Source organism: Phaethon aethereus (assembly GCF_964289735.1).
Source record: "Phaethon aethereus genome assembly, chromosome: 1".
Classification (NCBI taxonomy): Eukaryota; Metazoa; Chordata; class Aves; order Phaethontiformes; family Phaethontidae; genus Phaethon; species Phaethon aethereus.
Window position 1 is genome coordinate 105,655,995 of NC_138575.1, and position 72,089 is coordinate 105,728,083.

Consider the following 72,089-nt stretch of genomic DNA (forward strand, 5'->3'; position numbering starts at 1 on the left):
GTGATTAAGTTAACCAAATGTTTCCAATTAATTTTCCCCTTAATTTGCAATGAACTTCTATAAATAAAGAGCTATTCACTCTAGATAGAAGAAAGATTTCCCATTTTCACTCAGTATGAAAGAGAAAAGCAATAAAAATATATGGCCACCAAATTGATGTTAACACAGTTATACAAGTTTGTGCTGGCCAAGCTATAGCTCTTAAAAAAAAAATTTCTGAGAATCACTAGTCAGTGACACAAATGACTTTTGGTAGCTTCAAAAGGCCATGAACACAGCTAATAGTTTTTGGCAGTTCCAAAGGCATTAATTGCGATCAATGTGCAATATTAAATAAGGCTCCTTCAAAATGAATATAAATTAAGGTTGTAATTCCATCTCAGCCTTCTGGTGACATGAGGAAACCACTTGAGTTTCACTCTCATGGTTTATGATGTCCCCGGAAGCCTTTGATGGAATTACAGCCTTATTAAGTACAGTTGGGGTACATTATTCCTTAAATTATTGCAACTACAAGTCATTATTCCCTTTAGAAATTAGAACTTGCTGTACTTTCATCAACCATGTAATCTTGAACTAAGTTGGGGGGATTATCATTGTGGGAGGGTATCTGCTTTTTAATTTCTGCCACTACTATACAGGCACAGCGTGGTAGAGTTAACATCTAATATTAACAGCCCTCACACTTTTTTGTTTTATTTTGTTTTAAGGAACACTATTCACAACAATATAATCGAGTCATCATTGGTGTTAATATAGCATTTTATAGTAGATTTCAAATAAATTTTTTAACCTCTTATATAAAAGATCTTTAAACCACCAGTGAAATAAAATAGAATTCAAAAAGACAGGTGAAGATGGCGGTATACAGACAGGCTTTTAGGGTGGCATGATATAAGTATTAATACTATTTCAGTAAAGATACATGCAATCATATACCGAGTAAGAAAAAAGTGATATATAATCTTTAATTCCTCAGAATAGTTCAAGCCTTCATCTGAAGTTCAAGAGAGCAAAACGAGGAATTTTTGGTTTCCAGTCTGTAGCATGTGTAATAATGGTGGTTCTGAGGAAGAGCAAGGTACATACCGTATCAGTCAGGGTGACTATTTTGGAGCTTTCTTACAGTATTACCTGCAGACCATGGCCCACAACAGCAGTGCTCCTGTGGGAGCTGGGAATGCTGGAGAGGCTCCAGCTGGTCTGGGACCCTTGCTGGCTCAGGAGGATGGACTGATATTTCACCCAGTACTGTCCATACCAAATCCTACTTAGCTTATAATAACCAAATAAATTTTTATATTTCTATCAGTAACAGGAGTAGTGTATGCAGTGCAAGTTAGATATTTTTGTTATGGGCAGGTCCGACTTGGCTAAAATGAGTACAAGTTCTGCAGCGTTTCTTAGTTAAAAGGAATGAAGCCATCTGGAAAGATTGTATGGTATTTATAAAGCATGCTTCTAAGATGAGAATTTTTCTTCTCTAATGATAGTTTAAATGATTGCAGTTTAGTTAGCTTTGTGTATTGGCTTCTTTCAACGGTTTTCACACTGCCTAGGTTTTTAAATAATGGTAAGCATTATTCAATGACACATACTGAAAAGAAAACCTGTTAAAGAAAACCCCTAGATGTAGCACATATATCATTAAGCCCGAAGGAGTTCACAGCTTTTATTATATATATTTTTAAAAATATTTTAATATGCTATTTTGAGGACTGTATCAGGTAGAAAGATTACTGCACCCTGTTCTGACACAACTTTTTGTATTGTAAAAAATATCTAGTTATAACTAAGAAACAATAAAATTTGTCACCACATTTCTTAATTCATAAAAAATTTTGTGGGCTTCTGGCAAAGATGGAGTCTCCCTTCTGAGCGAGTTTTAGAGAAAGAAAAATTCTTGGTTAATCAGAGAAGTTATAAAAAGCATTTATTTGCATCTCCAAAAATTGATGAGAAAATGTGGCCTACTAAAGAAACACATTGAAAGACATATTTAATTCTAAGATGCTATATCATTCATGGTTTTGGAGGGGTTGTATTTTTATGACCATCAATCCTGTTACATGCTTGTGAGTTCTTTTGTCCTGAAAAGATATACGCAGATCTTTTAGTAATCACTGTTATAATTTACAATGATTTTGGTAATATATTTGATATATACAGAATTAAGAGATGGGTACAAGTCTCTGAAGGATTACAGTGAAAATGACAATATTTATCAAAGATGTAATCTGAAAAATATAGCATGTTGTTTTAGATTAGCTAAATTGTTTATTATTTAAAATTCAAGTGCTTACAAATAACGCAACCTTTGTGTAAGTTTAGTTTCTTGGGGTTTGTGTTTTTTTAATTGAAATAAGGTTTATTTCTTAGAATCATAGAAGCTTTGGGTTGTAAGGGACCTTCAAAGGCCATCTAATCCAACCTCCTTACAATAAGCAGGGACATCTGCAACCAGATCAGGTTGCTCAGAGCCCCGTCCAACACAACCTGGAATGTTTCCAGGGATGGGGCATCTACCACATCTCTGGGCAACCTGTGCCAGGGTTTCACCACCCTCATTGGGAAAAATTTCTTCCTAGTCTAAATCTACCCTCTTTTAGTTTAAAACCATTACCCCTTGTCCGCTCACAACAGGCCCTGCTAAAAAGTCCATCCCGATCTTTCTTATAGGCCCCCTTTAAGTACTGGAAGGCTGCAGTAAGGTCTCCCTGGAGCCTGCTCTTTTCCAGGCTAAACAACCCCAACTCTCTCAGCCTGTGCTCACAGAAGAGGTGTTCCAGCCCTCTGATCATTTTTGTGGCCCTCCTCTGGACCTGTTCCAACAAGTCCATGTCTTTCCTGTGCTGAGGGTTCCAGAGTTGGACACAGGACTCCAGGTGGGGTCTCACCAGAGTGGAGCAGAGGGGCAGAATCCCCTCCCTCGACCTGCTGGCCACACTGCTTTGGACGCATCCCAGGTTATGATTGACCTTCTGGTCTATGAGTGGACATTGTTGTCTCGTGTCCAGCTTTTCATCCACCAGTACCCCCAAGTCCTTCTTGGCAGGGCTGCTCTCAATCCCTTCATCCCCCAGACTGTACTGATACCAGGGGTTTCCCCAACCCAGGCGCAGGACCCTGCACTTGGCCTTGTTGAATCTCATGATGTTCACACGGGCCCAATCCTTGAGCTTGTCCAGGTCCCTCTGGATGGCATCCCATCCCTCAGGTGTGTCAACCACACCACTCAGCTTGGTGTCATCTGCAAACTTGCTGAGGGTGTACCCGATCCCACTGTCTGTGTCATTGATGAAGAACAGTACTGATCCCAATACTGAAGGACACCATTTGTCACTGATCTCCATCTGGAAATTGAGCCGTTGACCACTACGCTCTGCATGTGACCATCCAATCATTTCCTCATCCACTCAACAGTCCACCCATCAAAACCATATCTCTAATTTGGAGAGAAGAATGTTGTGGAGGACAGTGTTAAAGGCCTTACAGAAGTCCAGACAGACAACGTTGGTAGTTCTTTGCTTGTCCATTGATGTGGTCACCCCATCATAGAAAGCCACTAACTTGGTCTTGCAATCAGAGGAAAATTCTAGCCTAAAATGGCATAAAAAAGAAATACTTAAAAAGTCACAAAAGTCATGAACCCTTCCTATACTGAAATATAATCTATTTTGTAAATATTTTAAAGATTTGTCATTTGGGGTTGTGATTTCCTGAGGCTCAATAATGTTTTTTATTCACAGTGAGGGCTTGCTTTTAAATGAATGGTGGCATGAAATGTTATAAAACAATACATACAAATGGCCTGCTTCTTAAAATCCATGAATAGTTTGCAGATGTTTACAGGCTAGGGATATGTCACAAAAATGATGTGTCATGGCTAGTATTAGAATCATACTGAAAGACAGATAAGTACAACACAGAAATTAACACATTGTTACGGTGATATAAGACTTTGTCTTCTTCTATTAAGACAAGACAAATGTGATGAACGGAATTTTTCTAATACATAGAACTCAAAAATATTTCACATCTGAACAATCAAGAAGTACTGGGGTAATACCATAACTGTAGCTAATGTGTAAAATCCTGAGAAAGTAATGATCCATATTAAATTCCATGTGCCAGTTATAAATATCAGCAACGACAGAGAAAGTAGACATGTTTTATTGGTTGTGTTTTTTAAAATCTAATTATGCACTGCTTAGTATTATGAATGTACATAAATTTGCCTTTCAAGACTTACACATTTTAGATTTAAAGCCCACTACAAAAGCACACTGAGAGTCGCAGGGAAAGATGATGGATAAGAGGAAGTATTTAAAAGGAACTTTTCTATTTACAGAAGTCTTTTAAAAATGCAATCAATATGTTAAAGAATTAAACATGTAAATAACATCAGATGTTCAAAATACATCTTACATAATACAAAAGTCAATTGTAATTGGACAGGCAGAAAACATCTGGAAAGGGATACTCACAGGAGTTACATGTTGATAGCTGCCATGGATAATGTTTTCAGGACAGATTTTATGTTTTTCACAGCCCTACTTGTCTGTTTAAGTTTAACCTCCCTGAAATTCCATTAAACTAACGGATAGAGTTGTGTGACTATTTATATCTTCTAAAAAAAATAATTGTGATTTCACCTTTCCAAGCTAAGGAAAATCAATGAAGCTTCAAAAAAAAAAAAAAAAAAATTGTGATAAGCCAGAAAAAGAGGGGGACTTTTCTGGAACAGCTAAGACCAATGTGACATGAATATTACCAGAGATGTCAAGGACCTACGTCCAAGAACTTTTTTCCATGGCTCAGTACAAGAACTTTGTCTTCTGGTCTCAAATATGCGACCAAGCTATGATGTTATTTGCTTTTCACACTCTTTCTCTTACTCCTCCCTGGTACTTTGAGAACATTTAATTAAAAAAGTCTTCATTAAAGAAGACTTCTACATATGCCTGACCCTGAGCATGGACTTTTTTCTAAGATCCAGTCTCAGAGAGGTATTTACTTTGATTGTCAGGGAGCTGTAGTAAGACACCAATTTACTTCTATTGTAGTATGGCAGAATTTATGAGTTTATTGTTAAGTAACTTCTTTAGGGAGGGGATTTAAAAGGTGGATGGTTGAGTTGCAGTAACAGCAATCCCACAGGGCTGCCTTGCCAACTTTCCCTATTATCTAAATGTTCACCTTGCACTAAAACCGAACTCAACTTTTAATTCCGAAACGAAAGTAACCTTTTTCACACAGCAATCTGGTTCTTCCAGGCACTGACCCAAAAGCAGTCCTGACGACATTCTTTCTGCCCATGTTTTTGCAGGCTCTTTAGTTCTTCTTGTGCCATCAACAGTAAACAGATTTGTTAGTTTTTAAGTGCTGACAATTGCACGTCTCGGCAATGCAGAGGAAGGTGTCCCTTGGTTTTACATTCCTGGAGTGTTATAGGGTTCCTAAAGAGCTGCAGCTTTCCAGCTGTACTTATTGTGGGATTCATACTTTTACAGGGAGAAATTATGGCTGTTCAATTTCCAAGGGCTCTTTTCATCATTAAAGTTTCATCACCACCCAGTATTCTTCAACTGTACTCATTTTGTAAAATAAACACACAGAAAAAACCCATCTCTGATTCAACACCATGGTTTTCTTGCTTGTGTGGGTAATGCTTTGCAAAATTTATCTCATCGCTTTGTGCTAAGGTATAAATATGAATTTAAACATTGCAGTACTGACATGCAGGGTATGAGTTTAACATCTTCCAAAAATGCATATGAAACATTTGGTGAATCTCAGGCATAGTAATGGAGTTATGCATTTTATTTCTTTTCTAATTTAGTATATGGTTCCATTATGACCACTGTTAGTAGTTTTCGCTTTTTTCACTACATTAATATAACTAGAAAAATTAGAAATTGCAAATTTAGAGTTGAAATTGCTTCTTTATGAATGAAAAGATGTAGTTCACAATAGTGAGATTTTAAAATCTTCTCAAGCTGTCTCCTGTTTCCACCCTTGGCTGTGCAGTGGGTCCCCAGCTGAGAGGAGCTCTACAGACACCTGCCTCATGTCCAGTGTGACCAGGAATGTACACAGCTGGACATTAGTCATCTGTTTGAAACAAGTACTGAAAAAGGCTGATTTCTCTGAAAATTTGGTTCAAGTATTTTCCGTCTAAGTACCTATGGATATTCTTAAAAATGTGTGCTAATGGTTAGTTTAGACTACCATATCCTCAATATATATGGCTCCCGTGAGCCTTAATTTATGATTTTGTATATGTAATACGCATGTCTATGAGCAAATACAGAAGGATCACTTTGCTAGTTAGAATTTTGTCTACAGTTGCCAAAGCTGAGCCACCTCTGCAGCCCAAGAATGTATCCATTCAATGGGTTGTGACAATACTAAGGAAAACTGTAGTGTAGAAATGAAGAATATTTGAAGAGACTGACCAATTTTTACAGTTTTAAGGTACCTTCAAGGTGATATATTAATGTGAATATTGACATGACACTAAAATTTTCACCTTCACTCGGTTCTGCTTAGCTTTTTTCCTTGTGACTGAAATAAGGCCCAAAAAGTTGTCTCAACATTGGTGCATCACCGTCTACTTGAAGACACATATAGGCTGTATGTACGTTTAAGCAGCTCATAGAAACTTCTGGACTTGTGAACCAAAGGGTAATTCTGAGCATATAGTGCCTGCAGATTCGTTTTATATGGATGTTCTTGCTTGTGAATCTTGCTTCTTCATCAAATTCACAGCAAAATTGAAGATAAAAATCAGGAATAGAAGTTTAGCCGTTTGAAGGGAAGAAATAGTTAAACAGTGGCTATCTACAAAACTCATGACAAATCATACTTTTAATTACCTGCCTCATTTGTAAAGACTTGTGATTCTAAAATAAAAAAAATAAAAGTGGTAAGTCCAAGTTAGCAGGGAAAATGTAGAAGTTGCTGTTGGTATCATTTCTTAAGAGGTAAAAAAACCTGTGTAAAAAAATATTTGTATTAATGAATTAATGTGAAGGACTGAACAGGAGAAATCTTAATGTGGTTGGACATGACAATGGATGTGATTCCTTCCAAATCTACAGATCTTGGGAAATTTGCACAGGAGTGATATTACTGAGGATAGACTGGTCCTTCTATCAATAATTTCTCCACAGTTTCTTTTTGGCTTAAAAAAATGCTAAAAGGGCTGTTCTACATATGGCATAAGTTTGATAACTGAAATAATTAAATTAAGTATTCAAGTAGGGTTTTTTTTTGATTGTTGTTTTTTTTTAATGTAAATTCTAATACTGAACTACTTCCCGATCTGGACACACAGGTCTTTAAAATCTGTCATAAAATTTTCTGCTAAGTTAGCTTTGTTAACCTAGGTGAAATTACTTCAGTGAAAATGTAGCCCCTAGCATACAAAATCCAGAAAGCTGTGCTTTGGAAGGACATTAAGGCCTCCATGTGGGTGAGCAATACAAAGACTCGACCTGGAAGGATGATTGTTTTTCAAATGCCATGATAATACATGCACGTATTTATTTATTTTTGTGTGATCATATATTAAAATTGTGAGGATTTTTTTTTTTAATTTAAAATAAATGATAATGGGTTAGAAGACTATGCTTTCCAGTGGTCTGTTTATCCTCACAGTTGCAATTTTCCTGTGATAAATCAATGCTGAACTCTTTCTTCCCTTATTAAGCCAAAACTTCTGCATTAGGAAGGGAAAAAATCAATCTAGGAATTGCACTCAGTATGTTTTAGAAAAGGTTTGAGATATGGTGTGATTTTATGAGATTAAAATAGGAAAAAGAATGAATTTTACCTAATGAGAATGATTACAATAGCTCCAAAAAAGCACAGCTATTGCATGATATAACATCATGTTACATATCTCATGCTTTGAACATTTAAAGTTCTATTTTATGGATTCTATTAGCAGGGGATCTAATGTTAAGCAATATGTTTTAATGGAGTTGCTGTTGTGCTGCTCTAATGGGGAGATTATAAAATTATAATTAGCGTAATCCTGCCTCTATTACATTAAATGACAAAACTGCCATTTACTTCAATATTTAGTATGCTGTCATAATTAACCATCTCCCTCTTTCAAACTTGCTCCTTTCAAATAACTACAGAACACTTTACAATTGGTAGCAGAGATTACAGACAGATTAAACAAAATAAAAGAAGCAGACCTAGTAGATAGGAGATAACAGAGAAACTCTAACATAGGATACTCAGGAAGGGAGGTTAGAAAATAGTGTAAAATGAACCGAACATGAAGGGAGAATATCCTGTTTTTCACAGGCTTTGCAGCATCTCTTAGGAATGATACTGATAAATTGTGCACAAAGATTCTTTGTGTGTCTTGCTAGAGTCAGCAAACCATTTTTGTAAAAAATGTAATGGATGGGGAGTGATGCTCTTGAACAAAAAGAAAAGAAGAAAAAGCAGCAAGACACCATTACTGATCATTACAGCAATGATAGTGACCCTGCTGCTAAAGTTAACATGGTATTCAGGAACCTGTATTCTGAAGAGGGTAAAAGCAAAGTTGAATCTTGCTTTCTCTGTACGTGTTTAGGGAAAAAAATGTTTGTAAACATAACAAGAAGTTAGGATTTTTAACTTCACTTTTACCTCCAGTTGTTAATCCAGGAGATTAATTTTCTTGCAATTCACAAAATGAACTGCCTCCTGTGGAAAATATATTAAATACAAGTTGTACTTAGTGACTGTGAGCACTCTGATTTGGTCTTCATCTCACTCATAGGAATACATTTTCTCCAATGTGCCTTCTTTTTCTTTATTTGTATCTCCTTACAGTTTGAACTGTACCTTTAAATGCCCAACGTACTGTAGTATCAAGACGATATTGGAAGTACAATATCCTTCTGGGATGGAATAGCTAAAGACGTATTAAGGAAAAGTGTACATGTAAATCTGTGTGCATTTTCGCTTTTGACAAAGCCCAATTTAAATGAGTAGTAAACTGAAGAGTGGCCAAAGCGTTGACCTCTTAAACTTAGCCTCTAGAGAAACTATGAGGTCAAATCACACACTGACAAAAAAATCAAACATGGTTTTCACCTGAGGATGAGGCTGCTCATCTGCAAGGGGAGAGAGTATCAAAGCCAATGAATATTTATGCATTTTGTACAATTACTGTTGAACATAGAACATGAACATTCATTAGTGCAGGAACTGGAACCCCACTTTCCCTCATCCTAGCTAAGTGTTTGAATCATTAGACTCCAAGGTCATATCCAGTCCTCAATATAGGAAATGAATATTTCACTATACCACACAAAGTGTAACAACTTCAGCAACAGGGAAAAAGGGGTCTGCACTACTTTGAAACTAAAATCCTCTGAATTCACACTTCTCTTGTGTTTTTCAGGGTTTTTTCCCATGTTTTTTTCCCCCGATGTTTTTCAAAATATTTGGTCTTATATGTTTATGCTCATAATTTGAATATTGTAAAATGTATGTGTTTAGATTACATGTAGCTTTTATATTTTGTTTAGCTAATCAGTGTCATTATTATTTAATTATAAAAATACATCAACCATACATGTCAACCATTTTAATATATATAAAGTTTGACTATATATTATATATATATGTACAATTCATAATGTTGGCAACATGGCTACATTATGACTATGAATTCATTAAAAAATAAATTAGTTCCCTCAGCAACTGCATTCTTTCTGAACAAAGAGTGCAAGGTACGAATACACCTGATTATGGAGCCAGTAATTGCTCATTGATCGAATCAACATTCTTCTTGCCTTTATTCAGAATCCTACATTCACAAAAATTAGCTGTGACTTTCTGCAGATCACCACTATTTTGCGTTATCCTTGGCTGAAACATTCCTCTGAAATATTTTAATTCTGTATTTCACGATGTGAACTTCAGGTTACTTCGTGTACTATACTCCAGATTTGGGGGGATTTAATGAGGATTTCTGTTTTAGTATAATTACAAGAAACAATAATCATGCAATATATTCCTTCTGTTTTAGTAACCATGGATTAAATTATGGAAATATAAACCAGATTTCTCTTATAACTTTGTCTCTTCCTTTTACAAACAGTTTAGGAATCCTTATTTGTTATTGTTTCTTTTGACAATTAAACTTAATCTGGCTACTGCCATAAAAGACAATTTAAAAAGTTTCTATAAATATATTAGCAACAACTGGAGAGCTAAGGAGAATCTCCATCCTTTATTGCATGTAGGAGGAAACATAGTAACAAAGGACGGGGAAAAGACTGAGGTACTTCATGCCACCTTTGCTTCAGTCTTTAATAGTAAGACCAGTTGTTCTCCAGGTACCCAGCCCCCTGAGCTGGAAGACAGGGACAGGGAGCAGAATGAAGTCCCCATATTCCAAGGGGCAATAGTTAGTGACCGGCTACACCACTTAGACACACACAAGTCTGTGGAGCTGGATGGGATCCACCCAAGGGTACTGAGGGAGCTGGTGGAAGTGTTCACCAAGCCACTTTCAGTCACTTACCAGCAGTCCTGGCTAACCAGGGAGGTCCCAGTTGACTGGAAGTTAGCAAATGTGACGCCTATCTACAAGAAGGGTCGGAAGGAGGATCCGGGGAACTCCAGGTCTGTCAGTCTCACTGCAGTATTGGGGAATCTGATGGAGCAGATCACCTTAAGTATCATCATGTGGCACATATAGAACAACCAGGTGATCAGACCCAGTCAGCATGGGTTTATGAAAGGCAGGTCCTGCTTGACCAACCTGATCTCCTTCTGTGACAAGGTGGCCCACTTAGTGGATGAGGGAAAGACTGTGGATGTTGTCTACCTGGACTTTAGTAAAGCCTTTGACACTGTTTCCCACAGCATTCTCCTGGAGAAACTGGTTGTTCATGGCTTGGGTGTGCCTACTCTTCACCGGTTAAAAAACTGGCTGGATGGCCAGGCCCAAAGAGTTGTAGTGAATGGAGTTAAATCCAGTTGATGGCCAGTCACAAGTGGTGTTCCCCAGGGCTCAGTACTGGAGTCAGTTCTATTTAATGTCTTTGTCAATGATCTGGACAAGAGGATCGAATGCACCCTTAGTAAGTTGGCAGACAACAGCAAGTTGGGTGGGAGTGTTGATCTGCTCGAGGGTAGGAAGGCTCTAGAGAGGGATCTGGACAGACTGGATCAATGGGCTAAGGCCAATTGTAAGGAGTTCATCAAGGCCAAGTGCCAGGTCCTGCACTTGGGTCACAACAACCCCATGCAATGCTACAGGCTTGGGGAAGAGTGGGTGGAAAGCTTCCCAGCACAAAAGGACCTGGGGGTGTTGGTAGACAGCCAGCAGAACATGAGCTGGCAGTGTGCCCAGGTGGCCAAGAAGGCCAATGTATCAGAAATTGTATCAGAAATGGTGTGGCCAGCAGGAGTAGGGAAGTGATTGTCTATCCTGTACTCAACACTGGTGAGGCCACACCTTGAATACTATGTTCAGTTTTGGGCCCCTCACTACAAGAATGATGTTGAGGTGCTGGAACATGTCCAAAGAAGGGCAACGAAGCTCGTGAAGTGTCTGGAGAGCAAATCTTATGATGAGTGGCTGAAGGAACTAGGATTGTTTAGCCTGGAGGAGGCTGAAGGGAGATCTTATCGCTCCCTACAACTGCCTGAAAGGAGGTTGTAACAAGGTGGGTGTTGGTTTCTTCCCCCAAGTAACAAGTGGTAGGATGAAAGGAAACAGCCGCAAGTTGCAGCAGGGGAGGTTTAGACTGGACATTGGGAAAAATTTCTCCACCAAAAGGGTTGTCAAACATTGGAACAGGCTTCCCAGGGAAGTGGTTGGATCACCATCCCTCAAGGTAATTAAAAGATGTGTAGATGTGGTGTTCAGGGACATGGTTTAGTGGTGGATTTGGCAGTGCTAGGTTAAGGGTTGGACTTGGATCTTAAAGTTCTTTTCTCACCTAAATGATTCTATGATTCTGTTATTCTATGACAATCAAACGTCCAAATATCTTCGAAACATTTTAGTGATACTTATGAAAAAGTTACCAACGAAAGTACATTTATCAAAATATACATGCACGACTCCATTCATGTATGTTTCTACCAATGTTAATCGATCTCAATTAATTTAGAGATTAATTTCAAGTAGAATAAAATTAGTGAATAGTGTTTTCAGTTTCCCATCTGCACTCATAAAACTTCACATTAATGCTGCTTCTGAGTCACAGCTTAACAGAAGTTACATAGGGACGAAAGATTATGGATACAATAATATGAGAAATCTCCAACTATGATTCCTTTTCTAGTTCAAAAGTGGTCTAGATAACTTAAAATGCCAAATGTACATGCACTTCCTCTTTTGCTTCTATCTGAAATACAGTGAAACATTTTTGTTTTGTCATTTCTAGTCTAGGGAATACTAAGGAGTACTGGAAATTCTGTGAGTGTCTTTCATTAAATTAATCTCCCTTCTGTTTTATAACCCAAAGTTTTGCTTTTCAGGTCTAGCACCTAATATCATTTGTTACAAAAGTGATGAGTGTTGTCTAATTACCTATTCTTCTACTTGGATAGTAATTGAGTTCTCTTTAAGGACTCTTATGCATTGTTTGAATGACCCTGATGGAGCTCTGCATTTCTCAAGGACGGTAACAAGGTACTGTGTTTGTGAGACTGCTCCACAGGTACAAAGAGAATTATGAATCATATTTTATCCAAGTGCCATGGATAGCTGGAGGGTAAGTATCTGATTCTCTCACACCTATTTTACACTGGTGGAGTTGCTTGTCATGCAGCTCATTGTACATCAAAACAGAATCAGGACCTTTGTGTTTGAGAGAGCAAACTCTTCGGAAATTTACAGATTAAATCAAATCCCTTTACCCAAACCCCATAGAAAGGTGAAGTAGAGAAGAACGCGGTATGGTTCTTCATGGCACAATGTGTTGCTCACATGCATTGTTTTCTCTTCCAGTTGTCCTATGTAAACTACTCTTAATAGCCCCAGGTTTTCTTCTTGCCTCTCTATAGTTACACTGAAAGCTGCAGGATTAAACTGTGTACCAGAAACCAACCTTGCCCATTGCCTCTGAAAGGGTTATTAACACAGTTAATTAACAAGGGTTATTAAGTGTTATTAATATGTAATGAAATGCTTCAGATGCTGTTTCTCATGAAAGTTGGACACGACTTGACTTTGCTCTTGGCTCTAACATCATAGTGCTAAAGCTGTTTGTTTTTCCACTGCTCTTTTGACACCAGACATGATGTCCAGCAGCATACGTGCTGTCAGTCAGTCTTACACAGAAATTGTCAGCTTTTTTCCACAGTGGGATCAGTGATCTTTCACTGCATGAAGGGAGCTGACATGACAATACACCTTCTATAATTTCTCACAATATATACGTTTTGCTGCTATAGACGTATTGACCTTCTAATCACACAGATATGAGACTGCTGGCAGCCTAACATGCTCACTATTTTTGTACCGCATTCTCCTTTAAAAAAAACTTTCCTTTTTAAATTTCACATATATATACATAATCATCCAATTGTTTGATAGCTGACTGTACATTTATTTCTTACAACAAATGTATACGATCAGGATATATGTTAATATTAATTAATAATTAATAATATTAATTTAACTTATTTGGAGAATAACCTTTGCTTATGTATTGCACAGTTCTTACTTTCACCAGTTTACAACAGATTTTTTTGTTATATGAAATTACTTAGGTTCAAATTCTCAAACATACGTATACAGCTCCTATCTGGATACATAAACCATCATGATTTGAAAAGAGTTAGGCAGTTACACTGGATTTTTTAATCTGCAAAAAGTGGATGCCTTGCATGTATGGATTTCAAGGGGCTCCATGCAGGTGTTGTTTCTTTGTGAAGACTGTCTTCAGAATTCTCAGTGGCTTAGGCTAAACTGTCTTTGTTGCCCCAATGACCAAGATGAAGTACTTGGAGAAGTATAGAAAAAACATTTTGCTATGTAGATAAGGTAGCTTACCCATGCACCATTTTTCAAGGCAGTGTCCAAAAACACCTGCTATGCACCTGGTCCCATTGTCCTTGCCCCAGCTCCTTGCCAGCCTGACCTAGAGCCAGGTGTTATTGAGCCCAAGGTTTTAGTCCATCTGTTGTCCCTGACCTGTTGGAAAGGAGAGTGCTGGGGATCTATCCTGTGACCACTGATGAGCTGGGAACTTGTCATTAATCAGCATCAGACCCAGAGGGTCTTAAAATTGTGATTTTTCCCACCGTTCCCAGTCTTGGGGCAGGGGGGTGGAGCGCAGCAGCTGCCCGCATGGCTTGGTGCTGGTCTTGATATGATCAGTTTTCAGGAGTGGCTCTTCAGCCAAGCAAAAGGGCAAACTTAAAGGCTAAGTACAGGGAAGCAAGTGCAGTGCTCTTTGCACAAAGCTTGCTGCTGCAATTTTTTAATCCATCAGTGTCCCACAAAGTTTAACAGAGGAAAAATGTGTCCTCTGTAATATATAATAGGATGATTAAAAAGGAAAACTCAGACTTTGGAAAGCTCTTTTTGAAATTTTACTGGTTTTCAGAGTTTCTATTTTGCTCGTTAAAATCTGTAGACTCTTAGCAGAAGATGACTTTCTGAGGAGAGGAATCAGCAAAGACCAATCCTGGGGAGAGATATTTGGCAAAGACATGTTATTAATTTATTCTGCTGTAGCCTTTTGCATTATCTCTTCTCATTTTTGTTGTTTTCTTTTAAACACACACCCAAAATACAGCTAATAATAGCCTGCAAAATATGAAATAGTTTTATCAATGTGGTGAAGAAAATGACTAGTCATCTTGTTCCATTATACATTTCTATATTTTATGCTATATGCTTATTAATCCTCATCCACTCCTGTGACTCTTTGCATAGTGGTCATGTGTTTGTTACTCCTATCTGTGCACTTTCAGATGGTCACTTCTCTAGTCAAATATTCAGCTCCACCTGCCCAACTTAGGTATGCAGGTTTGTACATCTCTGGTTCTGATTCTTAGTCAGGAGAGTTTTTTTAACAGCAGTGGCCCAAATAAATTGTTTTAAACAACATATTTCTATAATTCTGGAAATAGCGTTTAGATTCTCCTGACTGACCAGTGATCTGTCATTTATACCCTGCAATTTATCAAATATTTCAGGGTTTTTTTTTGTCAAGATGTCTTATGACACAAAAGAGAATCTAAGGAAACAGAATTTGAAGCGACACTTAAATTTGCAACGTACCATTGTATGGGTTTTGGCTGGGAGAGTTTAGTTTCTTCATAGTAGCTGGTATGGTGCTATGTCCTGTACTTGTGCTGGAAACAGTGTTGATAAAACAGGGATGTTTGAGTTATCGCTGAGCAGTGCTTGCACAGCACCGAGGCCTTTTCTGCTTTTCATCCTGCTCTGCCAGCGAGTGGGCTGGGGAGCACAAGAAGCTGGGAGGGGGCACAGCTGGGACAGCTGACCCCAACTGACCAAAGGGGTGTTCCATACCATGTGGCATCACTCTCCGCATATAGATCTGGGGAAGAAGGAGGAAGGGGGGACATTTGGAGTTACGGTGTTTGTCTTTCCAATTCACGGCTGTACATGATGGAGCTCTGCTGTCCTTGGGATGGCTGAACGCCTGCCTGCCCGTGGGAAGCAGTGAATGAATTCCTTGTTTTGCTTTGCTTGTGTGCGCGGCTTTTGCTTTACCCGTTAAACTCAACCCATGAGCCTCCTCACTTTTACCCTTCCAATCCTCCCCTCCATGCTGCTAGGGGGGAGTGAGCGAGCGGTTGGGTGGGGCTGAGCTGCTTACTGGTGTTAAAACATGACAACCATAAAGGTGTCCCAAAACTTTAGCTGGATAATCCTGGTGCCTATTTTTTGCTTGCTTGAGGAATTTACTTGTCGTCTGCCATCTTTGAAGCCACTCATATTTTTGCCAAGTTTTGCTAGAGCCAGCAAAGTTTCCAGGTGCTATTGTTTCCAACCGAGCTGCCGCATTTAGAGGATGAACAGGAGATGAACAAATGTGTGCTGGAGAATCTGTCATATGTGAGATATGAGCTATGTTCTCTTTTCTGGTGTGTAAACAATCCTTCTTAAATATTACACTTTATCAGGATTTATTTTGTTTGCTTGGGGTTTAGGGCGACGGGGAAGGGAAACAGCTTTCCTGCATTTTCTCAGCCATCAGTTTTTCTTAAAAAGCTTTATCCTTATTATGACTAAAGCTTCTTTATTCCTCCACAGCTCTGTTGAGGTTTCTTAACATAAGAGACAGTCCTATTTTCAATTTATTATTGTTCCTGTACTATCTGCTATTGATTTTTCTCTTGTTTAAAACTCTTTCTTTTCTTAAATGTGAAGTCATTTTTCAGCTTCAGGGGAGAAATTCAGCCAAATGTTTTGTTGGTGGGTAATTCCAAGCATAGCATAAGGATTTTTTTCTGAACTTGTCCTTAGCATACTTTATAAATTCTCCATTATTTCTCTTACAATCTTCTTACTATGTTATTTCAGTACTTGTTTTCGTCCCTTTCAGGAATACCTATTTGGCTAATCACAGTTTCTTTCTATTCATATACATTATCCTAAGAGAGGCCCTGATTCAGCAGTTTTCATAAATGAGTACCAAACTTAAACTAAACTAAACTAAACTGCTAAACTATATGATTGTACAAACTAGATATTTATGAATCAAGGCTGCAGTTTTAGTTTCTGGTTTAGAAGCCACCTTTGGTCATTCCAGTTTTTACAATCTTCTACCCAGTTGTGACTACGGAGATCAAATTTTGTTGCCTTTACTTTCCTTGGTGCTTGTTTATACTCCCTTTTTTAAATTAAAAACATTTGCTTAGATGCATTTTTAAAATATTTTTATTAACACAGTACCTAACATTATGGTGATTCTGCAGTCCAGCATGGAGCAATGGTGAATACTTGTCTTCGTTCAATTACTTTCAACTGTGACTATTTGCACAATAAGATTATTCTGTATCTAACATACTCTGCTTTCAATTTTCTTTTTTTTTTTTCCTATTTTAAATGATGGATGCTTTGAGGCATATATGATCTACCCATTTCTAGTTTTCTTCAATAGTATAATTATAGACCTATGATTCATCTAGTTCTGGCATGTTAATGGAGTGAACTATCACATGAAAAAGAGTATGTATTGTTGGGCTATGTTCAGTGTAGGTATCCTCCTACTAGAAATAATCTCCATGAGTTTTGATGGGTAATTATAAGACAGTTCACTTCATAAGTATTCCGATTTTTTGGTAGCTGTAGAAAAAAACATTATATTGTTTCCAATAAATATACAGATCATTCATAAATATACATAATATCTCATATAATCCATAATATATACATACATGCGTGTGCATGCAACACCTGAAATAAATCAGATAACAATGATGATAAGCTTTGAATCTGTTTCAACAGATTTCTTTATAGATGCAATACAAAATTTTCTAAATTTAAGAGTTAGTCTTAAAAACCTCCTCCTTCAGTTAAAAATACTCTATCATTTGGGGCAAAACTGGTTAAATGCTTTTTGCAGTGATGGGGTTTCAGCACTACTTTCATTACAGACTTCAGAGAGGCAATCCTGCATAATTGCCCAAGAACGTACTCAGTAGAAGCAATTAATCCACTGATAATGTCAGTAGTCAGGGTCTTTTAAATGGATCCCAGACCTCCAGAGGAACAAATGTCAATATTTAATACCCCTTCATCCTACACTAATAAATTTGCTCTAACAAAAAGTGGAGGTTGATCGAATTAGTCTGCTGGTCAAATTCAGACCAGCAAACTAATGCAAATCTCTCATTAAGCATATGCCTACCAACTTTCAGGATTGGGACATTATAAGAATTTAATTTTGGTAGATAGGTTTGAATAACTTTGTTCAGTTACAAGCCTTTTGTCTTCCAAGTCTGTGAATGATTTTCAAAAGTATTTACTTTCTGCAGTAATAAGGGTTCGGGGATTTTCTGGTTAAATGGGCATAAGGATATAAAAGTAAGAGAGATTTGTTTTCTCAATTCTTCTTATAAGATCCACAGTGAAAGTAACACTATTTACAGGTTTAAATTATTATCCAGTGACATAAAAAACGGAGCTTTACTAGGACCTGCTCATAGCTTGGAAAGAATAAACCCTTTCAGATAGAGTTGTGCTTCATTGTACAAATCCATGTTACTACAGAGATTATACATTGGTTGCACACAGGTTTACAACTGAAATTAATTGCACAGATCAGAATATTTTCTAAAAAAGAAAGGAACAAAGAAACCTTTCTTTATAGGCCTTAAATGCTAAATACATTATTTTAATGGTATCTTCAGAATCTTTCCATTTGGTTTAAGATTCCGACAATTTATGGGCCAATAGCCATTTTTAAGTAACGAAGTTTAAAAAAAATAATAAAAAAAAATAAAGTGCAAAATGTCTTTGGGACCACAAAACACTAGTGACAGGGCAATTGAGATTCAAGGAGACAGCTTAAGTGTTAGCATTTTATTTCTTCCATTTCTGGCAGATGCTTTAAAAGATGTTGCCATCCAACATTGCTACTGCCGCTTGCTGAATACCTCACAGCTATTTCAAATTTTAACATAAGGATTAATATTTAAATGGTTCCATTTCAGTTTCTTGAATTAGAATGGGAGGACTCTCACCACTTACAATATCAATCTCTCTTTCACATTTTACTTTTTTTATTGAGCAGGGAATGTGACCATGTCAGGAATATAACATAAGGCATTGAGATATGGTGACAAAGACTTAGAACAGGAGACCTCTTGCTGCCCTTCATGTAATTTAAGTTGTGTTCACTGGCTTTTTTTTTTTTTATGGTTCTTTTCCTGCAGGTTTGTTGTATGATTGTTGCAGGGTCTCCATTATTCTTTTCTGCTGATATTATGACACTCGTGCTCTGGCATCAGGAGGGATTTTTTTTTTTTTTTTCCAAAACTGGGAGAAGATCTTTTGGCAGCATTAGGGAATTGGAGTTTGTTTAAAGGGTAGGGAGCTGTGAAAAACCTGGGAGAAATACTTGCTTTGTCACAAAGTATTGGTGATGTGCTGTGAGATAAGAACTAAAGAAATAAAAGAAACTATTATTACGGTCCTTCATAAATTGCCTTTTGCCCATTCCTGCATCTTTCACTCTTTTCTGTTTGCCATATCTGCAGTGCTAGTGTATCCATTTCTTACTTCTCTGCCACAGCATTCCACTTTTTTCTTGGAAAAAATTCCTTATTCTTTATTTAGAATTCACTTGAAATTTGGTGTTCACACTGAGATTAGAAACATCTAGAATATGCTAGAGTACTGGAATTGGTCAATATATGTTTCTATCTCTAAATAAATATACAATAGTGATTCTGTTTTTTCCTTTTTCAACTCAGTGAAGATTTCCTCTGTAACACAGGTCAAGAAACTCTACTTAACGCATGGGAAAGTGGCCCAATTTTGAGACTGATAAGTAAATGACTGAGCCAGTGCTATATACTGTCAGACAGGCTGTAGCAAGACACAACCTCAGAGGCAACATATCAGAGGATTGTTGTGTTGGGTTTAGATGCTAAGAGGAATTTAAAAACTAGTAGAAAAAAGCAGCCTAGCAGCAGTCGACTACTACATCTCCTGCTGCCTCTTTTCCAGTTTGTTTCTATCAAGAGGTGCTAGCAGAGTGCCTCCTTTTCACGGGTGCAGGTGTTGAGTCATTTTCAGTCTTGCTTTCCAGCTCCCAGAGCTGCATGCAAAGCAGCTGGGCAACAGGGAAAAGGAGAAGTACTTCTACCACCAGTAACTCCCCTCTCAGCTGGTGGCTCACGGAATATTTTGCACATCTCTAGAGCTGGACTAGGAAAAGGTAAGAGTGGGTGATCTGGAGTCACACGCTTTTGCAAAATATTGGCTATGAACATTTGTAAAGACCCAATTTTACATTCTGTCTGAAATTACTGGATTTTTAGTGTGTCCTTCCATTGCTCCAGACCCAGAGCAGATTTATTATTAGAGGTTAAAGGAGCTTGCAAGCAGATAGGATTTGCAATACACCACTTGAACAGACTCCTCAACCATTCAGTATCAAGAGGCTGAAGTGCTGATGCTGCTACTTGTTTTCTGAGTTGTAACTTATTCTTTCTATCCTAAGTCTCTTAGAGGTTTTGTACCACCTCCTGCAGTAGATTTGAACACAATAGCTTCAGCTGAAACAAAATTACTATGAAAATGAAAAAGGAAGCACCAGAGTTGAAACAAAATGGGACAGGAAATTTTTATTCCACTATAGGTTATATGTATTTGAAGTTGTGTAATGTACTTAAAGAGGGATTCATAGAAGCTCATTACTTCCCTTGATATTATGAAATACACATCTTATTATCTGAAACAATGAGAACCACCAGCTACCTTGAATGGACTGCAAATAACTACCTAAATGATTCTTCAAATCCAGCCGATACAAAAATTTTCTCATTTGTTAGCAAGACAAGACTGAGACACCTACTTATATAACATCTACATGTGTTTGAGAATTTCATTTGTATTTCTTGGTCTTTCAGACTGCCAGTTAAAAACAACCCAAGCAGACAAGAACAACACAGCAAAATAGGAGCATTCAGGCTGTGTGGTGTAGAGTAATGAAAGCAATTTAGATACATCTGGGATAATGCCACATTAACTGCATTAACGAAGCATTTTCTTCCATAACATAATCTGTCAATGGTCCTCTGTGACAAAATAAAACCTCTTGTCAATTTTATTTTTGCATATCCATATTTTCTTTAACAATGGCTTTTATTCTTTGTGAATTTATGCATTACATCACAGCCTACACTTTACCGCTTCATTATGAAAATTCAGACCATTCACATGTGTTTCATCTATGCTCTTTCACCACGCATATTCAGAAAGCTCTTCTGCACATGTCTCTACAACCTGCTTTGAGATATAGACAGAATTACTGTTCCTCTGGTCGGAGAAAACATGGGCTTTGCAGATGTAAATATATAAGGATGTTTGACTATTGGAAGGAGAAAAAACAGATACCAGGTTAAAGTTTTGCCTTCCTTGTTCACAAGTAGTCTGGAAAGCCAGGGACAACATATGTTGTGCCCCTTGAGTTAAACTTCCAGCTATACTCTAAAGGAACGGCTGGAAACAGCTAACAGTAATCTGCTCAGAAGCAGCGAGTCAAGATCTCTGTGCAATCCAGACGTGAGGCAAAGAACTGTCTCTGCAGTGAAGGAGGACAAAGAAGACTTAAGCTGGGAACAGGCTGAGGAGTGCTACCTCTTCACAAGCACTGAAGATCTGTCCTCAAGGTCCTTAAATACTTTGAATTCTTTGTCAGAAATCAGTGAAGGTCATCTCATGACGTTCCCCCATACACTTCACCTAATGGCTTTGGAGAATCCTTGCAGACAACTGTAAGAATAGCAACCTGGTAAATTCTGAAAAGCTGAGGCTCTTCTGCCCCTTTCAATGATGCTTCACTGTAAAGGCAGTACTAGCAATTCCAGTTCATCAGACAGGCATTGCTTATAGATTATTCCTGTCTTTCTCATACCTCTTCTTGATCATTAGGACACATAGACCTATTGCTATAAATAAAAAAAAAAAAAATCATGCAACAGGCAAAGACCTGCAGAAATATTAGCCAAAATTAGGATAACATGCCAGTCATTTTTTCCAACAACATGTTTACAGCACAACCAGCGTGAGGCATGCCCTGAAAAAGAGCTATGCATCAAGAAAATGCCAATGGGAAAGATCTACAGGTGTGAGCAGTAATTGGTAAAGTGCTATCATCAAACCCCACATGGTCACATATGCAGATGGAGACTCATAGCACATCAAGTGTAAAATGAAAACTGTGATACAGGTAGACATGAAGCCAAAGGAATACTGGTCAATATGCTGAAGATGTTGGCCAAAAATAGATCTGTTCAGCAGTCTCCAAAATGTTTGCAACTTTGAAAATAAAATGAGAAAACTGGAAAAAAGAAAATCAGTTGTTCTAGTTAGTGGGAAAAGCTGATGTAGAGAAATATACCACAGAAATCAGGTGCAGATGCTGGAAAGATGGATCATTATCAGTGAGTGATACCACAGTGTCAGTGCTCTCACAAGCATGAAAGTAATATACATCATCACTAATCCTTATGGATTTATTATGTCACATGGTCAGTCTACATTCCTCCATCTCCATCAGGCAAAGGCTGTGGACACTAACCAATAAAACATGTCCTTCAGTCACAGTGAGTGGATGAATGAGGAACACAGATCAGTAACATCATGGAGTATAATGGTGGATTAGTAGGCTAAGACACATGAAATATGTGCTGGTATAAAATATTAAACTAATTATGAAGAGTGGTTCTGCACAGCCAACACCAGATGCTTGGATTCTGGCTACTAATCTGTTTGAAACACAAGGCTACATCACATATAAGAGTAGTCCTGCACATTGGCAAAATGCCCAGAAAGAGCAAACCTGCAGTAGAATAGTGAGAGTGAGAATTTCTCACTTTCTTTTCTAGTTTTAAATAGTTGTCACAGGTATTCCCCTCCCTCTTAATTCATTTTCCTACACGTTGAACAGAACTAAGGCTGTATCCCTAAATGAAAAAAGTTACTCAGGTTTGGTGAAGAAGGGAAAGTACCAAGTGGTTCTCTGGCATTTCAGGCATCGTTCTGCCTCCTAGCAGAGAGGGAGGTAAGATTTGGAAGATATATGGAGATCTCTAAGTGGCTACAGGTAGGACCCATTTTTCCTTCGTAGTTTCTTTGCTGAGTTGAGGAATGTTTAACTGAATGTCTTGAAAATCTCTGGTTTAGTGATACTGAGTATAGTTTTCTAATCTGCATTTCCCTTGGTCAGGAACCAAATACTTGGGAATTTTTGTATTTAGGCATAAATCACCATGATGTGAGTTTTGGAAACACCTTACTACACGGAAAGAACAAGAGAATCCATTACTTGAAAGTGCAAATACTTTGGTTCATCATGGTTATTCCTTGATGATATATCACACTTTGTATTCAAGATTGCCTGAAGTCAAAACCAGTGAAATTTGCATGGTCTTGTAGGCAAAAGCCAGAATGTCATTTCTAAAATCACCTAAATGAACTAGATGCTCAACTGTAGTGAAGACTCCTTAAGTGATTATTTTTTTCACCTCTTGTTCTGAGACTACACTCTGGAGGAAAAGATCCACTACTGCTCATAAATAAAGCAATAGTTTTAGCTTTGTAGTCTCAGGTGAAAGCAAAAGTGAGTGCATACTGGATTACATTCTACAAAAGGTTTGTGGTTTGCTAAGATCTAGTTTCTAAGATGATTTAAAAATATTACACTGGTATTTGAAAACACCATCCTGCTTTCTTCCCTGTCCACTTTCCTCTTGCATACTTTTCCCATTTTCAAATCCTAATTTTTACCTATGGTATTATATCAGATGAACTGGTGCATTTAGTGTTATGAAATGCCTTGGGATCACCCTTTTTGCAGGTGACCAGGACAGCAATTATACATCCTGTTTTGATGATTTACTTGTAAAGCAGCTGGGCTTTGTATTCAGGTGAATGTCAATCTCTCTCTTACCCTGATACTACTTTACGCTTGCATAGCAGGCAATCAAAGGAATAAGAAGAATTGGAGAGATTTGACCTATATCTGTGAAAAGCAACTGAACCTAAACCCAAGAACCTTCTGATTCTGGCTTAGAGCATTTCTTCCACTAGCTCCCTGCAATCCAATTTAAAAACAAACAAACAAAAAAACAACCACCAAACTAAAATTGAGGACTCTACACTTTGTTTGAATTAAGCTCATTGTCTGATTAGAAGCTCTGACTAAGCAATTGTAATAATGTAAGGAATACAGGATGTATCTAGTGAGAAAGCTGGTTTTCTTGTTGATTAATCAAGGGAAAGTGTTCTGGTTCAACTGCTCTGCGCTTGTTTTCCTGTGATTTGCAAAATGAGAAGATCATAGAAGGATTTTTTTTTTGCTATAAAGAACATGCTTACTCACTTACATTTGAAATTTTATTTTATATTTATTTAACCACCATTCATTACCACTTACTCTGCGACATGCACTATGTCAAGAATTTTAATAGACACCCTATGTTTCCTGTATATTTATTATGATGTATTGATAAGGTCTATCTTACTGACTTTTTGAGAAGTGCAACTGTATGGTATCTTTTCTGCAGAATTTTTCTGCACTTGGGTTTGATCATAAGATTCTAGTGAAATTACGGTTTTCAGAGTGAAATCTCTGTACGTAGACTGCTAGTCTGTATCTTCCCTCATTTTATTCCATTTACCATCAGGTTTCTGATGATTGTAGCCATTTTGGGGGGCAGCTATTTTTCTTTCTTAAGTCCTGTTAGTATAACTATGTTATAACTTGAACCATTTCTCTTTATATTCCCCAAACTACTGGTAAATCTTTCCTACATTTGCTACTCTTCCACACACCTTTTTTTTTATTTCTCTGAATGCTGTTTCTTAGTGCCAGCCATAACGTATACAGTGTGTAATCTCTTTAAAACCATTTATTTTACACAACCTATCCAGTGATCCGAAGTGCCTAATACTTGCTAGTCTTTTCAGGTCTAGGTTGCATCTTCTGCTGGTAACACTGGAGAAGGGAAGGGACTGCAGGGTTTGTGAGAAGAGCAAAAAACCTGTGTATGTCTGAGGTGGCAAGGGCAAGGCTGCAAGCCAGCTGAGTTGTTCTGGAAGGACAGATTTTTTACTTACTTCTTGTGCTTAGGTATCATGATCTGGGCAAAAGTCATTGATCACATCCAGATTTTTTCTCAGGATCCCATCCCAGCCAGTGCTCAGGATGGAACTCTTCGGTGGGTTAATGAGGGCAAGGCGGCCATTACTCATCCCGAGACTTATTATGCATTGTTGCTGGGGAATTTTGAATGAGGCAAGAGATTTCAGGAAAGTAAAGGAAGGTCTCACTATGAATGTAGCTGGAGCTTCCCTTGGGAAACTGAAGTTTATTCCTGTCTATGTCATGGAATGTTATATTATGCTATCAAATCACTTCAACCCAACATTTCTTACTTGCTTACGAAGTTCTTCATTTCTCTGATGTCTTATGTGCAGAAGTGTTTACAAATCAGAGCTAAAATCACAGTCACTAAAGACATACTTTAAATATGAAGAGTGTTACCTAACACTGGGAATGCTGAAAAATCAGTTTCTAGGCACCTCTCAAACTTGACATGTGAAATCAATTTATACTTTTGACCTGAAACTCACTGTGATCCAGTAACCCCTCTTTAAAACGTATATAATACCAAATACATTCCCATCATTTTAGAGGGGTGAAAGGTTGGGAAAATAAATTGGTATTTGGGAAGCTATCACATAGTAGAAATGTGTGAATTATGTTTCTGTTTTTAGAACAGTGTTTGAAGAGTGTGCCACTAATGATATCTGAAACTACACATAGAAAATAAAGAGAAATAAAAAATTGAAAAGCTTTTCATAAATGATTTCCATCCGAGCTGTGCACTGAATGAGGAAGTAGGGGACTCGTTAGCTTTTAGTGCTTGCCATCATACTGTTAAAGAGAGTATCATAACCATGAGGACTAAATTCAGATTACAGAAATGTGATTTTCAAATGATTAACATTTAACATTATTTTATGAGTATGTACATATGCAGTCATGCCTGTGCATGCATGTTGACAGGCTCAGGTACAAATTGTATCCAGGTATTAGCAAATACCTATTTAGGACTCTCAGACACTGTTACATGGTTCAGGGATACCTTTAGAACATCAAGCTTTGGCTTTTAATGTATTTGGTGAGGCTTTATTTCGATTCATTTTTTACTTTAATCATATAGTTGGAAGTAGTTTCGTCTGCCATTGACATATAATTTGCATCAATTGTGTAAAAGTGTTTTCAAATGACCTTGTTAATATGGCAAATCACATATAAGAGAGGGTATTTAAATGAGATCTAAATGTTTAAATAGCTTAAAATCTTAGGATTAATAACAGTCAAAATGTTGACTGTGCTACTTGAGTCTTATAACCTTTCTCAAATGGATCCTTAGTTAATTATCTCTGAAACCGGCCTTTTAAAACATTACACTGTGTCTAGGGATTGATGTTTCACTTTTTTTCTGTTAATCATATTTAGTTTTAAGATTTGGAAAGGTAGTTCTCTAAGGTTCAGCTGACATTTAAACAATTATGTTGAGACTTAGCATTGATACATTTTGGTTGTTTAACCCTTCTTGTCAGCAGTTTTGTATTTTGTGCAGACCTTGCTGGTGTGACACTGGCATTTATAGTAAAGTGCATTTATTTTAATAGAGCAATTCTTGTCCTTGTGGTTATAGCAGTTATTATCCTAAAACAAAGCAGTCTGAAGATGTAGTCAATGTATAGGATACAATTTCACATGCAAATATATGCATATCCCTTGTGAAAACTGATGATGTGTATTAAATTGCAGACTTTTTATTATGAAACCTTCATATGTGCTTCCCAATTTAAAAAAGGAAAACAAAACAAAACAAAACAGAAAAACCTGCAAGTTGAAAACTTATTTTTCAGTGGATAAAGCTTGACAGCATAGGCTTAGGGCTGACTACAAAAACTGAGTAAGTTACTCCATGATTCTGGCTGTTGAAGGCTACAGGAAGAAAACTTTGTGATGCGGATTAAGGAATCTGGGGGTATTTAAGCTAAAGCAATGTTTCTGTCGTGCAGTTGCTTATCGCTCCTTCCAGGACTGAAGAGTTTGTATTCTTGCTCCGTCCTAACTCCCTGTTTCTTAATGTAACTTTTTTGGGGGAGGGGAGGGGGGAAGGATGTTGTCAATTAAGCCCACTGGAGATATGGTACCTGGATATTAGTCTCTTTAATCAAGCTAGTATTTGATTGTAAGGCTGGAGTGCCATGTGCTGTCAACATGTCACTGCCATTTAAACAGCGATACATGCCCCTTCCCCATTTCTGTGCAGTAGCGCAAACATTTGATGGCTGCGTCATGCACTGGAACTAATCTAGCATAAAATAAAATAGAAAAAGTAAAATGCAAGTCGTCAATAAATTGGCGATGGGCAGAGAGAGAAAGAACTGCTTGTTCAGTGGAAGTGTTGGTTTCAATTCATCCACTTCTCATTTTTTTTAAGAGATCAGAAGAAATGGACTGAAAAATGCTCATTGACATATAAAATCATTCTAAGATTAAATAACGTTTTAATGCTTCTGAATTTTGGAAAATAATAATCAGTAGATAACATATAGAACATTTTTACTTATCTTTTTAAGATTACTCACTTTTTCAAGCATTGTCCTCTGACCTTTTTAGTGACGGCATCTGAAGGTCATTTATGGTTTTGAATGGTCATTGTGACCATTCAAAGCTAATAAACAACCTCATGTGGTATGAACTGCCACCTGCTCCTTTTTTGCAAGAAAGTATCTTTCAATATCCATGTCATAATACTGTTTATCACATTTGAGATCGAGATGTACTTTATACAGGAGAACCTAAACAGCGGAGTGTGAGAATTACTACTGAGTTTGTGTTCTGCTCTTTTCTGTGTTCAAGCTTTTTCTTGAACGCTCCTCATGCCTAATCTGTGTCTCTCATAAACTTTTCTGGAGGTACCAGCTTCAGGTACTGTCCTTGCCTAGAGAGGAGGCAGAGCAGACCACAGGTCTTTTTCGTCAGTAGGAAGGGCCAAATGCAGTAACGTTCTCCTTCTAGGGGACTTGACTTCCTGTGAATGCAGAGATTGACGTAACCCTCCGTAGGCCCAGAGGGAAAACCTGCAACGTATCGAACAGAAGGCTTAATGTAGCTTTGCAATCTTGGTATAAAAAGTGCCCGGCTGCACAGGCACAGGTCGGGCTTCTTCTTGCTGCTGCTGCTACCACTGCTGGTGGGAAGCCCAGGCTGGGCTGGGCGGTATATGCTCAGCTCCGTGGTAGCCTTTGTCCCCAGCCTCTCCTACCTCCTGGCAGTGTCTTATCTTCCATCCCAAACAGAAGAGCACCCTTTATATTGCCATTTCTTTTCCCTCCCTGTGCTCAGCCAGCAGCCAGACCGAACTGTGCCTGTCCTCTCCCCCGGGTCCAGTGGGCACTCCTTCACCGGGGTGGCAGCGCTGGGGAGCGAAGATGAGGCGGCAGGGTGGGTGGTTGTATGAAGCGAGGCTGACCCATGGGTGGGAGCTGCTGCTCACATGGAGGCTAACATGAACACGCATGTGTGTGCAGGCTTCAACCTCCCACAGGGAGAGGAGGAGGGATCCTGAAATCTGCATCCAGTTCCTGAAGTCACCGCTCCTGGAATGCCCTTTTTTTGGTGGGGGAAATGTTTAGAATAACAAAATAATCTTGTCGTAAATTAGTGTCATAAATGACTGATGTTTCTGTGACTTCAAATCTGATGTTGGGTGGGATTCAGATTTCTGAGAGCATGTCAGGTTGCATTCAGGAGCACCAGAGAAGAACCTGGACTTCTGTTTATGTTGCTTACACAATTAAATAGTTGGTATATACTGTGCTGTATATATATTGTTAGTATATACCTTTGACAACAACAAATTCCTAGATTTATGCAACAGCTAGGCAAACAAGAAAGGATGTAGGGAGTTGAAATATAGAAAATGTGCCAGGATTACTCATCCACCTCCCACTCTCTGTTGGTTATACTTTCCTTTAACAGTAGAAACCAACAGTAAATTTTAATGATTTTTTTCTTCCCAAATTCCTATTTTTAGATTTATGGGTAGAAGACACTAGCAAATATTTTTAAGTTTTAGAGCTCACAGAAAGTTCCAAATTAACAGCCTTGAAAAATAAAATCTGTAGCTCAGGCAGGGTGCAGAAAAGGCAGGTATGAGCTTCAGGCCTCTGTGATGTGCTTCAGATCTGATAGTATACCCATTGCGTGACCTTTCTGCTGAGACTGCCAGTAAAAGTATCAATTATATGAGGGAAAGCATGGATAGCCATAGTAAAAACATAGCATTACAAGCTCAGTTTGATAGCTTTGAATCATTTAAATGTATAGGGTTTGCTTGGGTGTCTGACCTTGTTGTGATTAATGCTCAGGTCTAGAACTACAAATAATATTCCCTTCTGTTCCACAGGAGGCTTCTTCAGCATCGGTTTTGGAGGCCATGTGCTAGCCAATGCATAATTTCTAAGGGGGTGTTGCTTGATCTGGTGACTTAGACATACTTCTGGCACTGAGGTCCATCCGCTACTCAGAGAGCATAGGAAAAGAGGCAGGAAGCCAGACGTCATGTATTAAAGACCTTGTCTCACTTTGGATGACAACTCTGGAACGCAGTGTTTGGCACATTTCTTGCATCAGTAAAAGGATAATAGGAGAACAGTGTGATCTTCTGATAGCTCATATTGCATCCTGACTTTAGGGAGGACAAACGATTGCTGAGCAGGTCAAGGTGTTAACAGCCTCACATTTTTTTTTGTCAAGTGGTTTAATTCAAAATGCTAAGGGAAGCAGTGAAAGCTACCAATTATGCTTATTGTTTAACAAGTACCTGAATCAGTTTCTGAGCCCTTGGAGATGATGTATACCTTTATAAGTGCATAATTTGAATACAGATTAACTTTTTCTAGAATTAAAACTAATTTGTTTGGATTTATGCATTGGTCTATAATTTAGGTTCTGGATGCTATATAATTTGTAATAATGAGTCCTTATAACTGCGATACATGGAGTAAGCAAGCATATCTTCATAAAGTATACTACTGAGTTTACCTTTCTTCACAGTACCCTAGTTCTTTGCACAATGTGCAACGTATGCTAAATATATGACATTCCCAGCTAAACATATGACAAAACCCACCGTCCCCAAAGAAAAACAATATTCCCTTACCCCAGACCAACAGCCCATATTAAGAGATGTGTCTCAAGTAAAATTTCACTTACTGACTGTTTCTCCATAGCCAGAAACAGGGGCCCTACTTTGTTTAGAGGTGGGTTTCTCCTGAAGCCAAACTGAGTTACTTCATTAGAAAATAAGGTGCAAAGCTGTTTTCTGTATCCTGTGGGCCCAAATACATGCAGTACACTTTTTATGCTTTATGTTTTGTCCATAAGAATTTTCCAAAGATAATTCAAACAGTGGGAAAAATTAGAGAAGAGATGGACTAGTTTTCTTACCTAAGTTACAGCCTGTTGGATATTTCACAGCTAGAAGCTTGGCACTACTGTGATCTATTGCAAACAGATATTTTCTTTGAAAACTACCTTCGTACTACGTTTCCATTCCTAAACACATTTAGTTGAATCATTAAGGGGCAGGTTCATTATTCATTTATCCAGATTGCTACAGCAATAAGATGGGGCAACTATCCAAAGCTTTAGGTAGTAATACAGCATTTTTGTAATTCTGTAAAACTAGGGAAATACTGTGTAGTTGTGGTAGACAAAATTGATAAGGTCTTAACGATAAGTCCTCCACTTTTATCTCAGGTTGTCTGTGGTATTCCAAATACTGTCCAAAAGATATTTTAAGCTACAATTCCTCTATAAATGGTTAAATTAAAAAAAACCCACAAAAATACAACAGTTCTATGTGATTCATATTTATAGTGCTTTTTCAAATATCATGTTCTAGCTGTCCAAGCATTTTAGTGTAAGGGCTGAGGCTTCATTAAAAGAATATACTTTATCTGATTTTCATTTTCATGCTTAAACTTCCATGAAAGTATATGCATTTCTACAACTAAATTCTACTTAAAATTAAATATTATAATGGTTGTCCATAAACATTTATGATTTATTATCTTTTATATTCCAAATACAGTATTTTTAATCAGTAATTTCATGTTGCTCTCTTCCTTTTTTTTTTTAATTCTTCATAATTTAACTATATTGTGGTAAGCTGGCCTTGGATGGACGCCAGACAGCCTCCCAGCTGTGTGTGGGAAAACGGTAAGAGCATTTGGTGGAGAAAGAATGGGAAAAGGCATGCTTATGCTGAATGAGGTGAGTGGAAAGTGGTAGGCTGACTTTTTGCATGTCTGAAGGACCCTAAATCTGGAGCCAGCTCCTGTTGCTCCAGAGATTGCAGCACACTGGAAAGAGTCCACAATTAAAATCTTTGCTTTTCATCCCCCAGAATAGCAGCAGCTCTGAGATATCACGAGACCCATTCTTAACTAATATTTAATATAATTTTAATCTCTTTTTTTTTAAGTACTGCTGACATTTACTCAGTTTTTCACTGTTGTATACCAGTATAGATTTCCATCCCCCACACTCACTTCCTTAAACTGACAGCAGGTTGATAAGAGACTCTGACCATTTTTACCTACTTATAAATAGCTTTTTACACTTTCCCCCCTTCTTTTAATTTGCAAAGACTTTATTTGGATTTCATCCTTTTGGGAAAGTATCAAATTACAAATAAATGGCAAAAAATCTCTCAGTATAATTGCCCAATCTTATTATAATTGCAAAATACACAATAAGTGCAAGTTATTTAAAACATTTGTTAGCTAGGAGAATATAAAAAGTGAAGTTAGAATCTGAAATTAAATTGAAAAATATGTAAGATCTTGTAAAATACTGTTCTGTGTATTTTATGTGATATGGATTTCCATCAGGAAAACCACACTTGCCCTTTACCCCTCTCGTGCTTATAGTACATATGATTCTGCACTATGGATGGGTTATCTCTCAGTCTGCTTTGCTTGCTACTTCCCACAGTAGTAGTATCATACAGCGCTGGCATTAAAATAAAATTCCTTATAAAAAAAAAAAAAATATTGAAGTTCAGCATACCCAAAGTGTGTTGAAATCAGTGAAAATACCAAGGGATAAATTTAGCTTGGGTGATATGTAGAAGAAACATTAATTATCAGGAAACCAAGAGAAAACATGTCTTTATCACTGATTTTTTCCTAAATGTTTTACAGATGAATACAGAGTCCTTTTTGAAATCAGTATTCCAGAATAACAGATTCCTATCTATTATGGATGAGTCAACAATGGAAATGAATTGGCAATGAATGAATTATGCTTCAATACTGTTTTGGCATAGTCCTTTAAGCTAACTCAAAAGTACTTGCATTGAGAATGGTTGTTCTTCATTTTAACATGATTTAATAAAAAAAAAAAATTGTAGTGAAATGCTTAGAGTGAGATACTCATATTTGGCTGATCACGTGTAAATCATTTGCATTCTGTAGTGACATGCTTATGCTACTTCAGTGCTAATCTTAGGTTTTATTTTGTGTGTGATTATGGGAAAAAAAAACCACTGCCATATATTCTTTGAACATTTCCATTATTATTAACAGTAATTAATTATTTAATGTCTTTAGATGTCATGAAAAATGTGTATTTGACAAGTTTTTTGTTTAACTACAAACACGCTGTAAAACCTGCAATCCATCTACCACTTCAGTTACTGTTGACTTTCTAGTTAAACCACTCGAACGAGTTATTTTTATATTTCTCTGTGTCTAAAAATCTGCTGGTCAACTTATTGGGCCACACACAGGCTTAGCCTTCAAAATACACAAGTCTGCATTGCTTTATATAGTTTTTCAAAAAGTGATATAACATTTCTTGAATCCATCCTCTAATAGGGAACATTCTTTCAACTTCAGACAAAGCTAGGAGATCGTATTTCTTAGTATCACACTAAATGTGCTTCAAATAATTTTGTTCACTTAAATATTCCCAAAAGGTATTTTTTATGTAAAATGGTGATTTGTTAAAAATAAAACGTTACTAGAAAAGACATACATTTTTGGCAGATTTTGTTTTCAGATTTTTTTTTTAATCTCATTAATGCCAAAACATTTCATTTAACCTGCAATGAAATATCTTGATTTCTTTTCTTCAAGAACAACTTGTTGTTAATTATTTTGATTCTGCAATAGTTTTAAAGTGCTCTAGTAACCTTTGAGAAGTCTGAATCACAATGAAAATTTACTGTTTATTGGTTTTGTGAAACGTATAATGTCAGAATTAAGCACTGTATTAATCTCATTCTTGTTTTTTAATAACATTTTTAATTTTCATTTTGTTCTGACCAGGGAGTAAACATCCCAAAGCCCAACATTTGTCAAACGATAATTGGATTCCTAGGTAGTGTGTGTCTCTTGGTAAAATTTGCTTTTATGAAGACAACTGACTTACAAGAACTCCTAACTGGAGGATTCTGCCTGCAAGGTGTAAATGCCCTATGAAGGGCAAGAATTTTGATCTTTGTGGAAAGTGCTTATGCATGCTACTTCCCGGCTCAACAGGGCAGAGTAAAAGTGTGAGCTGGTGGGAGTAGGCGGATATTGAAGACCAAGAAAAATACTGTCCCAAGCGTATTGAGTAATTTTCTAACAAGAAGTCCCCCACACAGAAACATTTCAGTGAGGGACGTCCCTTGTCCTTCTCTGCTTTATGTGGAGCTAGGCACTTGCTTGCTAAATGCTGTGGACAAATTAGTAACATGTCTGAGAGATGAAAATAATTAAGATGATTATTTCTGCCATCATGGAGGTCTTAAAGTGAGACTTCCAAGTCATTATAATCATACCACGCCTTTTCTGCATACTCCTCGTATTTGTTGTCATCTTCCTTCCTTCCAATGTGGTACACAAGCATCTACGCTTTCAGTTCATTCTTTTGAAGGGTCCAGCTTTCTCCTTTTTCATCTCTAATTTCAACATAAGTTAAAAGGACTTAGCATCTGGCAGGATGACACGCTAAGTTTGCAGCTTTTTATGCAGATAACAAATACCGATATCTGGTGGTGTGAACCTGTGTGGTCCTTTCACTGGATGCTGGGATTGAGCCCTGTGGTATTCGCTTAATTCTGAGGTGAGATGTTGAATAAGAGAGATTAAATCTTGTGGAAGATTTTGGTTGCTAAGTTAGTTTAAGCATAAAAGTTTCTTTTCCTTTTTCAGTAGGAAAAGTGCATAATAGCTAATTAGGCCCGTAGGGATCAATTTTCAAAACAGTGTGCAGGAAGTCTGAGCACAAACCTTATTTGTAATGCGTTTTGTGAACATACCTCCTGTGATTTTTCAAGATTTAGAACAACAAAACAGCAACCTTATTGGAGGAATCATTTAAATATATAGAATATAGTATCTTTTTTCTCAGGGCATTAGACAGATGACATACATTAAGACCACAGACTGTTTCTGTGGTTATTATGTTTTACTTCCTCAAACCTGTAAACATAATGAAATAATAAAATATTTTCTGCTGCCCTGCAGAAGAAGCCAATGCCACAGTCCTTACCCACCCCCTCTTTGCTTAAAGGAGGAAAAGAAACAAAAGACTAATCCCTAATTTTGGTGATGAAAAAGAATTAAAAAAGAAAATAAACATTATTAAACATTTCATTGTAAATACTGTGCAAGTTATTTAGAATGAAATAACAGTGAACATACAGAAAAATTCCACAGCAATAATTGATCTAATTTGCTATTTATACTGTTGGGAAAAAGTTCCTTATTATTGCACAGGAAAATGCAATAAATCCATGTTATTTTTCAATAATTTTAAATAGAAAAAAAATGTGATCACTGAAATATGGGAATGTTAAAGTATGTTAACGGCAGTGATCATTATCATTTATAGTAATGCCGAAGGTCATGACTACAAGGGAGGACTTAGAGGTAGGTGGATGGCGTTGGAGACAGGGCCGAGCTGATTCAGGGGACTTACAGCTGTAAACTAAAGGCATGGCACATGTGTGTGGGTGTGCTGTGGCCCTCTTCAGCTCTCTGTTCTGAGAAGTGGAGGTGCCTCATTTCTGGCCAGGCCAGAATGTAGGCAGATAAGCTCAGGTTTGTTTGCACCTTCGTATGCTTTAGAAGTTGAAAAGAGGATCTGTATCCATGTGACCAGATACTGCTAACACTTATTATCTAGGGTGTCGGTTGTGATATTGACACCATAAAATCATGAAGTAGGGCTGTACTCCAGTTTAAGGGACATTCTATTGTAAGGAATGATTGCCTGAGCTCTAAAATTGCCTGGTATCTGAATAAATACATTTGTTTTCAGTATATCCAGTAATATACACATCAACCTGTGTGTGGAAAATGAGTGTTGTATATGCTGTATATATCTGTGTTAACCATACACTGTATATGTATCTATATACTTCATCCTTGTTCTGAAAAGTGTGCAAATTGAGAAGGTAAAACGAAGAAGGAAAATAAAAAATTGCATTTAAAATCCTTAAGTATGTATTATGTCTGAAAGACAGTCCATGCACTGACGTTCTTATAATTTAAATAGGAAAGAGAGGATGTGAGATTCTGTTTCTATTTAACTCATAAAAAGCAAACAACAGATGTAAATGGATCTTGGACTTCCGTAGGTCAATGAAGGTTTGCCATTGATTTCAGTGGAATTGGGATTTTGCCCTAAATGACTTTCCCATGGATGCAAAAGGAAGTTGTAAATAAGAAATGTAAGTTTGCTGAACACCAAGCTGGTGTCTTACCAGTATAAATTCTTTAGTCAGTTTTAGAGAGCTATTTGCTGATTACAAGACAATCTAAAGAAATCAGCTGCTTCTGTGTTTTTCCAACTCCAAACACATCATTGTCAAGTTCACAAATAATGAACAATCACACAATTCCAACCCACCCTTATTAATGAAAGCTTTTGATTTCAAATACTTGCAGCTCCTATAAATGACAACAATTCCCATCCTGAGCAGAAAAAGATTTGTTGTCTTAAATATTTCATTGCTCAAGTGGCAGCTATTATCTAGAAAACATTAGATTTCCCAGAGAATAGAAAAGATATTTAAAAATATGTGAGCATAGATAATCACTATAAATTGGTGATTTTATTTCTTAATGTTACTGGACAGTAGCCTAAAGTGACAAGTTTCATTACACTAGAATATAGATTTGACCGAAGTGTGCAATTTTTTCCTTCAGTGCGCATTTAATGGAATAGTACAATAGTCTCGGAATATTTATATTGTGGTACATGACTGGAAATTTAAGGATATGTATTTGATGCTGTTATATTGTTATATTACTGAATATTGAAATTCTGGCTTTCAGAATGCCAATTTTCAATGCTTTGTTATGTATATTTACATTTGGCATAACAGATTAAGAAAGTACTAACATAAAGGATCATTAACAATAACTAAAAATTATGTGATTAACCACTTAATTTAAAATCTTCTGTTTTCAAATACAAATTCCTATCTCACAAATCCCCTACACTTCCAACAAAGATTAGCTAGGGTGTCGGTTATGATATTGACACTATAAAATCATGAAGTAGGGCTGTACTCCAGTTTAAGGGAGATTCTATTATAAGGAGTGATTGCTTGAGCTCTGAAATTGCCTGGTATCTGAATAAATACATTTGTTTTTAGCTATATGTTTTTGTACTTTGATAACTTCCATACATAATCTTATAATTAATCTTTTGTTAGTTCTTTTCTACTTTGACTCCTTGACTGCAAGCACTGAAAAACAGTCCTCTCTCTTAGATACCACATGCAGAGACTGTAATTGTTGAACTATCTAGGATTATGGAAGCAGTCTATGTGGAATAGCTGTTCAATAATATGTCTTCCATGCAGGCATTGCTATTTCAAGGTGAGAGTAATATTTTTCCTATCAAATTAGTAACTGTATTAAGTTTAGCTACTGGAAGCTATTCTCCTTCAAAAATAAAGAGTCCTTGCAGGGTCATTGTTGCAGAAAAGGTGTTGCAATTTAATTTTTTTCCATATCTTTTTTTGGAAGAGTTGCACCATAAAGATAAGCACTGAAAGAAGAAGGATAGTCCTTCCCTCCCCATCTGTGCTTCTGTTAGACAAGGATGCACACCAAAGTTTCTACTATTCTCATACAATTCAGCATAGCTTACAAAGGCATACTTAAATTTAGTAGTAACAAAAAGATCTCAGTGTTTGAAGCGATCTGCCAATAGATGACTGATATGGGTTTAGTTTCTGTTGGCAAAATTGAGATAATTTTTTCTTCTGCATGTCATCCATTCTCTATGCAGATTTTATGTTCTCTCTCTTACCAACTCTTTACAGTGCTCAACAGCATGACCCCCAGCCCTTCGCGTTCCTGATTACTAACAATAATCCTGTTGCATAGACTATTGATTTTTTCACTTAATTTGGACAAAACTTAAATGAAAAAAAGATCTCAACCTTTGCATGCCTTGTTCCTTGCTGACTTCTTCATAAACATTTCCAGCATCCTTTGGTCTTACTCTGGATGTAATATATGAGACAATCTCTGTATTTTCCCATCTGTATCTGAACACCCCACAGAAAATCTTTCTGGGATCATCATTATTTTCCTTCCTGACTATTATAAACATCATTCTTCCCCTTCTTCCTTGAGGCATTATTACTTTACTTCCAACCTTCTGAACATTAGCTGCCAAATCAACTACTTTACTAACTCATTAAGTCTTTCCACTAGCGAGCTTTTTTTCCTGCTAGTGTTCCCTTATATCCATACTAGTTCTCTAACAGTCATCTCTGATCAGTTTGTCTGCTTTCTATCTTGCCTAAGGTGCCCACATCACCTCTTCTCCTTTTCCCCACAATTTTTTGAGATATTTATACCTGACCCTGTATGCCAGAAGGGCCCTTCAGCAAAACTTGTCCTTTCCTACCACCTTTTCCACCTGCCAGAGCCGAGCTGGGATTTGTACTGTGCTTGTTAAGCTCTAATTGAATATCATCATGTAGTATAACCAGGCTTTTAAAGACTTTTGTTAATCTCAAAGAATTTGTCACATGACCTGTATATTCTAAAGGGTTCGTAACTTCCTAAAGTGACAATCAAGCTTCCTGTACCTCTCTGAAGCACTCTTTATGATGATTCTTGAAGTTCCCACTTTGTCTTACTAACATAAGTGCATTAGGAAATGCTGATAAGTGCACTCAGATACTTGCCTAAAGGTAGCAATGTGTAAATGCTGTGATTGTATACCACACGAGCAGCTGCAGTGGCAGGCTTACTGGGCTGTTGTTATCACTGAAATCTCAGTTTCTTTCAAAGGAATAAGTATAATAAAATAAGCATTAGGGTGTAACAAATGCTAGTTAAGATCATGAAATTTGACAGGCTGAACAGCTGAAAGGCAGGTTCAAATTTATCTTCCTGAATCAGGCTGGCTTGTTATAGGGACATTGTAGGTTCAGCCTACTGTTTATTTATTACTAATGTTTTGGACAACTGGGACCCAGAAGAATTAATCTGTGATGCATTGTAGTAACTGTAGCACCTTGCTGCAGGAGTGTATTGATTATTTTGCCCTTCTAGGAAGACATCTTTGATCGATTAATCACCTAGCTAAGATATTACACCATAAATTACAATCATATTTGAATGAAATCTGGTAATTATCATAGATGAAATCTGTTTTTTCGTCTAGTGACCTCAGATATCCAATTTACAGAAAGAACACTAGTGCATTTCTCCCATTACAGAGTTCTATGGTACATACAAACAGCAATAAAGTCAAGAAAATATGAATAAAAAGAAGTGAAAATTAGATTAAAAATTTTCCTATGCCAACTCCTCAGATTTATTGGGCAACTGACTGTGGATCCTGAATCTCAATCTGCACTTTCCAATTAGACTTACCAGCAATAAAATTATTATCTAGCTGATAAACTGGAGAGTGTGTTCAGGAATGAAACTTGATGTTTTATATCTTTTAAAGTAGAGGTAATTTGGGGACTTGAATGCAGAAGTAGCCGGATCCTTCAGAATTGTTTTAATTGTCCTTATGCAACTATTGTTTTTTCTCTCAGTATGTCTGTTACAGAATGTACCTTCCAAAGATATAGATAAGCTATGTATCCAGTGAAGTACGGTGAATATGGTTATGTTCGACACTGAGACATTGTGTGGATCTGGAAATATATTTCACTATTAGAGAATGGTATATACAAAGAAAAGGAAGAGTGGAGGAGAGATGAAGGAAATGACTATCTGATCTTTCAGGGAAATAAACTTTTAAAAATAACTCCCTCTTAAATTTTCTTTTAAAGCTGCCACAAAGAAGAAAATGCATCTGTTACATTTGTCACATTACAAGCTGTCTAAAGGTATAGTTTGCACCGATGCTCTGTAAAATGTGAGGTGGATTACCTGAGTCACTGCCCTTATAAAGTTTACACTCTGCCTCTTAAAAAATCATGAGTATGTTTTAAATTACAAAAGATGATACCTGAACCACTTTGTTGTCATTTTTTTTTTTCTAAAAGAAGATGTCTGTGTACAATCCTGTGTGTGTGTCATTATGTACACACATAGTGTAAGTTAGCTTTTACTTGATGTTTTTAATTCAGTGGTTAAAACCTTACAATCCTGAAGAATTTTTACAAATAAGTAATGAGTGCAAGCTGAAATTTGGGCCATTAGAGTTTATTTTGATATTGATTCCACTCCTTCATATATCAGATTTTGTCAGCATACCCCAAGGCACAGAGCTCTGGTAGAATCAACGTCAGAAGAAAAGGCTTGAAGAAAGTTGTCTTCACAAAAGATGTCCTCTCATTCCCCAATTACTTGATTTAGAGCTCAAAAATCTAATACTCAGATTATTCTTGCCTCCTGGAGGCAGCCTCAAGGGAAATACAGCCAAAGCACAAAGATGCTTTTCAGAGGAAGAAGTTCCCTCTTCTAAAGCGTAGTCTTTAAATAAAGGTGAAAATGATGTGGAGTTGCATGACTTGGGCCAAATATGCAAGAATCAAAACTTAAGCTGTTCTGGTTCATGTTTAAAGCAAGATTGGTGTACAAGGATTGGTTCATTTTCCAAAAGTTAATCTCCAAGCAGGAAAATTGCTCTTGTTCTGGTAAAGCAGAGGCCATATTGGTTGCCAGAGGGATGGGAAGTTTAACAGATATTTTAAATTTTAGATTGCTCTGGCTCTACGTAGAAGTTTGAGCTGTGAAATAGTGAAATGACAAAAATGGCATGAAGTCCTGACTTCTTCACCTGGAAGGATGCAGATAATTGAGTTGGACTGAGCTGCTGGAAGCTTATCATCTCAGTGCATTTTACAGCAAAATGAATATGCAGCCAGAAATCTATGCATCCTGACAAAACCGTGTGCTTTTATAATACAACGATTCTAAGCATTTCCAAGGAAGCTTTTGAGCAGGATATAATCTGTGTGTCAGAAGGATGTTCTAAGGGCTAGCATATCATAAAACATTTTACAGGCATACATTTAGGCAGGCACATATGTACATGTATTCAAAGGGAAAAAAATGTGCAACTTAATATAAATTGGAAGCTAGTGGAAAGGATTTTAGGAAGTCTGTTTCTGAATTTAAGCTCTAGGGATAGGAGCAAGGGTATGCGATGTGTGCCTGAGGATGTTCTCATGCCATGGGCAGATCCTCAAACACCACGTCAGTACAGGAGAAGAGTGGGTACTTCAGGACATGATTCACAACTGGCCACTGATCCCAAATGGTAAGAGAGGAAGACAACAAAAAGTTAGAGCTTTAATCTTGTTTAACCCAATATGATTTTTATTTGCAAGAATTAATTTATAACATAGGAAAGACAAAGAGAAACTTATTAGCTGGTCTTGGATTTAATTTTGGAAAAGTAATTTAAAACAAACATTTAGACTCCTACAGGATAAAATGAGTATGAGATCAGACTCAGATCTTGCAGCCACCCGCCTTTGTAGAAATTACTCCTTGGATTGATACGAGTGGCTGAAAATTTCTTTGCTTGTTGCAGGGAAAAGTAAAGTATAATTATTAGAATATTGTAGTTGCTGCTGTAGTGGGGTGATTAATCTGTAGCTAAAGACTTGGAGAATACAGTTAAATAAGTCTCTCTTTTCTCACATTTGAATCAGGAAGGCATTGTCAAACGCCTTCGCACTGCGTAGGGGATAAAAGGCAATGATGGTTTGAAGCTATGTCATGCTAAGTAAACACCCACATGACGGTATGTATTAGAAATATCCTACACAGAGTGCTGGAAATCTTGAGAAGATTTTAGCAGCTCCTGCAGCTCTGTATATGACAAGATCAAAACCAGAAAACCTGTCACAGGTCATACTTACACAGCAGTGACTGCAATAGAGTGAAGAGCTACCTGAGCTGCCTTTAAACCCTGTACACTGAGAAGAGGTAACAGTTTAGGCTAGAGCAGCATTAAGTTTAACATGAAATACTTTACCATGATTAACTCAGAGGTACATATTGCTGCTCCATGAAAAATGGCAGTATTTCAAATAATTATATCGAAGGTAGTTCAGATGTGTCTCATTACACCAGACATGACAAAGTGTTATATATTAAAAAAACAAAACAAACAATAACCCCTCCCCCCCAAATCCCAGAATTAAAGACATTTTCATCAACCCCTAAAGGAGGATCTGAAAGAAACAGATTGACTTCCACACACATGATGAAAAACTCTACTGATTTTAGTGGGGTTGCTCTATAAACTTCTAGCTTAAACCAGATGAGAATCCAGCCCTTTTTTCAGACAATACATTCAACAGAAAAACAGACGCAAAAAATTTCACAGCAGTGATTGAAGGTGGAATGTTTGTTACTGAGGAAAAAGCATATCTGTGAAAGCTACAAACGTGGAAACTGTTTTTATAATGCCTATACTTAAAAAATCATTTCTAAAACCTAGGTATCTTGCAATACTTTTACTAGGGTTCACTATGTAGGAAAAATCTTCTGTAGAGTAATTCCATAGGACTTTGCAACCCACATCAGCATATCATTTCCTTTTCAATCTGTTTAGTGATGCGTTCATCAAGGATTTAGGTGCTGAGATTTTTGTGCAACCTAGATAACTCTGTGAAAAACTGTTTTCAGATATACACAGCATAATGCATATGGAGGAAAGAGCATGGGAAAAAGCATGAACCACTAGTTTTCAGCAACAACAAAATTCTGTTTAAGAAGTCATGAAAATTTTGCATTTAAAAAAAAAAAAAAAGCGATGTCACGTACTGGATTTACATTTGATATGCAACTTACAATGCCAGATCATCCTTTGGTTTTCCCATAAAAGAAAAATGTAGACATGATTAAGTATATGCATGGTATCAGCATTAATATAAGAGTAAGTTAAGTGGTTCTGGATCAGGAAATGAGATTATAATGAACTCAGTGTGATTTCACTGAGGTAAAAGGAATTTAATCTTGATAACTATTCATAAGAAGAATAGGTACCATGTTAGCATTCTGTTTCCCTGGAGGTAAAAGAGCCTTGACAGGGCTGTTTCTCTCATTAAAAAGCTGACATGACTTTGTCCTATAGGATTTGATGGCTTCACTAGAAAATTTGCAGTCATCTGACACACGTGTTCTTCTATTCCTTATGGATGAACGAGTCTATTTTAGTATATACATATACAATTAAATCTCTCCACGGCTCTGTTGGAGTGGAAGTTTGTTAACCTGTTTTTAAAACAGTTATAAATCATAACTGTTGGGCATAGGACCTTATAATTCAAGTTACATATTACTAAAGGGAAATGTCAAGATACTCCATCAGTTTGGAAAAGGGAGCAGCTACAGGATAATCACATGCATTGGGCCAGATCTGAATACATTGTAATTGTACCAAGGCCCTTTATTATTGAACAGGTTCTAAATTATTTGATGAAGCTGTTGTAAATTGGATTCTATGTAGACTTGACAGCTAAAAATATTTCTAATTATTTAATTCAATTTTACTCCTCTTTCCAATGAAATAAGACCTCTATTGACATTAGAAGCTGACATATTAAAATATTGAGTGGATTTGCATGTAGATCTGTGGACAGCTATTACTGTATCTAAAATCAATTAATCTGGAGTGGTGATCAGTAAGATGTATGTTACAGTTTAAAAATAATTATCAGAACATTTTATTTTAGTTCATATCTATGCATAAAATTTTTCAACCTTAAAATATGTGTTAAAAGTCAATATTAGTGTAAATAAAAAAATCCAGTCATTTTCTCACCAATTTATATTTCTGTGCTCCCATAGATGACCTTTTCACGGCTCAAAGCAATTTCTTGGGAGTATGTTGTTCAGAACACACAACATGAAAAATGCTTTATAGATGATCATCTACTTTAAAGAGATGAACAGACAAACAAGGGAAAAAAATTCCAACCATTTTGACAGAAAATTTAAGAAACATTTGAAGACAAGATGTAATTAGAAGGGTCTGACTTACCACAAATTGTGAATACCTTCAAAGCATGCAGCTTTTATGAAGTCTTACACCGTCAGATTTAGTTAGGATTTTCTGGTATTATTAATCAACTAGCAAAACCCGAAGGGCATGATAGAGGAGGTAAGTTTGGCAGCTGAGTTGTGGGCTTGTAGGCTTTTCCTGTGGCTGTTCTTTGCACCTTTTCCTCTGTGTCCCCAGACTGCCTGCCCTTGCTGTCTCCCCGGTACGGGACTCCCAAGGAAAGGCACAAAGCTGGCAACAGGGGAAACAGATACTGGAATTTGTTAGAGACTCTCAAATCTGATTCTATTTCCACCAGCTATCTTCAAATATAGATGCAGCACAGGGAGAATTTTGTCTCCAGAGCTTTGGACTGAAAGACTGAACTGAACATAGACTGAAATTTTAATTCCACAAATACACAGCACAAGGAACATTGCACAGGAATTTTGCATATTTGTAGTTTATATAATTATATAACCGAGTCTTAGAGAGAGAGCTATAATCTTCCTAAACATGAATGCTTGTAACTGAGGTTTAAGGTACCATAGAATTTGGAGGTGGCAAACAATTCCAGAAGCTGTAGGGAAGAAAACCACATATTTTCTTAAAGTTGTTTAAGGACTGTTATTTTATTCTTGCTTTTTCCTCTCCATTTACCTGCCTCTTCTCTTCTGTGTTAACATTATCTAATATTTCTATGGAAAACTGACTTCCAAGCACTAACTCCTGACCTTCTTGCCTCCTCCTCTTCCTTTTCTGTCTTCTGTTTTTATTGTTTTCCCCATTTCTGCTTTAACTATAAAAACATTTTATTAGCTTGTTCTACTTGTACTAGTGACGCTTATGACAATGTTTCTCTTCTGAGCATCATTCACCAATGGCACAAGTGTTTTTCTCTAGTGAATGGCTAAAGGTTCAGTACAGTTCTTTGACATAATTGGTTATTTTTCTCATTGGTATCAGTGTTTACTGGGTGAGGCTTGAGTCCAGTTAAGTCACTGGACTCCCAGCAGACATCAAAATGATCATAGAATGATGTAGTAAGTTTCAGGGACAAAAGGACACAGGAATTAAATGGGTTTTCTTCTTTATGTTTTAGCATTCCTTTCAGCGCTTCCCTAAATGCAGCCGAAATCCGAATCAGATCTTGTGTTCCCTTCAAGTGATTACAACACGAGATCACACTGCCTTTTATAACATGAAACTTCCCCTGTTAGGGGAGATGTGCCCCATCCTAAATTTAGGTAAGCTAGAAGATAAATATATTATCCAGATATGTAAATTCCAGGTCACACTTAGGCCTAGTCCATAACAAAACTATTAATTTTACTGTTTCTACACTATTAATGATTTTCATATCTTGCTTAGCATTCATTGTTTGGGTGGGTTTTTTGGTTGGTTGGTTTGTTGGTTGATTTTTGATTTTTTGTTTGTTTGGTTGGTTTTTCAATCCAAGGGGTCCTGGTGTATGAATTTCCTAACAAATTTTATTCAGAAATTTCAAAGTCCGTCATTTACTAATCATCACCTCGATGTGTGAACATTCTTCTAACCCTGTGTTAGTCGTGAAGCCTATTTTATTACAACATTCCTGTTTAAGATTAAATATTTTCAGAAATATTTTTCCTTCCAGGATATTCCTGTCTCAGTGGTACAATTCCATTTTCTAGCGTCTGTATTTTCTCACTTTATTGTGGAGTGGAGGCAGAGATTTTAAAGTAGATATTGGGATATCTATTTGTTAGCATAGACTTTCATAATTGTAAGTAACCCATTTTAAATTATCATAACTCTTTCTGGGTAGAACTAATCAAACTTCTATTCCATGGGAAGCACCAACATCTTAAAAATATTTGTTCTTGTCCACCATAAAAAAAGAGAATTCATGATATCTCTGTCAGAAAGAAAATGCTGAAGGGCTTAAGGAAATGTAAGTCTTCCTATCTTATGTACTGACATGAAATAGGATAACCAAGCTCTCCAAATCATGCCCAGGATTTTGGGGTTTCACAAAACCAAAAGAGTCCCCCATTACTGATTAGGGAAACTAGAAATGTTGAAGCCTAGGATTCCAGAAATCATCTGTACTCAGCTGTTTCACCATTTTGGATGTTCCAAACCCTGTTGCCAAAAATGAAAAAAAAATTCTAACAAAGGACGAATTAACAAATTAACAATTTTACAAATTAACAAATTAAAAAATTTAAGTTTGTATTATTACTGTATATAATATTTGCAAGACCGCTGTGCTTTGAAAATTAATTTATAATCCTTTGACATTGCTGAGCATGTTGTCTTCTAAGAGCAGTAAAAAAGCCAACTACATGGACCACATTTACCCAGGCACATCTTTCCTCTCAAGAGAGACATTAGTCTATATACACTCCTACACTTCAAATTATAATTTGAAAATTGTTCATTAATGAATTTAGTATTTTCATGGCACCAACTAGATTTTTTTTAACTTTATTATGAGAATTTTAGGTGTTATATATGTATTTCAAGACAAGTGAAGATTTTTGTGCAGTAGCACATAGGCCCAACTGGTACTTAAATCCATGGCTGCTTCCACAGAGGCTCTGATGTCAAACTTCAAACAAGTCTGAATAAGAGAATCAATTAAAGCAAGTTAGAACACAATAACTTAGAAACTAATCTCACAGGTTTTATATATTTTTAAAATAAAACTTACCCTTTTGATGTCTTTCCAAACTAGACTTCGGAGGCTTCTAATAGAAGAAGAAACATGTTCTCCTCATTAACATTCATTGAGCATCAGTTATTAAAAAAAAATAGCTTGCTAATAATACCTGCCAATTGACTGTACTGGTATAAAATCTTGCATTTATGAAGTTTCGGTGTAACAGACTCAAATTCTGTGGTCAGTGTATTCCCTCTGTATCCTTACAGAGATTTCTAGAGGAATAGTATAAATTATTTTCTCACAGTAGCCTTATATCTCCTTTTCCTCAGTAAGAAATGACAGAGCTAGATCCTGAAAGATGCTTAAGTCCCTGCTGGTTTCATTAGATACTGAGACCGCCACTGCTTGCAGGATGGAATATATGTACCCCAGCTTCATCCTATGGGGTTCACATCCTCCAGTATTCTGAATGTAACCCATAAAGTAAAAAAATACTGTAGTTTCCTAGGTATCAACAAGGACCAAAATGAATGGAGTTTCTACTAGGTATGTGATCTCATAGATGGTGAATAAGGACGTGTAACATGATGAACAATATCTTCTTCCACCAGTTGGTGCTGTTGCAATGTTACTCTACTATACTGGCACAGCACAAGGTCTAGAGAATTCCTATTTTTGTTTTTCTTGTAGCATAACTGTCATGGAGAGAACAGCCGATCCAGTTTTACACTGTCCCTGACAGTCTTGATGCTGCTGCATCTTTTGTGTGCCAGTTCTAATCTCCAAGCTTCTGCCTCATAAAGTTTCATGATACACCTGAGCCCTTGCAGAAGGAAAGAGATTTTCTAGAGAACTGCCCATGTTTAAAGCTGTCCCTCCATATAAAACTGCACAGCCCATGTCTTTACTGCCTGAAGGGCGCTGTAGACCTGATTCAGCTCCCAAAGTCAGCAAAGTCCTTTTCGTGACTTTAGCAGGAGTTGAGAAAAGTACCTGCAGATGATGATGTATTTATTGTAAAATAACAGTGTCAGCTAATCTAAGTTGTCTTCCTTCATATATAAACTGGCTGGGTATAGGCCGTGTCCTTTGCAACGGTGAAATGGGCAATGCGATGCACCCAAGAGTTTGGCTTGGGTAGCACAGCAAAAAACGTATCAGGAACAATTTGTTAGAGTACTTGCCATTAATAGGGTTCTTTGGGTGTGAAGTGGCAACTTCAATCATTTTGAAATTTGCACATAAATACACTTGTCTGTTATCTGTAACATTCAAAATGTGGAAAAGAAATATCATTTCTAAAAATGCAGAAATGTAGGGAAAAAAAAAGATCTATTTCCCGAAATGTTTTCAGCATAATGAGTCTATTGCGGTCGTTCAACCATAACATGTTATCCATTTAATAATCATATCTGGTTATACCAACTTCTTGTATAATAGTGACTATGATTTTTCAAGCTATTAAAATGATGCATTTTATAGGTTTTGTAGCTGACTGATTTTAAATGAAGTATACTCATGTTAAGGAGTTTTTTCATGTCTGTCACTACGGAAGTCTTCAAAATACGTTGTCAGGTAGCTGAAAGCAGCAGTAAAGCATCTCACCAAGGAGGAATTTCTCTTTCAGTGAGTATCTGCTTCAGAAGTATGTTGAGGAGGAGCTAGTTCTGAGAGTGATTTTTCTTATATGTTCTTGAAGTTAGATCAAGTTTGGAGTCAACTGTCCATGTGTTGTAGTAATGTGGGGATGATGACCATCTACAAAGACTTCTAGGCAGTCTGTGACTGAGATATATACAGCATTTCATCTCATTCACTTTGTTAAGTGACTGAAAAATAATGCATGTCTATCTACACATCTGTATTTACTACACAAGTAAATATGTTCTCATATATAATATTACACAGAAGTTATATATACTTGTAATATGTATACACATATGTGCATTTATGTATAAACAAGGTGTGGGTGTGGGTGGGTGCATAGAGAGGGAGAGACCCTTTATATGAACATATGTTTGCTATACATTTTAAGTACTATTTCTTTAAAATTAAACTTACCAGATTATGCATATGTAGTTAAATATATGTAACGTCTGAATATAATAAACTCCCTTCATATATATTTCACAATTGTTAATATGAAAAAATAATATTTTTATATGGAACATATTGCTGAGAGACAAATGTTTTTGACATTAAAACCAAGAAAATGAAATAAAAAGTAATTTTAAGTTTAAATTCTGCATATGTATATGATTCTTTTTTTAGGTGATGAGGGAGCAGGGTACACAGAAATAATTTTTACGGAACTTAGCAGTGTTTTTTCTAAAGAACAGAAATACTTTAAATTAGAAACAGTCTTTCAGTAATGGTGAGTTTGATTGTTATGCTGTGCTGCTTAATGTAGAACTTCTGCAGTAAAAGGTTAATTAGTTGGGAAATGAAATACAGAAAACTATCATGAATGAGATGGTATTAAGTCTTCCTTTTTCTGTCTATCTCCCTGTCTTTTTCTAGAATATAGACTCAGAAAGGGCAAAGGTACCTGTGTAATTGGACATTCCTTAGTGAACTGCGCTGCCTTGATTCATACACACAGTGGGAAGTAAATGGATTTCATTTCCCTATAGAATATTAGAAGCTTCAGTGGGTCTTCATTTTTTTAATTTTTTTTTTTTTTACGAGAACAGTGCAATTGTTCTCTACTTAAAGTTTTCTAAAGTTGTTTGGTAGGAGTGTGTGGGTGTAAATCATAGACTTTTCTGGCTGCTCCTCAGTAGGTTTTACCGAGAGGGTACTTTCTCACTCCACAAACTCCGTCACAGGAACTGATCAGAGGGAAGCGGGTAATCTGCGTTAGCACATTGAGCTTGATACTCTATCAATGCCTTTGCAGTCCTAGAAAATATAACATCTAGCCCTTTTCTTTATGTGTTCTGTATAAAGCAAAGTTTCATCACCTCAGCCTATTGCTATATGCCACTAATCTGGGACAAATCTATTAAATATAATGAAAATTATGAAATTATGAAAGCACTTATAGCCACAAAGCATTTATATAACAGCAAAAAAAAGTTAAGTTACAATTGACAGAGATAATACCTGGTCAAATTTATGTCAAGAACTATGTCTTTATATGTACAGATGTACAGAAACACAAGTATATAAAACAAACATACGTATATGCACATACACAGGCACACACACACGCATCATGTATTTAGTTTTCAGTCTTAAACTCTCTCGCCTTCACCTTCACTTCTTATCTAACTTTTTTCAGTTCTTTCCAATTTTTGATAGTTTTATCCTCTGTCATCAGTATTACTTAGCTGTAACAAGCAGAAACTGTGAATTATAGGTAAACATTAGGCAAACTGACATTTTTTAACTCTTATGCATGTGTATTCTTAATACTCTGAAATCCTTCATTCCAAGGTTATTTTCACCTGGCAGAGGACCAAAGATAAGACTACATTCAATCACAATTCAGCTGAAATTTTGAATATTGAATGTTCATAATTAAAGCTTCCAGACAATTTACAGAGCTAGTAGTAATTACAGGAATTAATTTATGAATTTCTTTAATTAAAAATAATTTTGGAAAATTATAACTTGCTCCTGAAAAGTTTAAGAATAGAATTTGAAACAAGTTTTTATACAACTTTTTTCAATGCCTCAAACCCTTCAGTTTTGTCAGAGTATACATGGCCACTAGATCTTTATTGTAGAAAGATTAATTTTTAGTTCAACACATTTATATTCTGTACTTTCATATATATTCAAAGCTAGGGGGAGATGGGCAGAAGTACCACGACATGTCTTATCATCACCTCTTTCTGATGCATTTGGAGCAATGCAAAATTTCAGTCTAATAGCAACCTTGAAAAGGGGCTCTTTGCTTTGCATACTTGCTTTTCATATAACTGAGCAGAAACGTATACTGCAATGAAAGGTTCAATTGGTGGCCTGCACATATTTTTTGAGGTACATTTTGGACTAGTCAAGGCACATGACACTCCTATTACTTCAGGATACATCCTTAAGAAACACTAACCAGTAATTCTAAAAATACTGTGTCAAAAACCCACACCATGAAGGAAACATAACCCCTAGTTTGACATTATTTCTTTTTATTTTTCAAGAAAAGACCTTCCAATCTGGAGTATAATGAACTTGCAAAATTAACACAAACTCATTCAAACTCTCTGCTGTGTAATTTTGATGTGTATGTGTACAGGAAAGCAGGAAATGTTCTTGAGCTTGTTATCAAGTGAAACAAGGTTAATTAGTGACTAGAATAGCTTCAGCATTTATTTCACTCCATTATATTTCACCACCTGTTCTTTTTACTTCCAACATAAGCTTTTCCAGTTTTAAGATAAGAAAGGAGAAACTGTTGCTTTTCACAGCAATATAATAAATGTATATTTAATATACAGGGTAGGGGTTTTTTTAGGTTTATTGCCTATCTAAGACCTCTATTTTCAGAATTGCAAAATGACCAATTTTTCAAAAGTTCAGCACCAAAAATTACAACTGGATTTTCAAGAGCTCTATGCTGAGCAGCCTTCACTGTAGCAAGGATTTTCAAAGGTCTCAAAATCTAGTGTCTCAGTACTTTGGAAATGAAGCCATGTATTTGATATTTAAATGAGAAATGTACAGTACTGGGTGTTCACTTGTTTGAAGAGGGAGCATATGGAAATACTGTTTCCCATACAAAGGAAAACCGGAATTGTTAATTAAGATACAGCTGAGAGTTATATTTTGAACATACTTATACCTCTTCAGGTCGACTCAAGACTATCTGAGTTTCATACTTTTCATAGTGCTTTGTAGTCTAAAATAATTTAGTGCCATTTTAATTATTTTTTTAACCTACCTTTGGTTGTAGGGAACTGAATTCCACTTGCCACAGAGATTCCCACACATTCAAATTCTGTCTTTGGCTTCTGTCACTACTGTGTATTCAGGAAATACTCTATTTATAGACAGTAAGGACTATTTATCATCTAGTCTTAAGGGCAAAACTATAGTACAAATTAAAGCTAAATTCCATATTTCAATTAAGAGGAATGCAAAAATCTAATAAAATGAATTAATGTTTCAATATTCCTTTCTACATTTTCTACTTGGTATTTATCTGCAATACTTGTTACTTCATGTTCTTCAAAAATATGTGAACCATAATGTTTTTTTCCAACAATAAAATACAATACGGCTCAGATTCCTTGATGATGAGCAACATTTGAAACATTAAGATAAATAGACACAGACCAAAATGCTACCTAGCTGCAAAAAAATTTTTGTTAAGACAGAGACAAGCTTGTGCAAAATAGTGTGTGTGTTTTCTTTTTGTTTCCACCCCCCACCCCCTGGCCCGTTCTGAAGAGCAGGGATTTCATACTGCCTTTGGAAGAATGTTGTTTTCTTTTGGTGCAGACACTGAACCCCATAGATACGTCTATACTGTAAGGCTGACCCTGACAGCAGACTCTCCTCCTGTCCGAACTGAGTTAGACAGAGAGGGTAGGTGAGCCAGCAACAAAGCACACAAGACATTTGGTAGACGAAGCATGGGTTCTGACTAAAACATGCCTGCTGTCAACCCTGTGCAATCTAGCCGCTGCTGCAATGGTGCAGGAGTGTCAAAACTGAGCAGGCAGCCACCTGCGGTCTTGCGGCCAAGCTCTGAAGTTACACACCGCAGGTTCTTTAGGGGAGCGTGCACACAGCTTGAAATCCCCTTTTCCCTTACATAGTACAGTAGTGCTCCATGGAGGGCTAGGATCCCGGTAACTCCTGAGACATGCCCCAAACCAGCCAAGTCCAAGTCAGCTGCAAAAGAGCTTTAGCCCTTGCTGGCTTTTGGTCTACCGGGCACTGTAAATGCAGGAGGCTGGGATGAAAGAGTGGCCAGCAGGGGCTTTGGGGTCCATCAGGGATGGTGGGTGCTACAAGTGCCCACAGCTGCATGTGGCCTCTGCTACTCCCTGGCAGCCCTGTTAACATTGATGGTTGTACTTGTAATTATTATATCAATATATAGAAACAGCCTTTGCTGTCTGGTGAACTGCATTATATCTTTATTAAACTTGTGTTGTCTAAAGGAAGATCTGCTGGTTCAAACTTGTGCAGTCACCTGCTGTTAATTAATAAAATCCAACCTTCAAGGAAAGCTTACAGCATTGTATTTTTTTGTGACTCCTGGTATTGGATAAGCATTGACATCGTTCCTAATGGAGTGGGGCCAGGCTGCCAGTTCCCAGCAGGGCTGTTACACATACACTTTGCTCCTCCAAGGCACTTGGCTAATGAACACAGTTAAAGGAGGGAACACTATTGTTCAATTGTTCGATTAAGTAAGTGACTTGTAAAAATTACAAGGTGGTTCCCTACCATCTCCTTTACTACGGTCTTAAAAATCAATGAGATTTTGAGACTTCCACACTCATTCTACTTTGATTTGGTTTAAATGAAGAAATAAGGCTCTTGACACTCATGTGAGGAATGTACGGGCTAAGTAAATGTAAACACCATCATTGTTGCTTTGAAGGTCTTTTTCTTTGCCACAATGGTGTAATATGACCTTACAGAGCTTTCTGTCTTTATTTTTGTATAGGAAAAGAATATGAAACCCCTTATATATAATGTCTGAGTACATCCAGTTTTCAATATATGCAAATTTGGGGTACTACATGCAGCATTTATTTTAAAATAAAAGTCACCCTCTGTGTTGTAATTTGAACTGTCAGTATTTCAAAACGTAAAGCAAGTAACTGTATAATATTCTGTGACTATGTCTATGAGTACATTTGCCTAGTCTAGCTAGTGCTAAATGCTGCAGTATATCCTTTTTTATAGAGTCATACAATAATTTAGGTTGGAAGGAATCTCAAGGTCATGTAGTGCAACCTCCTGCATTATAGAAGTCCAGCTTCTTGGTTTTTTCTCAGAACTCTCAGATTAAGGCCTGAGTTTATTGTCATTAGTTGCAGCAATTCAACACTTGTCTTCCATCCATAGTGGAACAGACTTTCTACCCAAAATCCAACAGAGGAGTGCTTTATCTCAATTTGAAACCTGTCCTATTCTACAATCTGTTAAAAAAAAATAAAATCTAAAGAGAGATGTATATGTGGAAACCTCATTTATATGTTTTCAAATAAAAGGGATTTACTCGAGACTGCTGAGATGGTTAATCTACTTAAATGGGGTTTTGCAGCTAAGCTTTGCTATTCTTACCAGTCTGATTTCCTTTTTCTAGTACACTCTTAATAAATATTACATGTACTATTCACGAATTCAGCTAAGTGGTTTTCCTTGTAAAAAAAAAAAAAATTAAATTGCAGTATTCAATCTTTCATAAGATGTCCTTTGTAAGCTGGAAGCAACAATGGTTTTGTTTACACTTTTCTCACAGCCTGATCCACTAAGGTCCATTACCAGAACAGACCCCAAAATTTAATCCAAATTTCCACACATTAAATTACTGCAGAAACTCCTATTGTGCAATAGTTGTTTCACTCATTTCTTCTCTGTAGACAGTCATGAAGTGTAACTGGTATGGAGATGCTTACCTGAAACTGCAAAATTGAGGCAGTAGATATTAAGGTAGTGTTAATGCATTGTTCAGTGATCATTATACCTGACATTTAAGCAGCACTGTTACTCCTCATCAGTGAAAGGAGAGATCAGTTGCAGCCCTGGCACTGTCAGCTCATCTTGTTGCTATGGATGACAACCAGAAATTTTCCATTTTATTTCCTATACAATTCTGTCTTCGAACTAGTCTGTTCTTCAACCAAGCAAAAGATAAACCCAAAGATCTCTTTGCAGCTTGGGGTCTCATATGAGGCCTCACAAGGAGAAGAAATGCTCCAAGAACATTCGCATTCATGTTTTAGATGCTGCAGCATATGTAACAATAAGTAGTCGTCCTCTGAAGCATCTCGGTCAAAGCTTCATATAATAACATTAGCTATTCCAATAGTTGTTTTAAACAACCAGCTAAGGCTTCAGTGCCTGGCCAGAAAGATGTACGGGTTAAAAAACACTGTCAATAATAGGACAATTCTCAAAAGAATTTCAGGTAAGGTTTGGAAAATTTACTCTATACTGAAAGATTTCAGTAGTTCTTGCTTAGTACAGAGAAGGTTAAGGGAGGAGTTGATCATGGATTATAAATATCCATCATGGAATAAGATATTGACCACTGGAGGCTAAATAAACTGACAGAGAGTAAAAAAAACCAAGACCCATAGCTGAAAACTGAAGTTTGGAAACAATCAAGTTGGGGATAATGTTCAGCTATACAAAATTAAGGTTATATTCCACTGAAGCAGATTACCAAAGGAGTAATTAATATGTTGGTTTACAATTAAGACTATATATGTGTTGGAAAGATGTACTCTAGTTCACCTGAAAGTTATTGAACTTTGTATCTTCCAGTTACATGGAGAGAAGAACAATTCTTTCTCTTCAGGAACTGTTGAAAAAAATCCGTGGCCTACTTTATATAGAATGGTCACTCCTGTTTTTAAAATCTTTGTGGTGCCAAACACCTAAAAGTAACAGAATAAATACTAAAAGGTTTTAGAAACTGCATAATCACATCCATTTTCCCTGGACAACCCTTTCATTTGTCATATGGCAATGCCAGAATGATGTCTGTTTAAAACAGTTATAACCCACAGGCTTATAATGGGAGAACAGATGAACAATACCATGAGAATAAAATGCATCCATGAGTTCAGTACATCTCTGTTATTAGGTAATTTCTTTTTAGATGTCATTATTTAGTTTGCTTTCCTAAACAAATGTATACATAGTATAATGAAATATTTGAATGATACCCAAATCTTTTAGATGAAGTTGCAATTCTTACATTTTGTATTTATTCTGTATTTCATTATTATAGGGCACTTGTTTCATTATAATGAATTATCTCGGTGCTATAATGAAAACCATTAATTTTTTAAAATCAGCGTGAGTATAAACAAAAAAGGAAAGAAAAAAACATGTCATGCCACTCAAACTTGATTGCTTTTTGATAGCCTTAGAAAATTAGTGGATGAAGGATATGCAGCAGATATATTTGCATTTTAGTAAAGTATGGTCATGCCATTGAAAAACTTACAAAAAGGATCCACATTCACTTGAATATGATTGCTATTACTTGGAGGAAAAACTAGATGAAAGACAATGAATAAAGTGAACATTAATGTGGGGTGAAGTGTAGATGGATATTCAAAACATATGCATTAAAATTCATTTTATTCAATGCATTCTGCCCTGATCTGGAAGAAGGAGTCAATAGCACAGGTGAATTTGCAAATCATAGTCAGCTGGAAAGTAAATTTTAATCAAGATGGCCTGGATAAATAGGGAAGTCTGCCTTTTGCCCTGGTTTTCTGAATGGGTCATCATGTTACTGTGACATCCAAACCAGAAGCTAATAAATGTACTGTGGCTGAGCTATGGTCTCCAAAGCAAAAAGAGAGAAACTAAACTGGGCAAGTGTTAGAAAATCTGCCTACTCAACAATTCTCTATTGGATGCCTAAATGATTCCATGTTTTCTGGGTTGAAATAAGTAAGTCTAATATGTATTTTCCTCCTCTTTTTATGAATCCTTAGTGATGTACTAACAGATATATCCCTGTATGCTGTACAAAAAAGAGCATGTGACTGCTAAGTTTTATCTGAGCTGGGCAGGAACACTGTTATGTTTTGAGTCTTTTGATGGGGGAATTAAAAGGACTCTCAGGCTTTTATAGGAGGACAAGTTTGCGCTCTGTGAATTCCTTAAGGATAAAATCTGATTTATTTATTTTGATTACTGAGGGAGGAGATGGTCTGCAGTTCTATTTTTTCACTTTGGGTAAGAAATGTAGGTATTGTAGCTCTAGTGCTGAGAGGGAAAAAGAGAGATTTATATTTCTTCACCTCTTTCCTCTACTTTACAGTAGACAAAGATGGAAAATGGTAGTGATAGAATGTGGCTGCATCACAGCTGCTTGCTGCTTAGCACAGATGAGGATGTGCTCTGCCCTAATGCGGTGACTCCAGGGATACCTTAATCCCCATAGGGAGTAATGAGAGAAGCTGTGGGAGGTCTTGGACTATAAAGCATCTTTTTTTTCATCAACATCTGCTGAAGTCGGTACTTATGTTAAACTATCTTTTATTTTGGATTAATTCCAAAATAAAATGTGATGAAGTTGCAACAAGAAGTCTGAGGGCAATCAAGAGGGACTTTAGGGCCTGGGGTTGACTGGTTAAGGAATCAGGAACACAAGTAGTGTTCTCCTCTATACTTCTAGTTGCAGGGAATGATGAGAGAAGAAACAGGAAGAGCCAGCATATCACCTGGCTCTGAGCCTGGTGTCAGAATTTTGAATTTTTTGATTATGGGTCAGTTTACATGACACCAGGCCTGCTGGTGACAGACAAGGTACACTTGTCTCAAAGCGGGTAAAGGATCTTTGCACAGGAGTTAGCAGGGCTCATTGAAAGAACTTTAAAGGAGATTTGAAGTGGGAAGGGGATAAAACCAGGCTTACTAAAGATAAGCCTGGGTCTGCAAGTCAATGTTTAAGGAACAGTGTGCTAACAAAGTCCGTCAGTTTGCTGTCTCAGTGGAGGCAGGGGATGGAGATCCATGTGGCAGCAAAGATGCAAGCGTTACTGATGTGTTGGAAACCACAGAAGTGCCTGAGAATGGTCACATAGCAATTAGGGCTTCCTCCCCAAAAAAGGTGGCATGATCAATAGCCCAACTGAAGTGCATCTACACCAATGCACGCAACATGGGTAACAAACAGGAGGAGCTGGAAACCATTGTGCATCAGGAAAACTATGATATAGGTGCCATCATGGAAACATAGTGGGATGACTTGCACAACTGGAGTGCTGCTATAAACTCTTCAGAAGGTATAGGCAAGGAAGGAGAGGCAGCAGGGTAGCCCTGTATGTTAGGGAGTGTTTTGTCTAGAGCTTACTGATGGTGACCACAGGGTTGAGCGTTTATGAATAAGAACCAGGGGGGAGGCCAACAAGGCAGAAATCATGGTGGCAGTCTGTTATAGACCACCCAACCAGGATGAAGAACCAGATGAAATATTCTACAAGCAGCTGGGAGAAGTCTCATAATTGCTAGCCCTTGTTCTCATGGGGGACTTCAGACTTTAATAGTAAGACCAGTTGTTCTGGAGGTTTAAGGAGAATATTCTTTATTGGATGCAGAAGGAAACAGTGACAAAGGATGAGGAAAAGGCTGAGGTACTTCATGCCACCTTTGCTTCAGTCTTTAATAGTAAGACCAGTTGTTCTCCAGGTACCCAGCCCCCTGAGCTGGAAGACAGGGACAGGGAGCAGAATGAAGTCCCCATATTCCAAGGGGCAATAGTTAGTGACCTGCTGCACCACTTAGACACACACAAGTCTGTGGGGCTGGATGGGATCCACCCAAGGGTACTGAGAGAGCTGGTGGAAGTGTTCACCAAGCCACTTTCAGTCACTTACCAGCAGTCCTGGCTAACCAGGGAGGTCCCAGTTGACTGGAAGTTAGCAAATGTGACGCCTATCTACAAGAAGGGTCGGAAGGAGGATCCGGGGAACTCCAGGCCTGTCAGTCTCACCGCAGTATTGGGGAATCTGATGGAGCAGATCACCTTAAGTACCATCATGTGGCACATATAGAACAACCAGGTGATCAGACCCAGTCAGCATGGGTTTATGAAAGGCAGGTCCTGCTTGACCAACCTGATCTCCTTCTGTGACAAGGTGGCCCACTTAGTGGATGAGGGAAAGGCTGTGGATGTTGTCTACCTGGACTTTAGCAAAGTTTTTGGCACTGTTTCCCACATCATACTCTGGAGAAACTGGTTGCTCATGGCTTGGGTAGGCCTACTCTTTGCTGGGTAAAAAACTGGCTGGATGGCCAGGCCCAAAGAGTTGTAGTGAATGGAGTTAAATCCAGTTGATGGCCGGTCACAAGTGGTGTTCCCCAGGGCTCAGTACTGGAGTCAGTTCTATTTAATGTCTTTGTCAATGATCTGGACAATAGGATCGAATGCACCCTTAGTAAGTTGGCAGACAACAGCAAGTTGGGTGGGAGTGTTGATCTGCTCAAGGGTAGGAAGGCTCTAGAGAGGGATCTGGACAGGCTGGATTAATGGGCTAAGGCCAATTGTAAGGAGTTCATCAAGGCCAAGTGCCAGGTCCTGCACTTGGGTCACAACAACCCCATGCAATGCTACAGGCTTGGGGAAGAGTGGGTGGAAAGCTTCCCGGCACAAAAGGACCTGGGGGTGTTGGTAGACAGCCAGCAGAACATGAGCTGGCAGTGTGCCCAGGTGGCCAAGAAGGCCAATGTATCAGAAATTGTATCAGAAATGGTGTGGCCAGCAGGAGTAGGGAAGTGATTGTCTATCCTGTACTCAACACTGGTGAGGCCACACCTTGAATACTATGTTCAGTTTTGGGCTCCTCATTACAAGAAAGACACTGAGGTGCAGGAACATGTCCAAAAAAGGACAACAAAGCTGGTGAAGGGTCTGGAGAGCAATGATCAGATCATCTTTGGAATATCATAACTACAGTGCCTGTGTGACCCAATAAATACAATTTCACTTTTAGTAGTAAAAGGCTGTAGGCTTTGTACTGAAGGGCTAAGAAAACACTTTAAAACAACTCTGAGTGGACCAACGATTGAGGTAACTGCCACTATGGATTTTGTATTCCTCCCAGTAAGGACCTCAGGATAGTGCTGATAAACTGTTCTAAGTCCCTCCCTTCCCCAGTCACATTGAGGAAGACTGAAGCTTAGGACTCAGAGGCACATGGTAAAAATGGGTCTAGCATCAGAAAAAGAGGGTAAATATGAGGAAGTTTTATATGGCAATTTTACTTGTCTTACTAATGAGGATTTTTTCTGTATTTATTAATTATTTGGTTAATTAAACTGTTAAAATGTTAATTGGAATAATAGTAAACTATTACTTCTGTGTATATTGTATTTCTATGTATATCTTCCTTTTTGCCCAGAAAAGGTTTTGAGTGGAACTCTTGTTGCTGTATACGGCAGTTATAAAAGGGAGTTCATCCATGCATAAAAAAGAAAAAAGCATGTAATATTTTTTATTTAACATCAGACATGTATGACATCACTGTTGAAAGAATGCTTAAAATGTTTTATAATTGCATATTGGTTACATAAAAATTTATATATTAAGAAAACAAAAAAAATTAATAGAGATAGAAATTTTTTTTTAAGTTTCTAAACAAGTTCAGAAGGATTTTTCTTTGTCTTTGATTTTTCTTTAGCCTCTGTTACCATCATTTTGAAAGCATTACCTCCATTCTTTGGAAAGCTCTCATCACAAAAACCCCAAAGAATCTATCAATAAAAAATTGTTCTGTTTTGTCAATTTGCAGGGGATTTATGTTTTGAATCCTTGGAACTGTGAAATATTGCATGTGGTAATATCTTAAGAAATACAAAGATAATGAAAATGGAGAATACAGATGTGTATGTGTGTTTGATAGTAGGACTTTACATCATCCCTTTAATATATCACCAAAAAATAATTCATACAAACCATATATATTATCTTACTCATAACAAGTAACCCAGTGAAGATTATAGGGCCCCTCACAAAGGAAGATACTTCTCTGTCTGATTAAAATGATTGGTAAATGTATCTGATACTTCGATTTTCCTTCTGATATGGTCAAGAGGTGTATTCAGTTTCAAAACTGTCTTTAGGTCAGGTTTGCTCTTCTGATTCCCACTGTCTTATTCCACGAGTTGCTCACCGGGTACACTGCTTCTCGGTATGATTACAGCATATGGAATCTAGCCTTTTATACTCTTTCTTTAAACAGAATTTCTTGAGGAAAGGCTGTGCTGATGTTTCTACATGGCTGAAGCATGTATAGAAATGAATCATTCAGTCTCAATCATGTAGTTTGAAATGCTATTTCCCAAACTATAACTTTGCCTCTTACTTGCTATTGTTCCAAGTGCTTCAAGGCATTCAGTTTTGCTTCTATGGTTCTTACTAGATGATTTCCTCAAACTAAGAATTATCAGCCTAGAATCACTAACAGTTACCAGGCAGCAGGCTCACTCAGCTGTCTCAAGTTAAGTGGAACCCATTAGTTTTGCCATCTTGCAGTGACTTGCATTTTTCATCCAAAGATGTTTAAAAATTTACTTCCCACCTTTTTTTTCTTCTGCTACACCCTAGTGTTTATTACTGCTCATACTGAAACATGCAGCTACTAATATAAGCAAAAATTTCCTTAGTGATTTGCATTGTCACAGGAAAAGTCACAAGATACTGAACATTACAGAACAATAAAAATCACCTACCAATGTGTATTGCCTATATGTCTACCTTATTTTTCAAATGTAAGGCTACTAAAACAACAAGGTTTCTCACATTTTTCTGCCTCCAGTTTTGTCAGAATAGGAAAAGAGAAATACATGCAACCTTCCTGTCCTCCAGCACGTCTTTATGTGATCTATAGAATCAATCTGACTGCAGTGTCCAAGTGGGGCAGCACCTACTATTACTTTAGTAATGAGACCTACTGATTCTGAACATCTCAGAGTCACCACACGTATATGCACAGTGAATGCAAGCCTTGTCTGAAATACAAGAAAGAAGTGCACCAGCCCGATGAGGTGTAACCTTGACAGAGCTTTCACTCAATTAATACTATGGCAAAATTAAAGGGGGGGGAGAGCAGCAGGAAGGCCTGCCATAAAGAGAGAAAATAATTGCAGCACTGTTCACTAAGGAATAATAGATCATCTTTTCACACCACTAATTTGCCTTGCTGCTTCTCCTAACAGCCTCTGAATCCTACCTAATTGTACCCCTCCGTTCCTTTGCCAGAGCACATTGTCAAGTCTGTTTCTCTGGCTGTCTTTTGCTCTCTTCTCAGTGTATTCACTGACAAATGATAAGACTCTGAAGTATGAAGAAATGCAAACTGCATTATATGAAGTCTTCAGATCACTCGAATTAGCCAGTTGGCTGTGGAAACCTTTCCTTCTATGTGTTGTTCCATTACTGAGGAACAAGAGGGTTTGTACAGATCTGGTCAAACATTACATTTATATACGATGGTTAAGATTTTGTCTTCATTACCTTTTTACAGAAGGAACCATTGACTTTTTCTTTATCTTACTGCATTACTTCCAAACCTCTTTCTAAGGTAAGAAAAATGGATTATAGCAATCATATTTTGCCCTTTTTTTGGTACATAATTCCCATTTCAGATTTAAATTTACTAAATACTCAGGACTTTTACTGCTTGAGCCCTCAAATATGAACTTTGGGGACTGCTACATTTCTGTCTTTACATATAGCTCTCAGTTCTCAAGGTCCAGCCATTTATATTCTTTTGTACATTAATTTCTCATCTGCAGCTTGGATATCTGGGAATGAGCAAAACCTGGGGGTAACATTCACTTTGGTATTTTCATCAGATCAGTGACAGAAATATTTCCCATTATCTTTCTGATACTATGCAAATAATGAAATTATTCATAGAATAAAAAATTATAAAGTGGACACAACAAACAAAGTATTTTCCTTCCAACTCTACCTTTTGGGAACTATGTGCATATCCTATGTATAACGTTTTTTAGTATTAATACCTGATCTGTTCATCATACTATCAGCATGTTCAGTAATGACTCTTTTGTTTGCTTATTGTCTTCCAACACAGTCTGCAGGGCTTTCTGTCAACAGATTATCAGATCCAAATTATAGGAGATAGATAACAAATATCCACGCATGATTTCCTCAGGTCTATATTTTGTGATCTCTTTTTACTATAGAATAGAGCTGGGTGTTTAATTCAAGGTTATCACACATATTTACACAACTTGATCCACGTACTAGGAATACCATAAAGATTCTCTGCACAAATTATCCTGGTCTCTGAAATAAGAATTTGCATATGATTCAGGAAACCTATAATATAGTTTGCTTTCCATTGGTATGTACATGAACACTTATGTTGATTTTTTTTTTTGTCCAAAAAAACCCCACCTTTTTGTCCAAAAGTTTTTCAGGTTTTTCTGTTGTGACTTGCCAGTTATTTATTTGTCATCAATATAAAGTTTTAGGAATTGATTTCCAATTTCTTAACTGGAGCTGCATTGTAATTTGGAGTCTGACTGTAGCAAAAAAGAAGTACTTTTATACAGAAATGAACCTGGACAAAACCCAGTGCGATAGAAATACAGTTGCAGCCTGTGGTAAGGACACATGTTTGATCAGTTCATGAAGGACTGTATCCTGTGGGAAGAACCCCTTGCTGGAGCATGGGAAGAGCGTGAGGAGGAAGGAGCAGCAGAGTTGAAGTGTTATGAACTGACCACAACCCCCATTCCCCATCCCCTTGTGTCACTCAGGGAGGCGAGGAGGAGGCAGAAGAGTCGGGAACAAAGGAGTGAAGTTAAGCTGGGGAAGAAGGAGGGGATAGGAGTGAGGTGTCATAGTTTTGTCTTTGTTTCTCACCATCCTATGCCATTTTTAATGAGCAATAAATTAAATTAATTTTCCCCAAATTGAGTCTGTTTTGCCCATGGCAATAATTGGTAAGCAAGCTCCCTGTTTTTATCTTGACCCATGAGCTTTTCCATATTTTCTCCTCCTGTCCTGTTGAGGAGTGGGAATAAATGTCTGGCTGGGCATCTGCCAGCCAGTCAAGGTCAACCCTCCACACTTTCAAAAACAATTAAAAGTTACTGTTACAGAATCTGCTCTCTCCTTCTGAGGCCATAAACTCAACATTATTATCATGAAATTAATATATAGTACACTTTCATTTTCCTAAAATGCAGCAATATTATTTAAGGTGGATGCAAGACTTCTCTATACACACTCCAGCTAAATGCCTACATGCATGAGACCCCAGCATTTCCATTGGATTTTGAGGAGTGTTCACAATATTTGGGTATCAGGAAATTTAGGCCTGATTTATGTACAAGTTTTTTTTCAAGTGTAAGAATATGGACTGAAGAGCATGATCCTTTTACCAAATATTCCTGACAACACAGCCAGAAGAGTAACAAATTACACTGGTAATAAAGTGATTTTTAATGTTTTTCTTCCTTTACCCTAATAAGGGGAACTGTTCAAAACCTAGCTTTCACACTTTAATTCAGTGGTCTTTAAGTATATTTGTGTGGTTACAGAAACAAATGTCCTACCGTATGAGTTCTTAAGTTTGCAAATATATTATTCAGTTGGGGAGGTAGAAATAATTTACATGGAAATCATAGATTTTATAAAAGACAGTAATTAATAAATTTTAAAAGTAACAATAGGTTATGCTAAAAATAATAGTTCTATAAACTTCAAGGTTTTTCACATTATTATTGAAAGAACTGTCAAGAAATACTCAGTATTTTTCTTTTATTACACACTATAACACTTTGTGATTAAACTTAAAATGAAGAAAATGTTTTTTGATTGATTTACAGTAAATTTAATCTTTGATTAACATTCCAGAAGGAGGAAAAACAAATGAACATGCTATAAAACATGCTAATGATGATCATAATGATAATTGAGAATGTTCTTAGAATAGATAATATCATAATGAAGGCATCAAGACTTTATGTAGATTTTCCCCCAATGTAGGTTTTAGAACAGGCAGTAGAATCTTTGCTTATTTATAAAGATTGTATTGGATTTTAAAACCCTCCTAACATAAAACAAAAGAAAAAAAGGAAATATCCCCTTGCAAATTCTTAATTTACATTCATTACGATGCTGCTTTGTTCCTTGCCTCTTTCTCTATATATGCTTTCATTTTCCTGGCCGCTAGGCTTGAATTTACTAATAATAAATCTCTCACATCGGCTGAAAATCTCACAGCCTAAACCTTTCTTTTTCATTTAACTTTTGCCTATGTTATTTTATTTGCTACTGTCTGTAAATTATGGTTACAGCTGAACGATCACTCTAAAGTTACCAGCAACAGATGTGGAGCTGGTGTTCCAAGCACAGGAAAAGAGAAACTATATGGAGATTTCAGTTTAATTGGTCATGATATCACCTAAAAACTTCTGAAAGTCATTACTGAGGTATGACTCCTAAAAACCCCTCACTATATACAGACCAATAATTTCCTTAAAAAAACAAAGAAATGCTCTCTGTGCCTCCAGTGGTCTGCAAATGAAAGCTTGAGAATGACATCCTAAATGAAATGGCCAAGATGTAGATAAACCTTTCTTTTCTAGATCATTGATAGGAATATGAGAATATAAAAGGGTGAGTAATGGTTCATTATCATATGAATATCATACATAATAAAGTAATTCCAATTCAGATTGTGCATCTGGGCCCAATCACAATTTGGTCAGAAGATCTGTTCTGAAGAGGGGAAGAAAAAAAAAAAGAGGACATGAGAGTTAGGCACTTAACACAAGATTTTAAGAGTATTTAGCTTCTGTCTGTCATGACAATTAGTAAGAGTGAGTCATCTAGCAGCCCGTGAAAAAAAACCTCAACTCTCCAACTTCCACCAGATTTCATGGAGCCACCATTCCTGTCTCCAACAGCTGAAACCCAGTCTCACCTTTTCTCGTGTCATCTTCTACACACCAAAGTCTCCTAGTTATCAGCTATTCTTTCTCAGCACCTGCCCTTCCTGCTCTGAAAATTCAAACATAACAGAAAAAGAAAAAAATCCCAACATCGTTCTTGGGCACCTACTATTTTATTAAATAGCCAGGTCTATGTATCCTAGAGGCCCTACTAAGTTTTCACATACAGAGACTTTTTTCTAACTTACTAAGTCCTCTCTTCTCGTAACATCCCTGCATGAGCCTTCCTGCCTGCAGCTGTAGCTTCTTCTCCTCATTTTACTGAATGTTTCTCAGCTCTTTAAAGAGCAGATGCTCCCCACTAGGCCACACAGACTTAATGGAGAAGCAACTCATCAACTTATGGTACAGCTGTATTAATCAGGCAGGGTGTGTATTACAACTCAGGGGAAGGGTGAAGCACTTTCACAGGCAGCCTTCCCCTGAAAAGTCTCTGATTCCAGCTGTCTGGATTTGGTTAATGGGGAAGTGCTATAAAGCAAAGGCTGTAGGGTAAGTTTTATCTCTCTCTGTTTAGTGTTCTTGCTGGAGTCAAAGCAAGCTGGTTTCGGTTACTGGAAGATTGCAGCACTAATTTGTCTTGATGTAAGTGTTTCTAAGGTTTCTAACAGAATATAATGCAAAAGTAATACTCTTGTTGCTTTCAAAACACAATTTTGGAAGGATTGTTGCTGTGGGTTCTTTTTACCTGCAAGCTTCTTATTTGAAATGCTTCATCCAGAAGATGGGATGACTGGACTAAAATTTGGAGTGTTGATTTAGGCCTAAGGATCCCATCCTGTACAAGGCCACAAGCTCAATTGAGGGCACGGAGGGAAAGCACTCCTTTTATGTGTTTTCTATCTTTCTCTTATCTTCTTCTAATGCCTTAAGAAGAGCTAAAAGGTTTGGATCTGCAGGCAGGCAAGCCTGGGATGTATGCTCTTTGAGAAGAGGAGAGTAATGAGTTATAACCTTTGATTGTAGGAGTACTGGTGCTTTAGGCCACTGACTGAGGGCTGGCTTTTAGGGGTGATTCAGGTTGTTCACAACAGTTTCTAAGGTGAGGTGGTGACTTCAGTCCTGTTAAGTGTTTAATACTTACCAGCTCCCTCTCTTAGCAGAATAGCGCCTTCTGTCCTTGTGCTTTGTGTCCATCTCTGTGTGAACCTGTACCTTTTAGACATGATATAAAGTGACAACTGATACCAAATTATATTGACAGGCCTTTATTGAATTTAATTACTCTTCACAGACTGGCATAAGTCATTCCTCATAAAATTAACCTGTCACTTTGTGATGTGCTAGGTTTAGTATGGGGGAGATAGAGGGAAACTTCTCTGAGGATGGAGGTATTGCTCCATTTTACCAATAACACTTTATTTCTTCTTAAATTATTGATGGTCTTCGTTCAAATGAAAATTGTCATAAACATTTAGCAGTTAACATAGTGCAAATAAAGGTGGGAAATTTCAGTGGTGACATTTAGTTTGTCTCTCTTCGTCAGTGTTGTAAATACCCTGAAATCACATTAAAATTAGTTAATTCCCTGAAAATGCACTTGCCACCATAGAAGATTAAGTTCTTTTTTGGTATACGTTCAATATACCAACAGTTCAATGTGTAGTGATGTATTAAATGCCCTACACTGTTTTGGGTGGAATTTTTGTTGGTTTATTTGGGATATTTTTGTACTGGTTACACAAAATTATGAAATTCTACTTTGTTTACAGTAAGTATTATGTGAAGTTATGAGCTTTACAGAAAAAAATGAATAGGTTAACATACACTATGCTAATGAAAAAGGAAGCATTTTTCAGTGTTCCTCATGAACTCAACCAGAAATCTTAGAGTAGGTTAGGGAAAATAGTATAGATTATCAGCCATTAGTAATATCATGCCTTTTAACTAGAATCCTTTCACATTCCTTGCTGTAAACTAGTGTTTCTCAAGCTGAGGACATTCATTGAAGACAGATTCTTATTCTTCCTCTTAGTTTAATGTGGCATGTGTCTTCTCCATCTGGAATGGTGGTATTTCTCAGAGCCTTCTTTCCTCACCTTTATCACTCCAGCCATTTCTGTGGTGGTGCAGTTAAACCACTTGTTCTCAAAAGCAATGAGAGGCAGGAGCAAGAACAAAATTAAAGATCATTGGCTTAAGTCAATTTGCTCTATTTTTCTTACTGGAAATAAGTGCAATAGTGGAAAAATGGTACAGTCTGATTATTTCTTATCACTTCTGAAATTTCAGTTGCCTTGCAGGTCTTAAAATCTATGCTGCATATAAAGTGGGTGGAGGGGGCTTAGAACTGCATCTAAGACTTTAGAGAGCCATCAGGGAAAACAAGCAGTTTAAATGGTCTGTGAGTGAAGGCTCAAGCTCAGCTGTTTATATGCCTAACAATTTCCTTCTCATTAGCTAAATAAATAAACAGCCAGCAGTAACATATCTGGCTGGCTGTCCCATGCCAGTGATTAGTCATCCTCACAATAAAAGTGTTTCCTGAATGTTCAGACTTCATCTCCTGTATTTCAGTTTGTACCCATTGCCTCTTGTCCTGTCACTAGGCACCAAGAAAGAGCCTGGCTCCATCTTTACACACTTCCTTCAAATATTTATATACATAGATGAGACTCTTCCCCCCTGAGGCTTCTCTACCATGTCCATATCTCTCTTGTACTGAAGAACCCAGAAGTGGACACACTTCTGAGGTGTGGCCTCACCAGTGCTGAGTATAAGGGAAGGATCACCTCACTTGACTTGCTGGCAGCACTCCTCCTAATGCAGCCCAGGATACCACTGGCTGCCTTTGTGGCAATGACGCATTGTTAGTTCATGTTCAACCTGCCTGCCAGGATGTTTTCTGCCAAGCTGCTTTCCAGCTGGGTGGTCCCCAGCATATACTGGTGCATGGGGTTGTTCCTCTCCAGGTGCAGGACTTCGCACTTGCCTTCGTTGAATTTCATGAGCTTTCTGTCAGCCCATTTCTGCAGCCTGTGAAGGTTCCTTTGGATGGCAGTGCAACACTCTGGTGTACCAGGCACTCCTTTTATTTTTGTATCATCAGCAAACTTGCTGAGGGTGTACACTCTTTACCAGCATTCAGATCATTAACAAAGATGTTGAACAGGGTTGGTTTCAATATTGAACCCTGGAGTACAATTTACTGGCCTCCAACTAGACTTTGTTCCATGGATCACCACACTCTGGGCATGGTGGTTCAGGCTGTTTTCAGCTCCTTCAGAAACTTAAAAGAGCCTTGTCATTGATGTCAACATAAGCAAAACAATGTTCCAAATTTGTTACCCGGTCTCTGAGGAAAGATAATGACATCACAAAATGACAGAGCTAGAAGAGACAGTGAGATACACAGGGGGCTGAGAAAGGAAATATGTGTAATGGACAACAGAACTTAACTTGATACTAGATGTTTTTGAGTTCTGGTTGCTGTTTATAACACCCAGACTTTGCTAGCAACATACCTTGTCACTTCCTTTATTTCAATAAAACACTTAGCAAAAGATTTTAATCTGTCCAGTCCCATTGGTAATAAAACCAGACAGAATGTTTAGCTCTCCTTAAGACTAAATATTAAAAGTAATTTATCTAAATGCAAAGGGTGTCCTATGAGGCCTTTTTTTTGCCTTGAAGAAGAGAAATTGGCTTAGTTTGAATCAGTTCAGCAAAGATACCAATCCCATGATGTAACCTAGAATAAGATACATTAATGTAGTGACTTTCATGAATATGGTAGATAATGATCTAATCCTGAACAGCCAGCACTACTTCACAGTAGGACTTCATAAATTTCCAGTTCAAATGTGTTTAAGTTCTCTACCTGTCCCTAACGTTACCTATCTCAGAAATATCTTAAAAAACTAACTAAACCATTTTTTGATTTGCTGTATTATGCCCAAAAGTTGAGTGGGTGTGTATGAGGTATTGTGTGGCAGGAAAACAAGGTCCTATAAAAAAAAAAAGGCTGGTAATGTAAAGGACACCATTTCTCTTCAAAAGATATCTCTCTTCTCTCATATTAGTTACTGAATTTATTCAGTGAAGTGTGATTTTTTGGGGGTCATCTTTGAAGCAATTTGTGGGTAATGTGTTTCAGTTCCTTCGTGTCTTTGTATTTTGTCTCTTTCAATAGGAACTGCTTTTGTATTCATGCTTTATCCATTCTTATCATCGGCCAGCCCATCACTGTTTGGCCTCTATAAGTAAGGCTTCAGCTGGTGTGCAGCCAGTGTGCTAAAACTTCTGTTTCTATTCAGACTGTTAAGCCAATTCATTTGGAGTCATCTTCTAAAGTTACTAAAATTTTTGTCTGCTTCCCTCCATTCTTACTGAAAGGCTGTTCCACTTCTGATGATTAAGACCTATCTTCTGAACGCCAGTTAAACTTGCGGGACTTTTTCACAAGCAATATGCCCCCAGGTTTTTTGTCTATCCTGTCCTTTGTCTTCTATGGGTTAGTCATGTTGCATGTTGAATTTTTTTTTTTTTTTGGTTATTAATCATACTACAACTTCTGCTTGAAAGAGCAATATCCTCCCTTGTGTTCCCTGTTGCTAGGTTACATAAGTCATGCTCATTTAAGATACATTTATATGGCATAAAATAGTACTATGTAGAAATGCCCGAGCTAGATTGCTGTGAGGTAGTTTGGGGTACTGGAAGCACTGTTGCCACAACAGTGTAATGCTCTATCCAAGCTAAATTACCCTGCAAAGTGATTTCTTTTAGCTAATGTAACTACTGTTATAAGTCATCACAGTTCATATATGATCTTAAGATATCCTTGGTGGCTTGTATGTATACATACTCTGCATATCTTTTGAGTAGACCCTCTTGTAACTTGTTCCAGTTTGATAACTTTTGTCTTGAACTTTTAACTTATAATTAACAATATTGAATAAATCCAGAAGCTGCTTCTTACCCCCTTTCCCTGCTAGAGATTAAAGCTCCAGAGAGACATTCTTTCAACCAAAAAGTTAAAGAACCTAAGCCTTTCATGTGTTCAGCTTCTTTGACATGTGCATATCCCTTGTTATGTGTATATATATAAATGTTCCTTTTGAGAGTTAGCCCTTTTTATGAAAATATTAGCAAAATTTCCTCAAAGTGTTTTTCAGGAGTTTGGAATGTTTGGGAACTGATTAATAAATTTTGAGTCCTTTCAACAATGCACCAAATTGAATTCAAAATTAGGGCCAGGATTTTAAAGAATTACTTAAGTTCTCCCATCTGATTAGCTATTATCTAAGCTTTTTCCAGCAATGCATTAAGCACAAGTAAACATCTGGTATTTGTGTAATTCTACCATTCTCTTCACAGCTAAAAAGCATGCAAAGTGTTTCTTCAGAAATATTTTAGGTTATTTCTTTTTTAAAATATATTTATCCTTATTTATGTACTTAATTACCAAGTGAGGAGATGAAATTTGCGCTTCAAAGACAGTGGGATTTGCTATTTTCTGGTTTCTTCAGGAAGGTTTTTCTTGCTTTATCATATTTGCTCCTGAGAAAATTGTCTCCTAGTCCAGGTATCCTGGTTCCAAGCAATGAAGGTCTGTGAAGATAAAGACAGATTTTGAAGTAATTATAGATATTCTGTGTATAATACCGATGTAAAAGATAATACAAGATGTAGACACATCTTTAAAGAGATGTTATGGAAGTATTAGTTGCATTTTGTTTGTGATCCAGTGAGGCACAACGTTATCTTTGTATGTGACAAAATGACTCATATCTCTATGACCATAAATAAACTCAACAATACTGACACAATCTTATCCAGTTGAGCACATGGAACATACATTACTGATATAAAGATTGTTTGAATTAAATTGCATTATAAATAAAGATTAGAGGTCTGAAATGGGCCTTCAGTGATTTGAGGAAAAACATTTTGAATGTTATCCACACAGCAAGTCCGCATTCACAATTGCACAATTCTGCCCAAGCTTTTAAATCTTGCCCCAGTGCAGAACTCTCAAAGTATTTTCCACTAATAGTGCTGACTTGCTAGCAAACTTCTCGCATCTCAGGGTGGCATGGTTTGAGTCAATTGCTAGTTTCTCATCTGGGTAACAGTGGAAAACCTGTCATGCATTCAGGCAGGAAGCTTTCTAGGGTCTGAGAAAGCCAGACAGCAAAAAATCCTTACAGAAATCCTGTAAAACAAACTTGGAAGAAATCTTAGAGAGGTCATGATTCACTTTCAGCCCCAAGGCAGAATCTGGTCTTCCTATGTTATTCCTGATGCATATTTATTTTGCTTGTTCTAAATATAATAATGGAAATTGTGCTGTTTCCCTAGGCAATCTCTTCCAGTACTTGGCCATCTGTAGCACTATGTGCTTCACCTGAAAGTTCCTTCTTGCTATTAAACCCATTACCGCTTCCCTTCTCTTCACTGGATATGAAAAAGCATTTATTCTCTCCTACTTAATACCTTAATGTGTAAAAGGTAGAAGAGCTGTTACCACACTTTCCTTCAGTCTTTGTTAGACTAAATAATATAATTTCCTTTCAACCTCGATCATGCTTGTTACTCTTCTTAAAATTCCCTGCCCTAGCCATCCCAACTGGTCCATGTTTTTCTTGAATTACGTTGCCCAAAAATGGAACAGTACTTGCTTTGAAACTTTACCAGCATCTAATGTCACTGAGGAATTTCCTCATGCATTTTGTAACCTACTATTGTACTTTATATCTTCTGGTATAGCAACTGAAAAGAGGAAAGAGACTTGATCACATTGAATTTACAAGTGGTCGACTTTCCTATTTATTTTCTGGGACATCATTCAGACAACGTAAAAGGGAAGATTTTATTTCTAATTAACTTGTCACAACACTTTCTGAAAAATGGATTTTTTGGGGGTTGTTGCTAAATTTGTATACAGACTAAATTATTTTTGGAAAACTATGACCAACAGAAAGTGCCCATTTCATTTATGATGCTCCCAATATATTGTTTGACTCATCTTGAGCAAAAATACAACATTTTAAGAGATCCCACAGCACAGTCCTAGAAATGTCTTTACTTAAGTAGTTCTCAGGTTAGGCTGAACTACCATATCTCTGAAAGACATGATGTTGGGAAAATGGGTTCCTCTATAACAGCATAGGTAGCATAGATACCCTATTAAAATTCATAGTAATTCAGTGTGGCATGGCTAGCTTCATGATACGAAATGTAATACTGTGCATTATCACCACCAAGTAGCCAATCATGTTCCATAGAGCCTGCAGTATCACGGGCTCAAAAACCGGAGCACTTCACAAATTGACATCTTGAGTGTGCCCGTCCTGTGCCCTCTTCTTGTGTGTCATATTGATATTCCAAGCTGGTCATTCAAAAGATGAAGGGAGGAAAAAAGAAAAGGGGGGGGGAGTAAAAACTGTCCATAGTAATTCAGTTGTATAAGATACACATTTCCAACACAAAGAAATTTGCATTCTGCTTCTGTAGACAGCATCTCAAAGTAAAAAGCTGACATTTCTCTCCTCTTCCCTTTCCCCCTCCCTTCCCCTCCTCATTCC